Source organism: Diabrotica undecimpunctata, chromosome 2 (genome assembly GCF_040954645.1).
Source record: "Diabrotica undecimpunctata isolate CICGRU chromosome 2, icDiaUnde3, whole genome shotgun sequence".
Lineage (NCBI taxonomy): Eukaryota > Metazoa > Arthropoda > Insecta > Coleoptera > Chrysomelidae > Diabrotica > Diabrotica undecimpunctata.
The window spans coordinates 112561990-112634078 of NC_092804.1; the positions used below are offsets into that span (position 1 = coordinate 112561990).

General features: G+C 31.6%; 2 protein-coding genes and 1 long non-coding RNA gene across 3 annotated transcripts in view; all 3 read left to right on the forward strand.

The window, feature by feature from the left end:
• Positions 1-22624: 22624 nt before the first annotated feature.
• On the forward strand, positions 22625-37583 carry LOC140433405 (uncharacterized). Its single transcript, XR_011949956.1, has 2 exons — positions 22625-22772; positions 37178-37583. It is a non-coding gene; the product is annotated as an uncharacterized lncRNA (long non-coding RNA).
• A 13692-nt stretch (positions 37584-51275) lies between these two features.
• Positions 51276-56909, forward strand: LOC140433868 (uncharacterized). Its single transcript, XM_072521842.1, has 2 exons — positions 51276-51323; positions 56538-56909. Exons 1-2 carry the CDS (start codon positions 51276-51278, stop codon positions 56907-56909), a joined length of 420 nt encoding a protein of 139 aa, XP_072377943.1.
• A 13343-nt stretch (positions 56910-70252) lies between these two features.
• LOC140433406 (B1 protein-like) overlaps positions 70253-72089 on the forward strand; it is a 6654-nt gene continuing 4817 nt past the window's right edge. Inside the window, exon 1 of the mRNA XM_072521417.1 lies at positions 70253-70398. Within this exon, the coding sequence (XP_072377518.1) occupies positions 70348-70398 (51 nt within the window). The 5' untranslated portion in view covers positions 70253-70347. The remainder of the gene's footprint in view (positions 70399-72089) is intronic.

The window sequence follows — 72089 nt, forward strand, 5'->3', positions numbered from 1 at the left end:
AAAAGTATTTAACAAAAAAAATTTTGGAAAAATTTTCTTTTGGTTCTTATGACTTTTTTAATCATTTAAGATCAAATGACATCAGAACAATATTGGAGAGGATTTTTTAAAGAATAATTCTTACTACAAATAATTTTATTAATTTTTCTGTGTTTACAGCGCTCCGAAGTTGAACGGGTTCTTGATTACTCGTCTCTCTCTTGTCGTTTCCTCATTGCTGAGGATCGTGATTTCCTACAATGCGGGCTGTCAATTCTCTCCATCTCTTGCGATTTTGGGCTGCTCTCATGGACTCGGAAAACGTCTCTCCAGATACTAAGAATACGATAAAAACGAACCATTAGGCTTAGTTTTTTATTATATATTTTTCTATTTATATTATTTTAAATCAATTATTCATCTTCTTAACATTATTCCTATGTCAATATTAAATTTTTATTTACCCTTTCCGCCACCACAACACTTATTATTAGTAATTATATTAAGATAAATTTCTTGGTAATGAAAAGAATTCAACAAAATTAATAGACCTTCTTAAAACTGCTCTTTAATTTAGGCACTTAGCAACCTGAAAAATAATAATTTTCAGATGAATTTTCCAGTCTCAAAATTGCTTATACCGTGAAAACTATCAATTTTAGAGAAAAATGACGTCAAAACTATCAATGTTAGAGATCTTTTTTTGTTCAAAATGACCCAAGAAATAAAAAAAATCTGTTATTTCTGGAATTAGTTAAAAAATTTGTTTAAACAATTTCTGTTCAAGAATTTTGCCTGAAACCCTTCTAATTTGTTTAAAGGGGGCATTTTTGGACAGGAATTTGTCAAGAATCCGAATCAGAAACATTTTTCCTATGGAAAGGGCTTTACAATCTAGACTATAATAGTTTTAAAGCCATTTAACTAAAGTATTATTGGCAACCACATTTAAGAAGTGGAAGAAAATAGCCAAAGTCCACCTATTTGTTCGTCTTCCTACATTATAGTTAGCACAAAGTTGATCACAAACATCTGCTCCTGCTTTTGTACAATTGTAAATAGTTATCCATTCTGGCCTTGAAAGATCATTTGTGGTTCTATCTATTTTATCATCGTAATGCATGCTTGAAACCAAAATAACAGTTTTCGATATTTTAGCCACATACGAGACCATAGTCATTTCTTTTTTAAAACCAAAAATGCTACTTCTAGCTTGTCTTTGGTTATGTGGCATAAATTCCTTGGGAATCTCCTTTTTATTTTTTTTAAGTGTACCTACCGTTGTCAACTTATATTAGTGTGCCCTCACTAAGGATACACTAGTATACCAGTTTTCAGTTGCAATTTTACGATTTAAATTCTTGATTGGTTCAACTAATCGCTTCGCAATATCTGACGGTCAGTTACTGATTATATATGGACCTTCTGGATGGGTTCCTGCATATATCCCAAATGTTTGTAAATGGAAAGTTATGGCATTAATCATTGCAAATACTTTAATACCATATTTGCTAGGTTTATTTGGTAAGTACTGTCTGATAGCGCAATGGCCTAGATGATGAGGAAAACGATGTGAGAGGAAACATTTCAGAACCTGTACCATCTTTTATCCAGAGTTCTTTACCAAAAAGAATAAAAAAAAAACGTCTCCAGAGGTGTTGATGAATTTCTCGCTTTCTCTCTTAGTATTGGTAAAACAGAAAGTATGTTGCGTTTTCGTGTTCTTATATTCAAAGGTGTACACGTTTTTGGCCATTTTCGATTTTTGTCGTTTGTGCGAAAATAATTATTTAATTGTTTTTTAACTTCTGCCACTTGATCATCCTCATCCTGTTCATTCTCTTTTTGTTTCGAGTCAGAAGCATGGTCACTATATTCATCATCATACTTATTGTCGGTGTCAGGAGATTCATCTTAAATTTCTTCTAAAAAAATTTCTTTCTTAAAAATTATAAATGCGTTTGCAAACTACACACTAACCAACTAAAACCGGTACGTACTGGTGTTCAAGACCGTAAGACATCATCTAGTTAGGAAGATAGAGGGAAGGAGGTGGTCGCATCTTTGCGCGGTTGACAGTTAGAACGACATTAACGTACCGTGTGGTCATAATGACCTCTCGCGACTAGTTAAAGGTCAACTAAATCTATCAATATCCATCAAATTTTTGATCGCAACATCCCACTTAGCAGAGGTCAATTAATTTTCCTCTTATATGCATATGTACTGTGAAAAATGTAGAGAATGTCCAAGAATGTTATTATTTTATACAACTAAATTTAAATCAGTCAGTTTAATATTGGCTCAAATGACTTTATTTGAACTACTTAAAAATAAAGGGGTGCGCTCTAGATTTGTCATCCCTATACCAGCCGATATGTACGGTACTGTAAAAAAGTAGGTAATCTAAATAACGATCCGAAACTATGTGTATGAATGCCGTACTGTATGACATTGCCGAAAATGGGGTCAACATTTTCCGAAAATCAAATATTGTCCCTGCTACTGGTACAAATATTTTTGAACGGCATTAGGTCGCAGATTATTATATTTGTATTACCAACTAAGTTAAAAATGCCGTACAAAAATTTTTGACCAAAATACCTTCGCCCCTTGAATGGTAAGATTACCTTACCTATGTAGCCACCTGTACCGATAAAATACCGATAAAATACCGTTGTTATTACATTATATTGTAGTATTGATTTATATGCGATTCATGCTATGTCAAATGATTCTTTAACAATGTCCCATGGGCTTTCTATATTATTCAATTCTGGAAATTGGCTAAAACATTAGATTATTTTAAATGAATAGCACAGGCTGTTGTAATGTCAATACTTATAAATTAAATATTTGGTAAAAAAAATTAATTTTGGCAAGAATTACATTTTTTAAACCTGAGTATTTATTTGCTTTAGTAAGTATTTACTAAAACTAAAGTAACTGTGTGAGAAGAATAAATATGCCATTTTAATTGCGTATTTTTGTATTTTTGTAGAATTTTTATTTTATATCCTTCAGCCGGGCGCGCTGCAGTAGTTTGCTGCGTAAACTCAATATTTCCAGGTAAAGTGTTAACGGGATACGCTATGTACGTGATATTTTTAAAATTTCCTTATCGGTTAATCCTTAGTCGGTACCCATTATCGTCTTGTGAAATCCAAATCCAATTAGTTAGTTATCGTACTTCGCGCATTTTTTTTTTTTTGAAATAACTACATAATATATTATATATCTTTTTCGAGAAATTGAAATTTTATTGGTAAGTAAAATTGTTAATAATATAATTATTTATAAGAATTAATAATATATATGAAACATATTAGATTATTGTAGAATTCTATATTATAACATATTTTATAATTTTAGATTATGCCATGTCTCGTAAAAATCCAAAGGAAGTGTTAACCCAAGCACAATTAGAGGAAATTCTAAATAATATGACAGATATTGAAGATGAAACAGATGAAATATTGGAAAGTGATAGTGATTTGGTTGAACAACAAATTGAGGAGAACCACGACGATACATGTATAGAGCAAGATATGTCAGATGAGAAGGAAGTGTTTTACGAAAACGTTGAAGATACATTCATTGGCAAGGATAAAACAAGTAAGTGGTATAAAACTTCTTTTGCCACATCTAAGACAAAGCAACAAAATATAATGAGAGTACCACCGGGATTAAAAGGAACTGCACGTCAAATAAAAACAGAAATTGATGCGTTTTTTACTATTATCAATATTGATATGGTTGATGAAATTCTAATTTTTACCAATTTATATATAAATGAACATAGAGATAAAACGCAATATTTGAGAGATAGAGATTGGAGAAATGTGAACAGGAGTGAGTTATTGGCCTTTTTTGAACTCCTCTATTTGATTGGCATAAAGCACGGCAATCACACAAATGTGATGGAACTTTGGGAAAAGATGGCACAGGGATTGAAACTGTTCGAGCAGTAATGAGCTACAGATGTTTCCTATTTATTGCACGTTCATTAATATTTGATGATAAACATACAAGGAGTGATAGATGTAAAATAGACAAGCTGTCGGCCATTAGATCGTTTTTTGACAGATTTTTAAAAAAATGTCAAAACTCATAAAATTTGTCAGAGTATCCAATAGTTGATGAAATGCTCCATCCCTTTAGAGGTAGGTGTAGCTGGATACAATATATACCCAACAAACCTGCTAAGTATGGGATAAAAATGTAACATTTATTTAACATTATAAAATATAACATTTTATACCGCCAATTTAGAGATATATTGCGGTAAACAGTCAAGTGGCCCATACGACGTATCAAATTCGGCCTTTGACGTTGTAAAACGTCTAATAGAGTCCGTAGAAATGACAGGAAGAAACATAACTACAGATAATTTTTATACTAGTATTCCGTTAGCTAGATATTTGCTGCAGAAGAAAGTTACTCTGCTTGGGACGCTGAAGAAAAACACAAGAGAAATTCCTCAAGAATTTCTTCCACATAAATCAAGGGCAGTTCAATCTAGCATATTTGGATTTCAAAAAGATTATATGATTACCTCTTACGTGCCGCGTAAAAGTAAGTCAGTCATATTATTATCGTCTATGCATAACAAAAGTACAGTTGACATGCATACTAAGAAACCACAGTTGATTTAGATTACAATAAAACAAAAGGAGGAGTTGATACTGTAGATAAATTATGTTCATCATACAGTGTTTCACGAATTACTACGAATTACTAAAAGATGGCCGTGTGTTATTTTGGAAAATTTTGGAAAATCACTCAAAAGGAGACATTTTCTTAAAAACCTTGCAATGAACTTGATGAAAGAACACCTTCATACACGATCACAAATTATAACACTTCTACGTGATATAACCGAGTTCCTGTCCAGGAGGGTTAAGAAGCAACCAGTACCCCATCAAAAAGACGAAAATCCTGCTAAACGTGGTAGATGCTGCAATTGTTACAGTGAAAAAATCAAGTCGTATACCTCTATGAAATGTACATAATGTAGTGCATTCACTTGTAAAAGTCATTCTAAATCTAATATTGTATGTATTAATTGTAATGATCAAATAAATTAAAAGTTTTTTTCTTTACAATTTATTAAAATTCGTTAAATTAATAAAGCGTTCTTATTTTTTTAAAAAATAAATAACGATACAGTTAATCAATAATTAAAAGTGTCGAAAACAATAAGAAACTACATGGCAGCAAATTGCTGCGGCGCCTGATGATGTAATTATTTAGGGCGCGCCTGGCCGAAGGATATATATATATATATATATATATATATATATATATATATATATATATATATATATATATATATATATATATATATATATATATATATATATATATATATAAATATATATATATATATATATATATATAATATATATATATATATATATATATATATATATATATATATATATATTGAAAAAATGTACTAATTTTTTAAAATCGGACCTAATTTTTTTGCTAGTTTTAATAAATTGGTTGATTAGGTGGTAGTATACGACTCAAAATAATTCATAAGAAAATGAGACCCAAGATAGATATAAGACTACTAAAAGAAAATGACTACTAATAGAGGCATAGAAAAACAGTGGAACGAAATGAAGACATCTATTACCACAATTTCGCATAAATATTTATCTAAAATAAAAAAAAATAAGACAGAATGAATGACAGATAACATATTGCCGATGATGGAAGAGCGAAGAAAATTAAGAGGTAGTAGGCAACAAATACAAAAAATTGCATAAGACTATACTAAAGGAAATAAACATGCAAAAGAAGCATGGCTGACGGAAAATTGTACGGGAATTACAACACTACAACGCAAACATTGACGATTTCCATGTTCAAAAAAATACTAAAGAGGTATAGAGTACCAGAAAACAACGCAATACAGGCATAGTTGTAGATATTGATGGCCATATTTTGACTACCATTGAAGATAAATTACGAAGATGGAAAGAATATATGCAAGAATTACTGAGACTGAAATAAACAATCTCTACGGCCCAGAAATAACAGACGTAAGAAGTAACTATGAAGGCCATTAGGCGGATTAAAGATGGGAATTCACCAGGACCTGATGAGGTATATGGTACAAAGCTATTCAACAACATCTACGAGACTGGTTATTTACCAAAAGACTGGCTACTATCAATATTCATTTCACTTCCTAAAAAGCCAACGCTAGAAAATGTGAAGAACATAGATTAATTAGTTTGATGCGCCATGTACTAAAAGTACACCTTACTATTATTCAATCGCGCATATACATCAAATTAGAAGAACACCTAAGTGAAGTTCAATTTGGATTCAGAACAGGACTCGGAACAATGGAAGCACTTTTTAGTTTGCAAGTTCTAATACAGTGAGCCATGGATGTCAACTGCAGTGTGTATGCATGTTTCATTGATTTCGAGAAGGCATTTGATAAAGTCTCACATGGAAAAATAATGGATATCCTTAAAACATCAGGACTCGATGGTAAGGATATAAGACTGGTCCCAACAAAAAGCAACAATGCGATTAGAAAATGAACTGTCCGAGATATTCACAGCCGAAGAAGTTAGACAGGGTTGCATATTGTCACCAGCAATATTTAACATATACCCTGGCAGATAGTGCGTAGGGGCTCCAAAGGACGATGGATAATGTTGTAGAAACATGTAGCATATACGGCTTAAAACTAAATTGCAAGGAGACAAAAATAATGATCATTAGTAAGAACACCAACATAAACGCACAAATCACAATAGGCGATACACCGCTGGAAAGAGTGGAAAAATATGCTATTTGGGTTGCAATATTAAGGATACTTCGGATCACAGCTACGAAATAAAACCTCGTAAAAGCCAGAAGTTCTTTCAACAGCCTTATAAAGATTCTCTGCAACTTATTTTTAAGTATCATTATAGGCATCAAATTTTTTAGATTATACCTCTTTAGTGTCCTCTATGGAATATAAAGCTGGAGCCTTACAGAAGATGCCATAAAACGATTAGAGGGATTTGAAATATGGTGTTATCGACGTATATTTAGGGTCTTATATGTACACCACACAAGTAATATAATCATTCCCCAGAGGCTAAGAAAAAACAAAGATTAACATCGTAAAGAACAGAAATTCGGCTTACTTCGGCCGTATCATGCGTAGTAGTAAATACCGACTTTTACAGTTAATTGTACAAGGCAATATTGAGTGTAACAGAGGCCCTGGACGAAGGCGTATATCCTGGCTGGCCAATCTTGGGAAGTGGCCTGGTCCAACGTCAACTCATTTATTTCAAGCTGCTGTGAATAGAATAAGATGAGCTTATGTGGTCGCCAACATCTCCAAAACATAGGCACAAAAAAAAGGTAGTGTAACATTTGATCCAAACATACACATTCAACTAACCGTCATGAATACTTATGATTAGACTTCGGCAAATATGCATATTGCATATTTTGCATATTGTGCATATTTTATGCAAATATTTCATATTTTGGCATATTTGTATAAAAGTTTGCATAAAGTGCATAAAAGTTCAGATTTTTATACTGTATTTGAAAATTTTTAAACATACCAATTTATTTCAATTCTTGTATAAAATTTTGTAGTCATTTTAATCAAGAAATGATGTAAGTACGTAATCTCTACAGGTACAAAACATTTACAATTTCAAAGAAGATCAATTTAAGTAGCCCTCAACATTCTTAGAAAGTCTCGGTCACTGAGGCATTCAGTTATTGGATAATCGCTATGGGTTCGCTTATTTGCATTTTATGATCTAATCCCCAAATCTATCTACAATTTATTGTATCTTAACAGCAGGTAAACGGCTAATAGTTTTGTTCCTTAGGGATTTTCCAAAATCTCCCAGTTTATTGAATTAGGTACCTAAACATTTCTAATTTGATGCTCAGATTTGTAAATCATTTTTGTTTTGATATTCAAAGCGTAAACACTCGTTGTGCGTAACAAAAAGGAAGATTGTGATTTTATAATGCCTAAAACAACCAGTGCTTCAACTTGGATTAAACCTTATAAAGAGCTGTCTATGGATATGGGAAAAATCTACTGTTCAGTCTGTGGCAAAATTGTAAGTATCTAATATTTTCTATTAAATATCTAATATTTCATACATACAGGATGTTTCCAAATGACACTTACAACGTTTGACTGTAGATACTTCTCGAAAAATTGAACAAAACGATATAGTTAATGAGGGGTCAAACTTATTTACTTTTCGAGATACAGGGTGTTAAAATTAAAAAAAATTAAATTCTTTTAGTTAATAACAACAATAACTTTAAAACCAATAAACGTATTTACTTGAAATTTAGTACTCGTAGGTTGTTTTTAAATGAAAAATAGCTTCCTTTAGTGAGAAAAAATTGTCCATGGTACAATACAATGGTGTGTATTTAGAAAAATTTTTCACCTTTACTTTTTTTTATGAAGTCAGCTATTCTAAAACACAATTATTTTTATTGTAATTAAATTAACAAAAAAAAACTTTTGTTGAATTTTAAAATAAGTTATAATTAAGTTACTAATGGTTAGTAACAATAACTAATTTGTGGATTAATACTGCATTTAAAACACTTAGCGAGTGTTTTTTTTTTCAAACCAGTTATTTGATTAACCAAAAACACCTTGTATATTTTTATATTTTAAAGGTTGGGTTAAAATAAAGGTTTTTATTTTTATTTATAGATAGCATGTGAGAAGAAATTTCAGATAGACCCACATGTGAGAACTGCTTCACACATTGCAAAAAAAGAAAAAATAGGAGGAAAACATCAAACTTCAATGGCTAAATGTTTCCAATCTACTTCAAAAAAATTAGATGAGCAAGAAACTTTTAATGAAGACTTGTGTCGCGCATTAGTGTCTGCAAACATACCGCTTTCAAAATTAGCAAATGTAAATTTTAGTTCGTTTCTAAAAAAATATTGCAAACTTAATGTTCCAAGTGATCGGTCTCTAAGAAGAAATAATGTGAACGGGCTATACTCGTCGGTGTTAATTAATATTAAGGAAGAAATTTCAGATAATTATTTTTACATATCTGTAGACGAAACCACTGATTCCTCAGGAAAGTATATTGCTCATTTAATGATTGGTGTTCTTAAAGAAGATACCTTACCAAAATCTCATCTTATTTCATGCCAGCAACTTGAGAAAACAAATGCTTTAACAATTTCGCGTTTTATACAAGAAACATTATCAACTTTTTTTCTTCCGACAACTATTCCTTATAATATATTACTGCTTATTTTATCGGATGCTGCTCCTTATATGGTGAAAGCAGGACAAAATTTAAAAATATTTTTCCCAGATTTAATACATGTTACTTGTGTAGCGCATGGATTAAACAGAGTTGCAGAGGAAATACGAAAAAAGTTTCCTCTTGTAAATACCATGATATCCAGTGTCAAAAAAGTATTTCTTAAATCTCCTGTAAGAATTCAACTTTATAAAGAAATGCTACCTAACATTCCTCTTCCACCACAACCTATTTTAACGCGATGGGGAACATGGTTAGAAGCAGCTAATTTTTATGCAGATCATTTTGTTAAAATAAAGAACATAATTGATACGTTAACAGATGAAAGTTCCCAATCTCTTTTGGATTCTAAACAAACTTTTCAGAGTAACTTGCTTCAACAAGAACTTTCATTTATAAAATCAAATTTTAGTTTTGTTCAAAAAACAATTACTCAGTTAGAATCACCAAAACTGTCATTGTTCGAAAGTACAGCATTAATAAAAAAATTTGCGTCATGTTTTCGGAACGTTAGAGGTAATATTGGAAAAGATATTTTAAAAAAATTTGAAGCTACTATGGAAAAAGATAAAGGTTACCATATTCTTTCTGAAGTAGTCAGTGTTCTAGCTGGAAATATTTCGGAAACAATTAATTTAGAACCAAATGTTTTGGTTAGTTTGAAAAAGGCTCCCGTTACATCAGTTGATGTTGAACGAAGTTTTTCTATATATAAATATATGTACTCAGACAGAAGCCACAAGTTTTTGTTAGAAAATTTTGAACACCACTTGGTCATTTATTGTTACCATAATTCTAAATAAGTTTATTCATACTTAAAAATGATGTAGTTATTTAAAATAAATGTAAATCTTAATGAATAGTAGGAAATATTTAGTTATGTACACTTTTTTTTTTAAATAAAATTGTTACTATTTTACGATTTTTTTATTTATTTGTATGCATATTTTGTAAAATATTTGCATATTTTCGGGTAAACACGTGCATATTTATGCGCATATTTTCTACATTTTTATTTGCATATTTGCCGAAGTCTACTTATGATGAATAGAAACTTGTGATAAATAGAAATTTCAGTCGAAATTTACAACTAATCCTGTATATTATTTAAAAATGGGAGCAGACGTTCTTTATTGGTTATTTGGTTATTTACATAGGGGTCTTCATACGAAAAGTACGTAAAATTTCTCATGACCAGTATTACCCACATCTGAGAAGTATTTCTCCATTCGCGCCCTATGCGCCCGATGGATGACTAGAAACTGTACAAAGAGTTGGTTTTTTAGATAACTGCCGATACTTTATTCACTACTTCATATTTGACAGCAGCCTTTCTTTTTGTACATTTTATGTTAAAACCTATATTCAAAATACCGTTTTCTATTATGCTTTTAATTAAGTACCTAAATTAATCCTTCTCTGTTAAATGCTGCATAGAGTGTTATCTTTTTTATCTTCAAATTAGATTTTATTTTCACATGAAACAAAAGTTCTCTTTTATTTTAGTCCCAACAGACAATTTGCCAGAGTTGCTTTTACACGACCTAACAAATTAGGCCGCTTTCGAAAAAGTAGGCCACGCATCCTAACCATTTTTGTTAAGGTTTAATTTTACGGTATGCAATTGTATAAATTTAAAATACTACAAACAATGTAACAGAAGTTAATTTTTTGTAAAATAGTTAAATACAGTGCACATCTGGATTGTTGGATAACTTAACTGAGGCAGATGTTCATAGTATTTATGACGATTTAGTGATATAATATTACACAAGACAATGCAAACCTGTCTGACACATAATGTGACACTTTGCCATAATGGCAAATAGATCAAAATACATCATAAATATTTTTTTAATAAAGCATCCCTAAATTTAAATTTTAAATGTGATGACGGATATGAAGTAAATGAACCTAATTGTAAATAAAAATTAATGGGAAAATCCCAGTAGTTTGCTGTATGCCATAGTTAAAAAACTTAGGTATACAGAAGTAAAAAACTTCAAAATTTGTATATTGGTATAAAAACATTTAATTAAAACTTGTTATAAGTGCCGTCAAAAATTTATAGATACATAACATTTTCGATCTAGATAAGATAATCCTCAGTGCCTTCTTTTAGTACTTCTAGCTAACACTAAAATTGCAGTGGATACATCAATATATGGTTTATATATTTAAATTTAAATTATAATGCTACCCTAGGTCGATGACCATGGTTGTAAATGGTAATACTTAAAGAACAACATGCTTTCTTGCTCGACTTGAACACGTTAATTGGTGTGTGTCGTTTTAATCGACAAGAACCATGAAAATTCGTTTTTAGAAGAGAAACATCTGTTAACATCTGTTTTAATAAAAAATGATTATCATTTCTCGTTTACAACTAAGGAATTTTCAAGAATCGACTGAAAAGAACAAAGCAACTTAGAATGAGATCCAACAGCATTCACAAGAAATAATACGAGGAAAATAACAATACCATACATAAAAGGATTATCAGAAAAACTTAAAGCGATAGGAAATAAATTCAATATTACAACAACATTTAAAACAATAAACACATTAAGATCTATTTTACCTAAAACTCTACCTAATAATTAACAAGAAGGAACAAAGAAGTGATTTTATAAAATACCTTGTGAACGCGATCATTTTTATTCAGGTAAAACATTAAACCATTAAATGTTAGAATAAGTGAACATCAATCTTATATTAAAAATAGAGATTTTGATAAATCTCAAATATATAAACACGCATGGCAAAATGAACATAGGGTTCAACGGGATGATTCAGGTATAGTCCTAAAAGAAACAGATAGTAAAATAAATATAAGAAGCGTCTCTAACTTGACGGCGGTGGGACTGGACCGGTGGTTTTTCCATCTTTCTGAGATTTTACTGCGTGGATCACTTCTTTTTTGGTTATTTCTGGGCCTTTTTCATTTATTCAATTATCTGTGGATGGTAAAGAACAAGGTCTATCGTCGTCCAAAAGAGTTTGTATGTATTCTTTCCATCTCTCTAGTTTGTCTTTTGTACCCATAATTATTTCGTTATTATCATTTTTTAATATGGTTGCTTGTCTCTTTTTGTGTCTACCTGTCATTTCTTTTACGTTTTTATGAATATTTAAGGTATCGTATTTTTCTTGTAATTGTTCGATTTCTAGGCATTTGGTTGACATCCAGTTTTCTTTCGCCTCCGTGCACTTTTTTCTAATGATTTTGTTGATTCGCTTGTATTCTATTGGGCTTATTTTATGTTTTTGTCTTACATCCATGAAGTCCATGATCTCTTGCGTTATCCATTCTTGTTTTTTGTTGTGTTTTATGAACCCGATGTCTTCTTATTGTATCTTTGTTATTTTTGTTTTTAGAGAAGTCCATTTTACTTTAATGTTTGTCTGTACCAAGTTTTCGATCGTTTTTATTTCTTCCTCAAGCTTTATTCTTATTTCTTTTTTTTTATTCAGGGTTCTTCAGTTGTGAGATATCTATTTTTCTTGTCACTGTTTTCTTTTTGACTTTAAGAAATCTTTTTAATCTAAAATCCCATTATAACTGGATTGTGATCGCTATGTATATTAGCTCCAGGGTATGTTTTCGTAGATTGTATGTACTTTTTAAAGGTGTTATTGAGCAAAATGAAGTCAATTTGATTTCTAACAATTCTGTCTTTTCTGTCTGCAGGTGATTTCCATGTGTATAGCCTTCTAGGATGCTGTTTAAAGAAGGTATTGGCTATTAACAGATTGTTTTCTACGCAGAATTGTACAAGTTTATCTGCTCTATTATTCCTGGTACCTAGACCGTATGCTCCTATGTGGTCTCCTTTAGCATTACGACCAATTTTAGCGTTAAAGTCACCCATGATCATCGTTATCTCACCTCTTTTTGTCAGTCGCATTATTTCATCTATGTTGTTATAAAATTTTTCGATTTCTACGTCTGACTTGTCACTTGTTCGAGCATAGAGAATAATATTTAGTTTTCTGTGAGTTATTTGTAATTTCAACATTGCTACTCTATCATTTAGAGGGATGAGGTCTGTGACTGATTGAGCAATTTTGTTCGACACTAATATAGAAGTTCCATATTGATGTTCTCGGTCAGTTCCACCTGAATAGTATATATATCCATGTTTTGTTGTTTGTACACCTGATCCAGGCCATCTTTCTTCACTCATCCCGAAAATGTCCATTTTCAGTCTTACCATCTCGGCTTCAGTGTTTGCCACTTTCCCGGACATAAATAAGCTGCGTACGTTCCAGGTGGCGGTACTTACTGTTCGGTCGTGTATTTGTATTCACTGTCCACTTTCTTGGATAGTTGACGGGGGGATTCTTTGCACCCTATCCCCATTAAAGGGGTACCCCGGACTGAGAGCCATTTTCTTTTTCTCGTCTACCATTTAGATTTGTGGAAAATATAATGGGGTGGTTTTCCCGTTGCCTTCCCCATCGCAGTACCACAACCATTTAAACTACTTTAGTCATGCTTGTGGTAATCCAGTTTCAAGCCGGTCCAGGATCATTCTCTCTACGCCTTGAACTGGTACTGGTGATCGCTGCTGCCCTTCACCAGGGAGAGATAGGAAGTAGGAAACTAGATCATGGAAGGATAAAGGAATGGGACATGATTTATCTCAGTAAGGAATTGAGAGCAAAGCATGGTTCGCGTGGGCAAGGACGCGTTCCTGAAGTAGGCCTATTTTCCACCAGGATCGTAGAAAAGAGTCCATCCGCTATCCCAGCTTGTAAAATGTAATAACAGAACAGTAATAGTAGTAACAACTTTATGACAATCTTAATCTATTGAACATATTAAGAACATTAAATTTATTACAAAAAATTGAACTCCATTCGTTTGACTTTGTCAATGTAAGAGAATATGAAATTTAATCGTATATGCAGTAGATTTACTTGTACCTAAGAGTTTGCTTAAAATAGTAAGTATCTGGTACCTATCATTGCAATATATTTTTTTTGGATGGTCTTTAAGCAAATATTTTATTTCAAAAACGACAAGTTAAAATAGATTTAAAAAAGAAGTGCATTAAGTAATCATGTTGAAATATTTCTTAATGAATGCAGATATACTTTGACCCATTATCTTGAATTAATTAAAAAATATTCTTAGGAATCTTTCCTATAAAAAATATTTTTAAAAATCTCGTTCACTAGATATTATTGTTTATTAAAAGGTTATCTTTTGAACTGCGGTTTGTGTGATAAAGCTACTAGATAAATTTGTTTTTAATTTAAAATACTTACCGTTGCTAAGCTATCGAATTAAAATATAATTATTGACATTACTAAAACTAGAAGAATAATAAAACATAATCTAGACTGATAGTTAATTAAAAATGTATTTAGGATTAAGTAATAATATTTAATTTATTTAATAAACCCCATAATGAAAAATACTACTTTAATAGTTGTGAATAATTGTAGCTCATGTGTCTTAATAATTTATTTATATGGTTTTTAATTCATTGACATTTAAATGATTTCATGGAAATTAACTAACTTAAATATTTATTAAGTTAATGCTATTTAAAAAATATTAATAAATAAGTGCTTAAATTAAATTAAAACTATGAAAATGTATTAAATTTAAAAAAAAATACAAAGTTATACAATTTACTTTAAAACAAAATGTATTATAAAAAATGTATTGTAACTAATTTGTACCCAAAGTAAGAGGCTTATTTGTCGTTATGGTCTTTATTTTAACTTATTTATAAATTCAATTGTTTTTTGTTTTAAAAAGGTTTTTTAAAATTATGTTACAAAATCTAAGAGAAACATTGATTAGATAAGCTGATTTTTAAAATAGTGTTTTTGAAATATGTTTAGCAGCATAAGGTTATTAACCAAACTAATTTTATTTGGTGAGTTGATATTTTTTTGCTAGTTCCACTTTATAAGATATTTTGTATTTTTTAGCAGCTCTTGAAAATAATTGTAAACACAATTGAAAGCTCGAGATAAAAAATAGTTACATAATAGCCCCTTTTATTGACTCTAAACCATTCAATACATATTTATACATATATTATATATATATATATATATATATATATATATATATATATATATATATATATATATATATATATATATATATATATATATATATATTAAGTTATCATGTCTCAAACAACACCGATGTAGTAACTAATTCAGCTAATTCCACGTGCAAAATGGTATGCAAAGAATTCAGGGACGTCAAAATAACTCGCGGCTGACAAATATCAGATAGTGGTTCTGAAACTATTTTATTGTGGTATGCTTCTCATTGAATATTTTATATGAAAATTAACCAGAATTGTAGACTTTTTATACCGATAGATCTGAAAATAAGCTTATAGTATAGATCAGGATATTACGGTTTTTTTTTGCTCAGAATCGTTTTTATATTCATCGATTCACTTAAAATTTTGATAGTAGTTAAAAAATAGTTCATATGTGCTTCTCTGTTGGAGATAGTTACCTAGTTACTAGCCCAACTCAGGGATGGAAAAAGTTTATCAAAAAAAAAAAAATTATGGTAAGAGTGGTATGGTAAAAATTTTAAGAGAATAATCTTCATTGGAGTTTTATTTCATACCGGAAATGGAGGAATTGACCAACAATTTTAGCCGATCTTAAACTTTCTTAAACTATATAATAGTATTTTGTATTTTTGTATAATGTTTAATATAATTTTTATAATTAAAATTTAAGAATGGGGTAATAGAAATTTTTTTCAGTTTAATTTCATATATTTTATTTGTTTTGCTTAATATAATAAACACTTTTTTGTAGTCAGGGGTGTTTTACCGAATATAGACGATGTTGATAAAATTTAGTTCTTTAGAGTTTTGAAACTGAAATAATAGGAAAAATTGGAGAAGACCCAGCAGGGTTCACAGTAGGAAAATCATGCCTAGATCATACGTACACATTAGAACAACTGATAGAGAAGAAAATGGCAAAAGGTAGACCGGTCCATCTGGCCTTTGTTGATCTAAAGAAAGCATATGACTCAATACCTAGAGTCAAATTATGGGAAGCAATGAATGATCTCGGAATCCGACAAACACTAATAAAAGCAGTTAAAGCACTATACAAAGAAAACAAAGTAGCTATTAAATGTGGAAATAAAGCCTGCAATCCATTTAAGACGACAAAAGGACTTCTACAAGGCTGTGCTACGTCCCCTACTCTGTTTAAAATATTCTTGGAAAAGACACTCAAACCATGGAGGAGAAAGTGCGAAGGAATGGGCATACCAGTAAGAGACGAATACCTATACACCTTAAGTTTTGCCGACGATCAAGTAGTCATCGCACAAGATGAAGAAGATCTCAGCTTTATGCTCAGAAAACTAGAAGAAGAATATAAAAACAACGGAATGGAAATAAACTTAGAGAAAACCGAATACCTAACAACAGAAAACAAGGATATGAGAAACCTAGAGCTAGACGAGGGAAGACAAATAAATGGAACAGATAAATTCAAGTATTTAGGAACCATAATATCAAACCAGGGAACAACAGAAGAAGATATAAACAACAGACTGAGACAAACAAGAAACTGTATAAGACAACTAAACTCAGTGTTGTGGGATAAGAACATTACGATAAAGACAAAAAAGAGAATATATAACACCCTGACAAGAAGTATCCTGACATATGGGTCGGAAAACTGGACAATAAACAAGAGAAATAGAGGTAGAATAAGAGCAGTAGAAATGGAGTTCCTGAGGAGAAGCTGTAGACTTACAAAAAGAGACAGAATTGAAAACGCAGAGATTAAGCGGAGAATGGGAGTGCAATCAGACATAATCGACTATATAGAGGAGAAGAGACTATCCTGGTACGGCCACGTCAGAAGAGCGGACAGAGGACGCTGGATAAACAAAATCACAGAATGGAGCCCGATTGGAAGAAGAAAGAGAGGAAGACCCCGAAGGTCATTCAGAGATGAAATCGACGAGGCTATGGAAAAAAAAACCCTGCGAGATGGAGACTGGAATGACAGGGAAAATTGTAGAAAACGGTTGAGTGAAGGAAGACAGTGAAAACTGTGGAAATCCTTAGTAGTAGTAGTAGTAGTAGTAGTAGTAGAGTTTTATCCAAAAGGTAATATATTTAATTTTTTGTTTTATTCCTGACTGAAACTTCACAAATTACACGTCAAAAAAGCATGTTTTTAAACGGTTTTTCGTGAATAACTTTAAAAATTTGGATTTTATCAAAAAAAAATTGTTTTTAATTAATACCATACATTAAGTATTAATAAAGTTATGGCTGTTTTATTGATCGAACACAAAAATCCAAACGATTGATGTTGATTAACCGGAAAACGGTAAGTTTTTTATGAAAAATTTATTGAAACATTACATAAAGATCTTAAAAAAATTTAAAACAAGTACTGGTAAAAGTGATTTTTATAAACGTTAAGGTAAGTTATAACTAAAATAAAGTCTGCTTATATTCTTTGTGACGTAAAAAGTAAAAAACTCACCCACGCCAAAACCACCCTGGTTAAAGCTATTTGTTTTTCATTTAAAATTCACTTTATTTATATACAAACATTACATTCTCAAAATGTCCTCCTCCTTCTCCTAAGTGCTTTCTCTGTTGAGGTTGGCGATCAATATGGCAAATTTCTCTCTGTTCTGGGCTTGATGAATTAATTCATTTCCTCTTGTGTGGGCCCAATCTCTGATGTTTCGTAGCCAAGATTTTTTCTTTCGTCCTATGCCCCTTTTACCTTTAATTTTGCCTTCTAATATTACCTGGAGCTGCTCAAATTCGCTATGGCGCAATATGTGTTCTAGATATGACGTCTTTGTAAGTTTGATAGTATTGACCAGATGAGGGCGTGTGTTCATTGCTCTTAGTACTTCTTCATTCGTAGTTCTGCTGGTCCAGCTTATTCTTAGCATTCGGCGGTACATCTACATTTCAAATGAATTTAATTTGTTGAAGTCATATTATTTTAATGTATAGGTCTCACAGTCATATAGTAATCAAGACCACACATAACACTTTAGTGTTCTCAATCTTATTGAGATTGATAGCTTGAGGTTACAGATCATTTTACACATATTCATGAAACCAGATCTTGCTATTTCAATGCGTCTTCTAATTTTTTTGAGTGGTCTAGTTGACTATTTAGTTCTCTGCCCAAGTATATGAAGCTTTGGGAACTCTGAAGGGTGATACCATTTATTTGTATGTTAGGTGTAACTTGTTCATGGCAGTTTTTGTAGAATACCAGAATTTTGGTTTTGGAAAAGTTAATGTCCAAGCCTAACCTGTGACTTTTTTCTGATAATATGTTCATCAATATTTTTAGTTGGTCTTTCTGTTTCTACTAATACTACGGTGTCATAGGCATATCTTATGTTGTAAATGATGATTTCATTGGCTCTGGCACCTTCAGGGCGATCTTCAAGAGTATCTCTAATTATATGTTCGGCATGTACATTAAATAATAGGGGGGATAAAATGCACCCTTGACGCACTCCTCGTTCTATGTTGATGTACTTGGTTTTTCCGTTCGTTGTTTAAACGCATCTTGTGTGGTTACAGTATGTATTACTTATGATAGCTTTGTCGTGTCCGTCCAATCCTACTTCTTTTAGCACCTCAATCAATTTTCGGTGTTTGATGCGGTCAAAACCCTTTCTATAATCTACAAAGTACACATACACCCGTTTTGGAACCTCAAGGTACCTTTCTGCCATCAGTCTCAATCCCATAATTGCTTCTCTAGTGCCTGTACCCTTTCTAAAACCATATTGAGAACGACTCAGGTATTTTTCACACTTATTGTGAAATCTGTTATAAATTATTCGCATAAAAAGTCTTAGCGGCATGACTCATTAGGGATAAAGTTCAATGGTCTTCACATTTTCTTACTTTTTTTTTAGGAAGAGCTATATATGTGGGTGTTAGCCAGACATGCGGTATTATACCATGTTCATATATACTGTTGCAGAGGTATGTTAATTTCCTGACAGCATTATCACTTAGGTGTTTAAAATGTTCGGCTCTTATTAGGTCTTCGCCGGGTGGCTTGTTGTTCTTTGCGTCTTTTATTGCCTGCAAAATTTCTTCGATGAGAATCTTTAATTTTTCATCTTGTATCTATTTGTGGGGGTCTTCGGTTTTCTGATCACCAAACAAATCTTCAAGATATTGCTCCCATATTCCTTTTTGTTTTTCAGGGTCTAATTCCATTTGGTTTTTTTTGTTTGTTACAATCAAGTGTTTAGGTTTCCATATTTCAGCTACTTCTTTAATTTTTCTGTGTAGTTCTCTATCTTTATGCTTCATTTGCAAATCTTCTACCCCTTATTTTTATTTCATCCTCCCCTTATCTACCATTTTTATTTCATCCACTTTTCCTTAGCTACACTTATCTTGTTAGGTTTTTGTTTTTTACCATCCGTCTCCTTTCTATATTTTGCAATATTTCGTTTGTAATCCATGGTTTTCTATGTTTACGGTTCTCTTTCTGTATACTTTGGTCTGCTGCCTCCAAGACAGTATTTTTAATTTTTCCTTACATGTCTTCAATGTTTTCTGTTATTGTCTTCTCCTTAGTGGGAGCTATTGTCTTAGTGGGGACTCTAACTGCGTGTCTACGATGTCTTTATACTTCTGTTGCTGTCCTTGGTGAGCACTACTCCATGCTATTATCTGACTGGGTTTAGCCTTGTCTACTCTTTTAAATTTTAATCACATAGTTGCGACTACAGGATTGTGGTCTGAATTTATGTCATAGCTTGGGTACGTTTTTACATTTAGAATATCATTACAGAACCTTTTGTTTATTGTAATGTAGTCGATTTGGTTCCTCACAATATTTTCTTCGCAATCTTGAGGAGACCTCTACGTATATAGACGTCTTTCAGGTAATTTAAACCATATGTTAAGAACCACCAGGTTGTTCTCTTGGCAAAATTCAACAAAGCGTGTGCCTCGTTCGTTCCTGGTTCCTAAACCATATGGGCCGATGATCGATTCGACTTTTTCTGCTCCTACTTTGTCGTCTGATTTTATGTGTTTTTTGATCTTTCCAATACCGGAATAGAAAATCTCAAGATCTTCGTCTGGGCTGTCTGCTGTCGGTGCGTATACTTGTTATTATATTGATGTCGAATGGTTGTCCATTTAATTTGATAATCATTATTTTGTCGCTGACTGATATAAATAGTTTAAAAAGTTAAGTTTTAAAAAAATCCGAGTTTAAAGTGAAGTCACTCCTTTTTTTTTAAATAACACAACATCTAAAAAAGGCACAGAAAAAATACTAAGATACAAAAAAACGCTTTTTTTACTGAATATATATATATATATATATATATATATATATATATATATATATATATATATATATATATATATATATATATATATATATATATTTTTATAAAGTAAAAATTAAACGACATATTATTTTATGATTGTTTAAAGGGTGTATTCGAAAGCGTATAGCACCATCTTTAAGTCCATTCAGCGCAACCATTTTTAAAACTTTTTTGAAAGGGCTCAAAAAATTTAATATACATCACTTTTTAGTTTATTATTGTTATATACAGGAGACCATACCTAAGTTAACACGGATATCAAAACCGTATTTAGAAATTTAAGTAAATTTTTTTTTAATAATTAGAGGACAAGACTCCTAAAGAACTCCAGTCTGGCATAGTGTAACAATATATTAGTCAATCTTAGAGATACCTAAAAGATCGAATTGTTTTTCATAAAAGTGATTTAGTCACTATGCAGAGACGTGCTCTCAGCAAAACCTGTTACTCAACTAAATCACATAATGAACTTCAATGAAGTAAAAATTCAAAAAAAAAAGAAAAGACTTTTTATATTACTGTATAGCATGCTAAGTGCAAACGAATACGATCTTTAAATAATCATATATCTTGTTTAATTTTTAATCGATAGAAGTAAAAAATTAAAACTTCCAGTAAAAAAAAAGTTGTTTTTTTGTATTCCAGCATTTTTTTCGGAAACTTTTTTAAGTCGTAGAGTTATTTTAAAAAAAGAAGATTTTTTCAGAAATTCCGAAAATAGTGTCTTCACTATAAATTCGGATTTTTTTTAACTAAACCTTTTAAACCAGTTAAACTTCCAGAATATAATTTTTGTATACCAACAAACAGTTTCAACCAGGGTGGTTTTAATGGGGGTGAGTTTGTTACTTTTTGCGTTACAAAAAGTATAAACGGACTTGATTTTGGTAATAACTTACTTTAATTTTCATAAAAATCACTTTTACCAGTATTAGTTTTAAAGGTTTTTTTTAGCTTGAAAAAAGTTTCTCTAAATTTTTTATAAAAACCTTATCGTTTTCCAGTTATTTGTCATCATATGTTTGGATGTTTTTTAATGTAAAGCAATAACAAAAAAGAATTAGATATGCAGACGATACAGTGTTGCTGGCAGGTAGTGCGCAGGTGCTCCAAAGGATGATTGATAACGTTGTAGAAGCATGTAACAAATACGTCTTAAAACTAAATTGCAAGAAGACAAAAATAATGATCATTAGTAAGAACACTAACATAAACTCCCAAATTACAATAGGCGATACACTGTAAGAAAGAGTGGAAAAAATATGATAATATTGCTGCAATATTTAGGATACTTGGGATCACAGCTACGAAATAACAACTCGTATTAAAAAAACTCTTTTAACAGCCTTAGGAAGATTCTCTGTAACTTATTTTTAAGTATCAATATACGCATAAGAATTCTTAGATGTTACGTCTTTAGTGTCCTCCTGTATGAAGTAGAAAGCAGGAGCCTTACAGAAGATTGAGGGTCTCATATATACCCCACACAAGTAACATAACCGTTCTCCAGAGGCTAAGAAAAGACAAAGAATTTATTAACACAATAAAAAACAGGAAATTGATGGTAAGAGAGGCCCTGGACGTAGACGTATATCCTGGCTGGCCAATTTTAGGAAGTGGACTGGTCTAACGTCAACTGATCTATTTCGAGCTGCTGTGTATAGAATATGTTGGGGCAATGTCGTCGCCAACATCTCTAGAAGATAGGCACATTTAGAAGAAGTTAAAAAAATAATTTATTGTGGGAGGCCTTTAGATATGCCTCATATAACATGTTGATCTATTTTACGCAGATGTTATATTTTTAATAAATTTTTAAGTTTTTAACTATTTTTAAATTTTTCCTAAACATTTTATACGACGAATGACTTGAAAATAATGTTACGTGATTCTACTAGTTTTTATTAGTTAAACGATTGTTTTGTTCCTAAAAATTTGTTTTTAGTTATTAATTTGGTTCAGTTAATTGATAAAAGTGTTTTTAAATAGTAAGTTGATATAATTATTGAAATAGTAAAGAATATAGTGTCATTTAAGTCAGTCATAAGATACACCCTACTTTTTGCTAATCCATTACCATGAAACTAATGGTATTCTTTTTTGTCGCTTTGACTATAGTGGTAAGTTTAAAAATGATTAGATTGCAAATAAGAGGACTAAATAACTATTGTCTATATATTATGGTCTATTTTTTTTTAACACTACTATATACTTATGAAATGGTTACTAACTTTTTTGAAACAAAAATCTGAGAAATAAAGTGTTCATGTATACCAGCATATTAGTCATTTGTTGTCCGCATCATTTGTTTGATAATTTTTTCATCTAGCTCCAATGAGTACAGCAATCTGCCCACGTGGACAATAAGCATTTATTTTGTATAATGTTAGATAAAATTATTATTTTGTACTTATGTATCTTGAGTGTGTGTTTGTTGGAGAGGCTGACATATTATATCCCTGAGAAAGCAGAAATACCTGTCTTTATTTTCTAAATCTGTCTGTTTTCATACTGCTTCTTCTTATTCTTCTTCTTCAGCCTGTATTTGTCAACTGCTGGACATAGACCTCTATCATTTGCTTACATTGATTTCTACTCTTAGCAATTCTCATCCAATGCTTGCCCGCGACTTGTTTGATATCATCTGCCCACCTCTTCTGTGGTCTGCCTACTCCTCGCCTGTTCTTTCTTGGTCTCCAGTTTGTTAATATCTGCCTAATAATTGCCACTTGAGCCTTGCTATACGTTCTGCGACATCAATAAATCTTTGTTCTTTCACGAATGTCGATATTTCGAATCCTGTCTCTCAAACTAATCCCAAGCATGGCCCTTTCCATCGCTCTTTGGGTTGAACTGAGCTGCTCTAAGGTTTTCTTTGTAAAGACCATGGTCTCTAGTCCATATGTAGTTACAGGCAAGATACATTTGTTATAAACTCTACTTTTAAACACATTGGTATATCTTTATTCTTCAAGATAAAGCTTAACTTGCCGAAAGCTACCCAAGACAATTGTATGCGTCTTTTTATTTCGGCTATTTGGTTTTCTTTACCACTGTTAATGGTATGTCCAAGATATATATATATATATATATATATATATATATATATATATATATATATATATATATATATATATTGATTTATAGTATCAGCAATCGGTCAGGAAATAAAACTCTATTTGTTCAGTCTCAATATTTCGTCACGATTTTGTGACTTCTTCAGGAGAATTACTGATACTATAAATCAATATTTAAAACAGTACGGTCGAAAAATAATTTGAAAAATAAAAAATTTGAAATATATATATATATATATATATATATATATATATATATATATATATATATATATATATATATATATATACTGGTCTACATCTTCAAGACTGACGTTAATAACAATATTAGTTTGTAAATTACTCATTATTTTTGTTTTCTGGAGGTTCATTTTAAGACCTATTTTATTTGACTGCTGATTTATTTCCTTGAGCATTTGCTCCAGTTCCTTGATATCTGTACCAAATAATACCATGTCGTCCGCAAACCTCAAATGACTCAAACGTACACCATTAATGTTTAGACGTTTTTGCTCCGAGTCGAGCTGTTTGAATACATTTTCCAATGCTAAGGTAAAAAGCTTTGGTGAAATAGTATCAACTTGTCTAATACCTTTACCAAGACGCATTTTTTCAGTTTTTTTGTTTTCATTGATTTTGATGTAGAATGTGGCCTGTTCATAAATGTTTAATAAGTGTAGTGTACCGTGAGTCTATTCAAGCATCACTCAGGGCTAACAAAAAGGATCAAGTTTCAATACTATTGAAAGCCTTGTGAAGGTCAATAAATGTCATTATGTAGAGTTAATATAAATCAAGTTTTTGTGTTATGCGGTTGGTTATTATCCTTGTTAGCAATTTGTATAAGTGTGACCACAAACTTATAGGTGTGTAGTTTTCAGTATAAGTAGTGTCTCCTTTCTTGTGTAAAAGTATTATTTCGACGTTTTCCCACAGACTGGCTATTCTTTTTTCTGTTAGACACTTTCACAAAACTTCACAGCCTCTATAACTATGTTGTCGCCCATTTCTAACATTTCAGACATTATGCGATCCTCACCACGAGCTTTTTTCATTTGCTGTAACGCATGTCTAATTTTCGAAGAAGGTTTTAGGGAGAGCTTCCGAGACGACGTTTAGAATTGTTCTATGGTCTGTTCCGGGGTTCTGTATAGTAGATGTATACAGATTCTCTTAGAACGTTTGTATTTCCATGATTATTTGAGTTTTTTGCGTCACTGTATACCCCTGTTGGTTTTTGAATTTAGTTATCTTTGTTTATACTACGACATCACATAATAATATTTCGTCTTTATTGGAAACACATTAGTTATAGACCAGGAAATAATATTCTTTTCGTGACATTGAACTAGTCAGGCAAACGACAGCTGTCTTCGTCCATAAACCTATTTTACTTAATTGTATATTAACAATTACAATTATGGTAAAAAACGGTATATTTTCATTTTTTCCATCTATCAGCAAAAAGTAAAAAAATTAAAATAAACTTCAGAGTAACAACCTAATAAATCATATAAAAACCTTCAAAACGGCTGTTTTAAAATATTTTTATTGTTACTTGTTACTTGGAAAGTTGCAAAAGAACTCAGAAATTTTGGTTTTTTATAAATTAATGTTAATAACTTTTTTACAAATGAACTTACAACCTTAAAATATGAAAAAAAAAAATTCAAAGCGGTCGCTCAAACCTTTTAAAAGGTATTTTATTTGTTTATCCAAAATTTATTTTTTGTGCAAATCAGAAAATGATGAAGTTACAGTCATTATAAAGATAGCTTATGAAAAAAAATAATTTTAAATATTGCAAAATCATTTTGCGAAAACATATCGACTTTTTGCTTATAAACGATTACAATAACTTTTTATGTCTTTATGTCTTTATTTAACTACCTTGCAAGAAAGTTATTTTTTATATTTTAAAAGCCTTCATTTTCTACAAATACAAAAATAAAAAAGTGTCCTAGCACAATTTGGGACAAAGTCCTCTTTTTTAAATTGTTCGCAGCTTTGGTTTTAACAATTATTAAATCTAGTTAGCGTCATTTGAAAGAACTAACTTTAAAATGTTGATGTGCAAAATTCGAAAAAGATTTTTTATGAAATCGTCCACAAATCTTTACAATATGTACACAGAATAGGACGGCTTTGAATTTGGCGGAAGTGGAGAGTGGGAATATACTGGTAACTGTATCTTTGGTTCTTGTTTGTGGTTTTCGACGTTTCTTTTTTTAATTTATTTGTATATTATGTGCGTATATTACGAATATGTATTATTTAAATAAACGGATTTTCAAATAAACCGTCTAATTTATTTAAACAATTTTTCAGTTTTTTTTTTTTGGTTGTATCTGAGGTAATTTTGATTGTAAAACATTATAAAAAAACATAACAGTAAAACATCATAACAAATATTTGTAACTAGTATACGCTTGTTTAATAAACTTGGTCAATTTTTTATTTATAATAGTTTTTATAACAAAAAATTTCAGATTGCTTTAAAAATAAAACATCTCAAAGAAAAATTTAAGATTGTTCTTTTCTCAGCAGAAAATTTTCCATGATAACCTTTTTATTTTTTTTATTATTATTTGTTTATTTACCAATGTTTAACAAATTATAAGAAAATATTTTTTTGCTTCGAAATTACTTTTCTTTTTAATAATTTAATTTATTCTGAGACAACAGTTACTCTTATATTTTTTTATAACATATTTAATTTAAACGTAAAATGCAAACGTACTATTAAAACTGCCGGAAAACAGCCGTTTTTCGGGACCATTTTTCAATAGATTGGACATCAACTTTAACAAACAAAGTCTATTTTGATTTTATATGGCATAAGTCATTTAAAATAACCATTAACAAATAGATGTACTGAGGTAAAGTCAAAACTTAATAAATTTTACAATAATACAAATAACAATAAACCCAACAGTATCGAGACTACGTATACAACTCTTTCATATATAAAAGGTTTATCCGAACAACTAACAAATCTTTTAGCTAAACATAACATAACAGTGTCTCACAAACGCAGCAACCGTTTAAATAAATATTTCACTAAACTAAAAACACAAACTCCAAAACTCAAAAAATTAATGTTGTTTACGAGATACCATGTAATAACTGTGTATCCTCATTTAAACCTGTCATATATGCGCTAGATACCCTGAGGAGCATTCGCCTTTGCGATGTCTCCATTAGCTTAGCTTATTTCGCAGTGTTTAGTACGCTACACCGCACAGGGGCAGCGTAGGTTACTACCAACTGGAAAATTCCAGTGTTACAAAACAAAGCCCTGTAGCACCAAAAAAAGGTTTTAACACCTTTCTTTTGGTGCTACCTGGACTTCCATTATTTGGCATCAGCCATATCAAGGCCTGAAGATTTCGGTTTGCCTTTTTTACCGTCTTTTGGATGTGTATTTCGAACCTTAGTTAGTAGAACCTGACAACCAGACTCCCAGATACATATTCGATTTAATCGGTGCAATCTCCACACCTTCCACTATAAAGTTTCCTGCCAAAATAAAGTTCTCTCGAATCCACCTACTAATGCGACGCAGGGATGTGTTAGCCGCATTAGCCATGTCAGTTTTCTGACTCGCCTTCGCAACCAGTGCGAGATCATCGGCATGAGCTACAAGAGTGCATCCCCTTGGCATATGTAGCCTCAACATCCCGTCGTACAGGACATTAAACAAGATGGTACCGAGTACTAAACCCTGCGGAACACCCTGCGACAAACTGATGCTGGTATCTTTTTCTCTTATGAACCTGTCAGTAAAGTATCTATCGATTACATTGACCAAGTACTTACTAACGCCCAATTTTCTCGGCCTGGACATGATTTTTTTCCCATAATGTCGTATTAAAAGCATTCTTGACATCAACTAGGATGAGAGCCACCCATCTCTTTGTAGCCTGCATAACTAAAGAGGTTACTTCTGTGACCGCATCTATTGTAGACCTTCTGGCCCTAAAACCATATTGGCGGTCGCTCAGCGCATGCTTTTTTTTAGCTCTTCCTCAAGGCGGCCTTTTACAAGCTGTTCTTACAATTTAGCTATCAAACTAAGAGGGCAAATTGGCCAAAATCGTACCTCTTCCTCTTCACTTCTACCTTTCGGGATAAGGACAACCTTAGCTTCTTTCAACATTGTTGGAAACTGCTGTTGTTTAAGCAGTTTGTTTAGCAATCGCAGGAAAACCTGCTAGTATCTAAGTGCGGTGAGTCTTACTGTCTCCGGCATGACTCCATCTATGCCAGGTGCCTTTCGAATCTTCATCCGTCCAACAGCCTCGCCAAGTTCCAACTCAGTAAAAGGTTCTGCATCTACGAAACCAATAACTTAGATATATAGAGTTGACGAACGTCTAAACTTTCTCGTTCGAAACACATTGTTTGTTTCTTACGCACAAGCTGAATCTTATTTTAGTCGAAAGAATATAATTCTTCAAGATTACAATAAAATGTTTAGACAAAGTTTAATACCAAAATATGTATATTTATAACAATTTTTTAACAAATAAAAAATTTGATTTTTATTTGAAACCAATTTAATCTTTCGTTTATTATAATGACTCTGTCAACTTGGGGTAAACTTTTTATTCCACTATCGCAGCATCATATTCTTTCGATAAAAATAAGATTAATATACTAGGTATGAAATAAACAATGTTTTTTGAACATTAAAGTTTAGACGTTCGTCAAGTCTATACATTCCGAAACGCAACTGTATATTAATTTGTTTATGGATAATTTAAACTGACTTTTGTAATATGAAATCAAAATGGAATTGCGCATTTTGAAACCACTTGACTTAGGTTTTTATTTCAAATTTTTTGTTTTTGTAAATTTAATATCCAGTCTATCAAAAATGGCCTCGAAAATAACTAAAATTTGCTATTTCTCGGCTATTTTAGTTGTTTATTAGCAATTTACGCTTAAAATAAGCCATTACTATAAAAATAAAAAAAAAACCACTGTCGTCTTAAAATAACCCAAATTAATAAAAAAAGTAGTTTTGATGTAAAAAATGCAATTTTTTATAATTTGTTTAAAAATTTTTATACATAAATAAGTTGCCATGGAAAATTGTCGGTATACTTTTTAACATAGTTCATCTCATACTACAGTCTACATCTTTATTCTGTTCTAACGGTTCTTTGTTTTATAAGCATAAAATCAATAAAACGCTTTAATAATTAAAATTTTAAAAACAAAGTACAAAACCTTTTTTTTGCAATTTGTATATATACTTTTTATTAAAAATTCTCCAAAAGTAGATATTAGTTAACATCACGTTTTCGACCTTATCAGACACACACGTGCAAAAAGCCACGAATTCGGTATAAACACTTTGATTTGATGTTAAAAGTTATTTAAATTTAAAAGTGATTATAAACATAATGTAGATTATTATATATAAACGTAATGTAAATTAAGAAAGATTTAACTCAAAAAGGAATATACAGAGTAGGGTGGGCCGAAAAAACTTTTTTTTATTTCGTGGTGCTATACCGCGAAAAAGTTGCTACTAGGATAGAGTTTTAAATTACAAAAAGAATTTTTCAAATTGGGTGATATCTTCCGGTCGCTCATTGGTCGTAAAGTTTAAAAAAATTGGTTGTTTTTGAGATTTTTTTAAAAACACAAAAATATCAAGGAAAGATAAACCTAGACCTAGATATAAAATAAAGCAAAGAAAAAAAGATATATTGACATATTCCGGTCGCGCATCGTCCATGAAATAAATATTTTGTTATATGAATAACAATTTTGATAGTTGTTATATGAATAACAACTATCAAAATTGAATTAAAAATATTTATTTATTAATGTGAACAAGCATAAAACAATTCCTGTTCTGCACTAAACATAGTCTAATATTACACTCGTTACAAAATATGGCAGTTTGTCCCTTCTTGCAATTTCTGCACCTGCCCATTGCACCGTATACTGGAAAATGATCCAGATGATCTAATCTGATATCATCTTGGGGTCTAGGCTTTACCGGGTTTTTAATTTTTTTTTGAAGGTAGTAGGAGATGCTCATTACTGGAACGTCCTCTTTTTATATTGTCAGCCTGCAGTAGACTTTTGGCAAGTTTAATTCTAAATTGTTTTAAAGGAATGACTGTTTTTTTATCTTCTTGTAGAATGCTTGCATCACGTTTATATAGTAGTTAAGCATTATTAGTGGATATATCTATAATTTCAGAAAAAATGCCCATATACCATCTATGTGTTTTGAAGCGTATTCTATATAGAGCAATCAACATGTCTGCCAAATCCACACCACCCATATGACTGTTATAGTGTTTTATTAACTGTGGGCATTGAATGAGGATTTTCCTGTTATCCATTTTGGAGAATCTCTGTATGGTTGCCATTGGAATGGAGGCTACATATGAACTACATAAGATTACGGACTTGTTATCGTACCACTTTACAACGAGAATGCGACTATCATTGTCTACTTTTTGGTCAAAAGCACCTCTCCCATCTTTTTTCATTTTCTTATCAGGTTCAAGTGGTCAACCCCGCAACCCCGTGTCTTTCCTAACAGTTCCCAAAGAAAGTATTCCAAATTCACTTCGAAGATAGGTAATAAGTTCTAAACTTGTAAAATAATTATCAAAATAAACCATCGATAAAGGTTTATTTTGGATTGTTGAACATAGTGTTAAAACACATTTTGCCCCAAATCCCATGTTATTTTCCTCATCCGTAAAATGATGTTTTCTAAATGTATCGTTTCCTTTATAGGGAAAGAAATCATACACTATCCCTGATACGCCACAACGAACAAACATTTTTTGGTGGAAACACCATTTTTTTGGTTTGTTCTTCACATATTGTCTTCTTGAGCTTGCCTTTTTTTCCTTGTATGGGACCATCATTTCATCCACTAAACATCTAAAGTCTGATTCAATTGTGAGACAGTTTCTTTGTACACGATCTAAAATAGGCCTTATTTTGAAATATCTGTAATTATTCAACTCCTCATTTTTAACAAAATGTAGGCTGCGTGGTATTGCTTGATACTTCTTTAGTGACATTACATTTGCAATAAGTTCATATCGCGTCTTTTGAGACCAATAGTCCGTGTACGCGGGCATGTCAACAATCCCCATTAAAATTTCGATAGGTAAGAAATCGTGCATTTTGTCTATACTTGTGTCTACACATTTGTGAAATATTTGTGTCGAATACAGGTTAGTCTGTTCTACGATTAATTCAACAATATCTGGACTAAAAAAGGTTTTAAAATATTGCAAAGGTGTTTTTATATTTTGGGGTTTTGTAAAATTAATACTTTGTTCTGTTGTTACCTCATATTCAAAATCATAAGTCGTCCATTTGAATAATGGCTCGTCTTTTTTCCCTTTCCGTTTTATTGAAGAACTTGCTTATTTTTGGACTACCTACTGGAGAAAATTGTGGCACTACTGAGGGAGTAGCTGCTGTTAGTCTTCCTTTACTGACTGAAACAGGTAATATATCTACAGCTTATTCTATATCTTTTTCAGAAGTTATATTTTCTTCAACATCATCTGTGTCTTCTGTGAATTCTTTCAAAAAATTACGAGATAATACCTCTTGTTCGTCATCACTACTCTCTACACTCACTACTACACTACTCTCTGGCTCTGTGATTGATCACGCGCTGTGATTGATACCACATACCTACTCTTTATTCACATTTATGATGAATAAACTGCAAAATAATATTACAAGATCCCACTGTAGGATTACTACGTTCAAAACGTAGTTCATCAAACTCACATTTTTACATATATTTAAAATTAGAAGAATACATTGATAATAGGATGCCAGTCAAAAAGTGACCGTCAATATTTTTAACTCAATTAATAGTAATTAGTTTTTGACAAATATTTTATTTCGTTCAATTATTATTTAAATAAAATACGCTGCTCATGACGTATATGCATGTTTTTTGTATCAAGTTAAAGCTAATTTTTTTCTAATATTATGATATAAGGTTGCCTGAGAAATTTTTTTTGAAAATTAGGGCTGCTAGCTATTAAAACGCGAAGGATCAAAGATAAAGTAAATAGAGTTAGGGCACAACGACACTGGTTTGACAAATGATATTATGTATATTGTTATATATCTATCGACGCTTGTTTTAAAAACTCACACAGCTGACACCTTAACCCAGTAGCGTTGCGCGCTAGCGGTCTTTTATTTTACCTTTTATTTTATTGTTATATATCTATCGACGCTTGTTTTAAAAACTTACACAGCTGACACCTTAACCCAGTAGCGTTGCGCGCTAGCGGTCTTTTATTTTACCTTTGATCTTATATTATTATACTAAAAAAGTAGCTTTAATTTGATATAAAAAACATGCACAATCGTCATTAGTAGAGTATTAAACGAACGAAATAATTTTTGTCAAAAATTAATTACTAATAATTTAACTAAAAATATTTGCGTCTAGTTTTTGACTGGCAGCCTACAGTAAAAGCTAAATAATGTTGCGTGCACGTCACCAAGGTCGTAATTCTATTGTATGTGTGGCTACATTTCTATAGAATAGTGGATGTTACTTTAGTTTGCTAAACAATTACTTCTAAAAATAACCCGATCAATAAAAAAACTTTTGTAAAAAAATAATGTATATACAATATAGCTTTTTGGATTTCGACGTCCCTCATTGTAAAATTTTGTGTTAAAATGTTCAATTTGTCAAAATGCCTAAACAGCTGAATAGTCGATGCAGAGAACTTGTGGCTTCATTAGTTAACTATTTTGAAGAAGAAAGGATTAATAATGGCCCTTTGTTACCCTTTAACGCCGTACAAGAGGTAATATGCAAATAAAATATCATTACTTTACTTTAGAAAAATTTGTATTATTTTAGCGTGTAGCTGCTGCTTTAAAAATCAGTGTAACAACAGTAAGCAGCATATGTCAAATGCACAAAAAAGGTGAACAGTTCGAGTCACCAAAGAAAACGCGTTGCACTAATAAACTAGTAACAAATACAACAACTTTAAATACAAGCTCTATTCGTGATATCATTTACAATTATGTACCAGAGAAATAAGTATGATTGACTGAAAGATAAAGAATAAGTTAATATTAGTATCACTTCTTTAAAAATATTGCTAAAAGAACTTGGGTTTAAGTAAATGAAGAATAATCCACGATGAGGACTTATGGAATTAATTAACGTTGTTTCTAAGAGAATACAATTCTTGAAAACTTATAAAGAAGCGAAGCATAAAAGTATATATTAATTCGTGTTTCTCGATGAAACTTGGATATTTCAAAATGGGATCATTATTCATTCTTGGCAAAATAAAAATATAAAGACTGGTAAAACCACTAAGATGTATGGCAAAAGGTAGGTTGTATTAACATAAGTTGTTATATGAACATTTAAATAATCATTGCAGATATTTTATACTCCATGCTGGAAATGAAACGGGATTTATAAAGGGTGCCGAAGCAATATTTTGTTCAAAAACTCAACTTAGTGATTATCATGGGGAAATTAACCAGGCAAATTTCTGAAAATGGTTTGAATATCAGTTGCTGCAAAACTTAGAGAATCCTTCTCTAATTGTACTTGATAATGTACCTCATCACAGTATGTTATTGCATAAAACTCCGAATACAGCATGGTCAAAAAGTGCTATTGAGGAGTAGTTGACAGAAAAAGACATTCTCTATTCCCATATGACGTTCAAAACAGAACTGTTGCGCATCGTTTCTCAGTAAATATACAGATATAATCATACATATAAATGTCATTTATTTTAAAAAATTTTTTAGAAATAAACCACAAACCAAGTATATAGTGGACGATATGGCAGAACGGTATGGACACAAAGTTTTACGTCTTCCTCCTTATTAATGTATCTTTAACCCTATTGAATTAATTTGGGACACAGCAAAAAATTATTACAATAGGCACATTGGTAGAGATGGTAACAGCGCTAACAACTGCCTAAACATGTGGCATGAGGCAATTTAAATGATTACTCCTGATATGTAGAAACACTCTATCAAGCATACTGAAAGAGAAATATTTAAATGGTATGAGAGAAAAAGAATATTTGATCGTCAAGAAATTAGTCCAGTAGTAATAAATGTTGATAGTGAAGAGAGTGACACTAATGTGGAATCAGATTCAGAAAATGTTTAGTTCGTTGATGTTGTTTTTTTTTAATGTCATGTTTTGTCTTTGAAAATACGTTCATTATTAAAAAATATTTTATTTTATTGCTTGTAGTTTTATTTTGATTATATTTATTGTTTGGTAACTCAGTAATTACCTTACCACTTTTATTATGAAATTCCTTACTTTGTGAAATCTATTCATAAATATAATTAACAAAAAAACAAATGAAAAAACACACTCATTTTCAAATTCCATTTAATATAGTGTGAAATTTGATACCTTCACCTTTTTTGTTTACTTCAGTTCTTTTCTGTTAATTTTCATAATTCATGAACCATCTGACAACGCTGCAAATATTCACAATGATGACGTAGACGCAACTTTATTTGGCTTTGGCAACTTTGGCAACTCCTAGGCAAAAGGCCTAGGAACGCGTGAAGCTCTTTTTTCTCTTAATCTACTGATACAAAGATGCCTGGACGTCAATCAAGATATATACGCATGTTTTATTGACTATAGTAAAGCATTCGATAAAGTACTACATAAACAATTAATAAATGTACTGAAATCACAGAAGATTGACTACAACGACGTCAGGACCATATCTAATATTAATACTATAAACAGCGAGCAAAAGTACGTGGTAATGAACAGCTGTCAGAAGAAATTGAAATTAGACGTGAAGTGAGATAGGGATGCGTATTGTCGCCAATTATTTTTAATGCTTACTCCGTAGAGATCTTGAAAAACGCTTTTGGGGGTAAATCAGCTGGAATAAAGGTAAATGGAGTTCCCATTAACAACATTAGATATGCGGACGACATATTAGCCGAAAATATTAAAGATCTTCAGAGACTGGTGACCAGAATAGTGGAGTATGGAAAAGAGTACGGTCTAACAATGAACGTCAAGAAGACGAAATTTATGAGAATATCGAAAACTCAAAGAAATAACAAGAATCTTCTAATAAACGGAACCAACGTCGAACAAGTAGACAAATATGCATATCTGGGAACAATGACTAAATCCACAAATGATTAGATTCAGGAGATCAAAATCAGAATTCTTCTTCTTTCAGTGCCTATTCGTTCCGAATATTGGCAATCATTCTGGCTATAATTATTTTATTGACCGATGCTTTAAATAGATTCGTTGTTGTTGTGGAGAACCATTTCCTCAGGTTCTTCAACCATGATATTCTCCTTCTCCCAATTCCTCGCTTTCCGAATACTTTACCCTGTAGGATTACCTTCAGTAATCTGTATTTAGTGCTGTTTCTCATTATATGTCCGAGATATTCCAACTTTCTCCTTTTAATGGTATACATCACCTCTCTTTCTTTGCCCACTCTTCGTAATACGGTCTCGTTGGTTATCTTGTCTGTCCATGATATCCTTAGAATTCGCCTGTATAGCCACATCTCGAAGGCTTCAAGTTTTTTCTCCATTGCTTCAGTTAGTGTCCAGGATTCAACTCCGTAATACAATATTGAGAAGATATAACATCGTAGGAGCCTTACTTTTATCTCCAGATTAAGATTGTGGCTTTTAAAGAGTTTGGCCATGTTATTGAATGCACTCCTAGCCTTCTCTATTCTACATTTTATTTCCTGTGAGTGATCCCATTGTTCATTTACTGTTGTTCCAAGATAGTTAAACTGTTTTACTCGGTCCACTGGTGTATTATTGATAAGTCAGAATAGAAATAGAAAAGAAGATAAGTCAAAATCAGAATAGAAAAGGCTAAAGCAAATTTCAACAAAACGAGAAGAGTGCTATGTACAAGGGATTTAAAATTGGAACTAAGAGTTAGGTTGGCGAGATGCTATTGTATACTTTTTCGACTTTGTTTTATGGAATGGAATCTTGGACCTTGAAGGCGACATTAATGATAAAACTGGAATCATTCGAGCTGTGGGTGTATAGAAGAATTCTGAAAATATCGTGGACAGAACACGTCACAAACAAAGAGGTTTTGAGAAGAATGAATAAAGAAATAGAAATTTAAAATACAATTAAAACACGAAAATTGGAATATCTCGGACATATTACATGTGGAGAGAAATACACCTTACTCCAACTGATTATGCAGGAAAAGATCCAAGGAAAGAGAAGCATAGAGAGGCGTAGAATGTCATGACTGCGCAACCTGTCAGAGTAGTATGGATGTACATCAAATGAACTATTCAGAGCAGCCGTCTTAAAAGTCCGAATAGCTATGATGATTGCCGACCTCCGAAGCAGAAATGGCACTTGAAGAAGCAGAATTATCAATGTGTTCTCCTAATTTGAAATATATTTAAGAATGTAAGTTTGATTAACTACGTTATGAACGTAGTGATCCTGCAGTTGGATCTTAGGCTATGACAGATAGATTCTCGACACTCAAAAAGCTAATGACGCTTTAAGATCCATATTTTAAAGCCCACATTTGGCTTATTCATTCATTGGTGTATCTACTTGGTCTAAATGATTACCGAGGTGTTAGTTATTATTGCATGATATTTAGGTGGACTTTACTTAACAGATTACAAGAGAATGAGTCCTTTTTAAAAAATCTTTCTTGCGAAACTTAGTGTCAGCATTTTTTTACCTGCTTATTTAATTACAGAGCTATTGAAACCAATATAATCTTCTTTTATCGGTATTTTTTTGATAAATGTATCTAAAATAGCTAAAATTAGATTTGACTCCTAAGAATCATACATATAAGCTGAATTTTCCAGGAATATCAAATTAAAGACAACAAAAAGGATGCAAAAAAGCTTACCACTTTTACCCTGGGCTTTTTCAACAAAGGATCGATTTAGCAAGAATCTGTACGCCGTAGAAAAAAATATTTCAAATAAAAAATCTAGCTGTGATAATTTTAAACAGAAATCTTAATTAGTAATTGTGTAGAATGAACCGTTCTCTCAGAAGCAAGGCTTGAAGCGACCGGCGATTTTGAATGTCAGTTTCGCGCGCGTAATCAACGTTAACTTAAATTTGTATCAACTCGACGGTAAAAACTAAATATTTTTTGATCAGAGTATCTTATCAACAAAAATCAAAATGCATTTTAAAGGTAAAGAGTGCAGCTTTGGTATGCAATTTTTGTGTTGTGTCGCAAGTGAAGTCAGTTTTTATAAATCTGTTCAATAAATTAATGATGCACAATTTTTGTGATTTTTTACGATTCTTGTGAGATGAACAAAATTTCATTAACCGGTCATAGAAAAATTTCCATTTTTAAAAACCAATCTTTAAAACCTAAAACATGAAATTAAGTATGTCTTATTCCATTTTAGGTAGCTCAAGCAGAAGAATTTAACTTTTTAGAAAAGTATGTAGAAATTGTATCTCAATGTAATTCCACGTTATCTAATCAAGCTTTTAAATATTATATGACTGGAAAAAATCAGAACATAAGTGAACTAGGAAATTTTCTAGTTTGTGTGAATAAAAAGTTTTCCATACAGGATGACAATGGAGACGTCAATGTTCACCAATTCAAAAAAACTATTTCTTCCGTGGTGACCCAAAATAAATTAGAATATTTAACAAAATTATGTGGACGCAGACCCGAAGGTGCTACAGTAACTGAAACAGCGTTGTTTATGATGAGTTGTGTCCAAAAAGAGGGAGTAGATTTGGCACCCATAATAAAATTATACCAATAACTTATTATTGTTTAATAAATGCTTGTTATATGTGCTATTGAGTTTTACTTCTTGAACAATCTAACCATGTTCTAGAGTTTACATGCCTGAATTATTATTGTTAGCTTGAAAACTCGACAGGTTGTTAGACTGATTGAACACAAGACTAGTGAAATAGCTTACTTTCTTTTGGCATTCTTAATAAATCGTCCTGATTAGTAACGTAGTCGGTATAAGATATCTTTAAGATTTGACGACAAGGCCACATTGAAAAAGCCTCAATATTATCACAGGTAGCGTCTGTAAGAATCAGTGATTCAATTCCGTATAATAATATAGAAAATAATATATAATATCGCAGTAACCTTTTTTTATAGGTATTAGTATGGGTATTAGGGTATTATATTTGAATAATTGAGTCGGTTGATTTCTAGGAAATGATCTTACTTTTCATCAACGTTAATACCCATGTAGGTGTATGTTTTAACTGTTTCTATCAGTTGACCGTTCATACTGATTTGTCCAAAATGCTGTTTCTTCTTAGATATCATCATATATTTTGTTTTTTTAATGTTTAGCAATAGTCTATATCTCTGAATTACTTTTGCGATCCTATTTCCCTCCTAGAGGGCTTTATAACTATCAGAAAATACCACCGTTTCGTCCGCGTATCTGATGTTACTAATACATTATTAGTTGATTTTAATCCCGGTTTTAACATCCTCCATTGGTTCTTGAAATATTTCCTCAGACTACATGTTAAACAGCAGTGGTAATAGTATGTACCCCATGTTTGATTTTTATATTCTCGGATTCTCCTGCCTCTGTACAGACAGACGATGTTCCAGTCAAAATTTCTAATCATTTTTAGATTACAGGTGGTTATTCCAATATTTCTCAGCTTGTTGTGCTTTACTGTATCAAACGCCTTATAGTAATCAATAAAGCATAGATGCACATCGCAATTTATATCTATGCATTATTGAAATAGTACTTGTATGCTTGTATATAGTATGCTATGAATATTATAGCAATAAGATTATAATATACAAAGACCCGAAATACTTTCCTTGACCCTACTAACTGTAGTGCAACACACTAACTACCGCAACCAAACTCAGAGTAGTTCAAGAAAGAATAAAACGCTCACTTCTTGGACTAACTCTCAGAGGCAGAGTTAGAAATGAAAAAATAAGAAAAAGAACAGGCGTCATAGATATTATAGCACGTATAGCATGGCTTAAGTGAAACAGGCTGGCCAAAATAAATGACGGGTGGTGTACAAAAATAATTACTGTGTGGAGACCACGCGCCGACAGAAGAAGCAGAGGTAGAACACCTACACGATGGACTACGTTAAAAGAATCGCTCGGAATTGGCTACAGAAAGTTCAAGACCGACAGAACTGGAAGAGATTAGTGGAGGCCTATGTTTAACTAAGACGCTGAAGGCTGGATGATAATGTATACATTATAACAGTAGATTTAGTAAGTTTATTATAAATTTGTTTTATGATTCATTACTTTTATTCAAGGTTTCTATAATATTCTGAGTCTTCTTCTTTGTGTCCCATGTTGTCCTGTTGACAAGCTACTGGAATGCTGATCAGTTGGTAGCTAAATAAAACAGTTTTTCGACCATTCGACCTGTTCATTATCTTATGTTACGCAGCCTGTTGTTTTCATCCACTTTTAGATGCAGATGATTTAAATCGCAGAAAGTTTAAGTCTTTTACTATGTCATTAATGGCAATTAAGAATAACAAAATACTTAAAATGGGTAGGGTATTATTTTCTGGTTTTATGGTTTTATGGAAATATATTGATTAAATTTTTGTAATGTTTTTTTATTATTATTTCGTGACAGACTGTCAAATGATATAAAAGATTAATTTTTTATTTAAGGATCTCTACCTCAATAGTAAACGTTTCTAGCAATAAAGTAAAGAAAAATAAACATACCATTTAAAAACTGTTGTCCAGCCTCTAGTCATTCAAATATTGATCCAAGATACATACCTTCGCCTTCACAAGAATACCAGATAGTGGACAGTTTTGTCTATCTTGAGTCTAGTATAACTAACGATGGTAACTGCAAAGCAGGAGTACAAAGACGTATCCGTCTTCTTCTTCTTTTTCCTCTTTATGAGTAATCCTGCTTGTTCATTGGCGGATTAATACCTCTCTGGAATATTGTCACTCCATTTTTTGCGCGCTCGTCCGATATTTCTTCTGCCTACTAATTACTTTTTGACGACACGCTTCGCCTCCATTCTGCTTATGTGGTTAGTCCATTATTTTTATTTCTATTTTGTGTCCATTCATTTATACATTGTACGTTACATTTTTTTCTAATGTCTTCTCTTTCCATCTCTCAGCCTGAGTACTCTCATCTCTGCCGTTTCCAGTATCCTTAGCGTTGTGGCTGTGTCGGGTCTTGTTGCTAAGGCATATGTCATTATTGGTCTTACACTGGCTTTATAAGTTCTTGATTTTATCTCAGTGTTAATGTGTTTGTTTCGCCATATAGTGTTATTAAGGTATTATGCCAGTTTATTTGCCTTTTGTACTTAATCTCTCACTTCTTTGTCCAGGTCTCCATAGCTAGAGAGGGTAATTCCCAGGTATTTTATTTCCGTTGCTTGTTCAAAACTGATGCCATCAATTTTTATTTTATATCTGGTTGGTTTTTGCTTACTATTGTTTTAGTTTTCTGAGATGAGATTGTTATATTAAATTCTTTTGCTCTTATGTTAAAATTGTGGACCAGTCTTTGCAGACTATCTTCATCTTGGGCTATCAATATTGCGTCGTCTGCGTAACAGTATATTGATTTGTTTGTTTCCCATTCTGTATCCTCTTCTTTTATTCCTAACGTTTTTAATGATTTCATCCATGATCAAATTGAAGAGCATGGAGCTCAATAATTCCCCTTGTCTTATTTCGCTGCCTATTTCTAAAGGTGCTGTAAGTTGTCCATCTACTCCGAGTTCCATTTTTTTTTTGTTTTGGTAGATGTTTTCAATATCTTTTATAATGTTTAGGAGAATTTCTCTATAATACAGAATATGGATTACATCTTTAAGTCTTGCTCTGTCAAACGAAACGCTTTCTTTAGGTCAGTCAGACACAGACATGCTGGTCTAATATACTTATAGTGATTTCTCAGTAATTTACGTTATAACGAATATTGCATCTGTACACTATCTTCCACTACGAAAACCGACGTATTGGAGACCACGGAGACGTATTGGTATGTCAAAAAATGCGATGAGTCGCCTAAGTAAAGTTTGAAAAGACAGATCTACCTCTACAAATATCAAGATGAGATTAATGAATGCCCGTGTATGCTCAATATTTCTATACGGAGCAGAGACTTCTCAGACGCGAGCACCAAAAAATTTATGCCTTTGAGATGTGATGCTTGAGAAGGATGCTGCGCATACCATGGCTAGCTAATAGGACAAACGTTTTTATCTTAAACCATAGTTTGAAGAAATTAGTTGTTTCTAGAAACGTTCCGGGAAGAAGCTCACCAACTAGATAGTCCGAAATTAAGAATTCAGCTGGAAACTCATTGTACGAAGCTCTCAGAGCTGCTGAAGATAAAGACCAATGGAGAAAAATTAAAGAAAGTATTGAAAGAAATTACGAACATCAGTAATGGGAAAACGACAAGAGAGACATACGTTTCACCTAGAGGCAAAAACATTTGTTAACAGAGACAAAAAGTTACAGGGAGATACGTTTAATATCATAAATGTATGCCAAGAGAACTGCATTTGTCAAAAAAAATGGAAATAAGTGAATACGTTGTATGAGATATATCCAATACCATATTTCGGTATTATTTAGAAAGAAATTGCATGGTTTTAAAAGCATCAGCTGAAGATCTATAATTATTTTTTAATAAAAAAGTTGTTCTGATATTCTCTGGTTTTTCTTATTTATATTTCAGATTATAGTGCTTTTGGTCTGCATTTTTTTTGTAATTATTTTTTTTGTTATAATTTTTTTAATTGATTTTTCATTAATGATTGTACTTTGAACATTGTTTTTTTATATTTTAAGTTTTAAAATGTACAATAACTATAAATCAATATATACAATATAAAAAATATATACATACATGACAGTAAATTACAAAATTAATAATGCATCGGTGGTTACATGAGCCGAATAAACAAACCGAAAATGCCTACCGGTCACATGACACTATACTAGTTAATTTAATAATTAGGTACATATTTTACAGCACAATAATGAGCATATTATACATGAATTTTCTTTATAATTTGTTGCTTAGTTTTTTAATATAGAAAAAAGAAGAAAAAATGCGAATCAAAAAAATACGCTACTAGATCAGAAATCTTCACAATTAAGTTTTGGTACAATAAGCAACCAAAAACTTTTTTTAGAGAAATAGATATTGAGATTTCACGTCAATAAATTGTTAGGCAACTTCAAGTAGCGGTATTCGTAGATTCGTAAATACCTCTTTTTTTGTTATAATTAAACAATATAGGTACCTAAATTTAATAAAAAATAATAAATGTTTAACCGTAACCATAAAAGCAATCAAATCAAAAATAAGAAAGCACGGGGACCTGGAGGCATCTCACCTAAGCTTATAAAATACGAATCAAAAAAATTACACCCGATGATACAATGAATATTTCAAAAAGCCTAAAATGGAGAACAGCTCCCAAAGGAATGGACGGCGGCATAAATGACATCTATATTTAAGAAAGGAGATAGAAAACGATGCGAAAACTACAAAGGAATAAGCGTAATATCATCAATAGGAAGATTATATGGGAAGATACTGCGAGAAAAGATAGAGCAAGCGATAAAAGGCAAAATCGGGAAGGATCAGGCAGGCTTTACGGGAGGAAGATCATGCATAGACCACATATACACACTGGAACAACTGTTGGAAAAGAAAAAAGCAAAAAATAGAGATATACACTTGGCATTTGTGGACCTGAGAAAGGCGTATGACTCTGTACCAAGGTCAGAACTATGAGAGATAATGTACAAATTAGAAATACAGACGGAACTCATGGAAGCTACAAAAGCTCTGTATAAAGAAAATAAAGTGTCCATTAAAATGGGAACAAGAATCATAGGAGACTTCACCACAACAAAAGGGCTCCTGCAGGGTTGTTCCACATCTCCAACCCTATTCAAAATATACTTAGAGAAAGCCTTGGCTACATGGAAAAGAAAATGCGAAGGCATGGGACGAAGACCGGTACGGAACGAATACCTATATACGTTAAGTTTTGCAGACGATCAAGTAGTGATTGCACAAGACCAAGACGTCCTCATCTACATGATAAAGAAACTACAAGAAGAATATACCAAGGCTGGCCTAGATATTAACCTCTCGCAAACAGAGTACCTATCTACAAGTGAAGAAGACATAGAAGATCTACAGATTGATGACAACGTAACAATCAAAGGAAAGGATAAATTCAAATACCTGGGGTTTATAATCACGAAAAAGGCAACAACAGAGGAAGAAATTACACAAAGATTAGGACAAACAAGAACAGCAATCCGACAACTTAACTCAGTATGGTGGGATAGACACCTAAATATGATGACAAAAACGCAGATTTATTAAACCTTTGTGTGAAGTATTATGACATATAGGGCTGAAAATTGGATCATAAACAAGAAAAACAGCAGTAAGATAGTAGCAACAGAGATGGAATGCCTGCGAAGATGCTGCAGAGTAACAAGAATGGATAGGAGAAGTAATGACGAAATAATGCAAAGAATATCAATAGAAACAGACATACTAACATACATACAACAAAAAGACTGTATCTGTAACTGTAAAAAGTGGTATAGAGAATGTAAGAAGAACTAGTGACAGCAGATGGATAAAGAGAATAACCGAATGGAGCCACATAGGAAGGAGATAAAGAGGACGACCCCGAAAATCCTGGAGGAACGAAGTAGACGACGCCATGAGTAAAAGAGGCCCAAACGATGGAGAATGGAACAACAAAAAGAGATGGAAACGGTTGAGCGAGGGAAGGCAGTGAATACTGTAGAATCTCTAAATATATATATATATATATATATATATATATATATATAGTAAAGTGATAGAACAAGTAGAGAAATATCAGTACTTAAAAACTTTAATCAATGAAACCAATGATTATACTGCAGAAATTATTAGGCGACGAGAGATTGCCAGATCAACATCTATACGAATGAAGCCACTCTTAACATGCAGAAATCTTAATTTGAAAATCAAGACGTACGAAATATATCATGGACTGATAGAACTATACATAATACCGGATATAAAAGTACCGGAGAAAAATGTTAAAGAAACAGAATAAACTACCACTGTACAAACAAGAAAACTGGAATATACAGGCTATGTGCTCAGGGGACCAAAATGTAAAATTTTAAAACTTATAATACAGGAAAAGATTCAGGATAAAAGATCTGTTGGTCAATGGCAGAATTCTTGGTTGAAGAATCTACGTGATTGGTATTAATGCAGACCGATTGATTTGTTCAGAGCAACAAGTTCAGAAATAAAAATAGCCATTATAATTGCCAACCTCCGTATGACCAAAAAACTACCACTATCTTGGCACAATAATTAATCACACAAACGATTACTCCAAAGAAATCAAAGTTCGAATAGAGGAAGCACGTACAAACTTCAATAAAATGAGAAAGGTACTTTGTGCAAGAGAACTAAAATTGTACTTGAGAGTTAGGCTGGCAAGGTGCTATATATTCTCGACTCTGCTTTATGGGATAGAAGCATGGACACTTAACGCGTCGACTACTAAAAAGTTGGAAGCATTTGAAATGTGGGTGTATAGAAGAATCCTGAAGATATCATGGACCGAGCATGTAACAAACAACGAAGTCATGAGAAGAATCAACAAAAGAATGGAAGTATTGTAAACCATCAAGACACGAAAGCTGCAATACCTGGGGCATGTTATGCGTAATGAGAGATACAACCTACTTCAATTGATTATACAAGGGAAAATCCAGGGCAAGAGAAGTGTAGGAAGAAGAAGAATCTCATGGTTGCGTAACTTGAGGGAATGGTACGGATGCACATCAATTGAACTATTCAGAGCAGCAGCATCTAAGATCAGAATAGCCATGATGATTGCCAACCTCCGTCGCGGAGATGGCACGTGAAGAAGAAGAAGAAGTATGACCAAGGAATCTAGAATTTCACAGTCGGTGTTTTGCAATGGTACATTATATTCGGTGTTTATGGGCCATCGGTTCTATCTAATCTTTTTCTGACTTTTCTTTTGCAACTGCGGCAGACATCAAAAGAAATGTGGGAACCGATTCAAGCGCTGTAAGTCATTATTGAGTGATAGAAGCGACAAGAGGTTACGTCAGGACGATAAAATTTCAGACCATGGCTACAAACCCGGAATATTATACGCCGATCACTATTACCGCTTATTAATTAGTTTTTAAATACAAAACATACGAAACATATAATACATATTAACTTTAGTATTGAAAATTATGTAATATATAAATGCTACATTTATGTTAAAATCATTTTGTAATCATTTTCCTTATAATTACTATTTTATATACATATCAAATGTAGACACGATTGATTTATTTTTAATTAGAAATATTGATCTTCCTTCAGTTTATGCACATCTATCGAAAGTTTGTATATGTTATTTATTGAGTAATTATAAACGTCCGTTACATATTTATGGAATTGGCGGTTACTTAATAGCAATCTGTGTTTAGTAATATAACAACACTTTTTTTATTTTTTATAGAATATAGTTAACTTAAAATGTGTTGCAAACATCAACTTCCTTAATGCTTAGTTTAATATATTCAGGATATATAGTATAAGCCACAATACACAATAAGCATACACAAGGTAAAATGGACCTCTCCTGATGGAAGAACAACGAGTCAGATTGATCACATCTTAATAGATTCAAGGTATGGAACAGACGTAATAACCTGCAGAAGTTATAGAGGCGCAAACATAGATTCAGATCATTGCCTAGTGATCTCAACATTGAGGGCTAGAATTTCAAATACCAGTAAAAAAAATAAAATTGGTACAAAAAAATGGAATGTGCAAAACCTGAGAGATGCGACAATTGCAAAACGATACTCGAAAAACATCACCAATAGCCTAAGGAATCAAAATGTAAATGAAGAAGGCCAGACAGATATAGACTCCTACTGGACCAGAATATAGGAATACATTGAAGCAGCAGCGAAAGATGAAATAAGAAAAGAAATTTGTGTCCGTAAAAATCATTAGTTTGACGGTGAATGCAAGAAGGCAACAAAAGAAAAAGATGAAGCCTACAGAAAGATGCTTAACCGACGAACTAGACCAACTGTAGAAAATAACTAGACAAAGAGAATAAAAGAAAAGAGGATACATGAAAGAAAAAAACGAAGCCACCTAAATGTATAGAAAACCTTAATAGGGAGAAAGAATTTAAAGCATTCTATAAGCAAGTTAACATTAACAGAAAATAATTCAAAGCAAACACAAGACAATGCAGAAGTCAGAATAGTGACCTATTAATAACAAGGAAAGATGTATTGAGTAGATGGATGAAATATTTTAAGCAGGCACTTAATATGGAGAAAAAAGAAAAAAACCTGAAAGACGCAAGAGATGGGGTAAGGGGAAGAGACAAGAGGGAAGAGGAACCACTAACGATTCTTGAAGTTAAAGATGCAGTTAAAAAACTAGCTAGAAACAAATCACCCATAATAGATAATCTTCTAGCTGAACAATGATTGGAATATTGAAATACTTTAAACCATACATAAAAAAGAGATATCTTTGAATGTTCTAACCACAGAGGAATTACCGTTCTAAAAGCAGCGTATAAAATATTTTCCACAGTACTATGTCATTGTACGGCACCTTATGCAGAACGGATAGTAGGAAAATACCAGCGTGGTTGCAGAGGTGGTAAATATACAATTCATCAGATTGCAACCCTAAAATAAATTTTTGGAAAAAACAGTGGAATATGGCATTGATACTTATCACATATTTATAGACTACAAAGCAGTCTACGACTCTGTCAATAAAGGATAAATATTCAAAGCAATGAAAGAGCTAGTAATACCAAATCAGTTGGTAAATTTAACAAAACTAACTCTTGTCAAAGTTATATGTCGAGTACGAGTTAAGGGGGAACTGTCTGAACCTTTTAAGACAAATAACGGGCAGCGCCAGCCACACCCTCTCTCCTGTATACTGTTTAATCTAGCTCTAAAAAAGATAATACGTATGTCACAAATCACAACCACTGGTTCAATATATAATAAATCTGTGAAAATCCTGGCCTATAGTGATAATATGAATATTGTTGGAAGAACGGAAAAGGCTGTATGAGAGGCGTAGGTAGCATTAAAAAATCAGCTACAAAAATGGGTTTATTAATAAACACCAAGAAAACTAAGTATATGAAAATAAGCACGCAACCACAAATCCTACGAACACTCGTTATCTAAAACGACGTCATCGAAGCAGTGAACGAATTTGTATACCTTGGAGCGCTCCTTATCACTGAAAATAATACTACCGCAGAGATAAACCGCAGAATTTGCACGGCCAACAGATGCTATTTTGGGCTTAATCTCCTCCTTAAATCCACAATTTTATCGAGAAATACAAAAATAAAACTCTACAAAACAATAATACGTACAGTCCTAACATATGGTTTAGAGATCTGGACTCTAAAAAAATAATGAAAACATGCTTGGATGTTTCAAAAGACAAGTACTAAGGCGAATCTATGGAGCAGTAAATGATAATGGAGTGTGGAGAAGACGATACAACTTCGAACTTTATAGAATATACCAGGAACCTGATATCGTCAAACATATTAAGATAGGACGTCTGAGGTGGACAGGACATGTAATGCAGATGGAACCCAATTAAACCAGCTAGAAAAATGCCCCTTGATAGACCCATTTGTCGGAGAATAAGAGAAAGACCCAGAACAAGGTTCTAGGAGGAGGCTAAGACCCACACAGGTTTCTAAAGCCCGAATGATAAGCCACAATATGTACAATATGTATAAATATATATATATATATATATATATATATATATATATATATATACATACATATTGTATTGAAATTGAGGATATTTTTGATAATTTAATTAACTAAACGCGAACCAAGCACGGCTTTCTGTTTTTATTTTTGTAGAAAATAGACATTACTCTCAAAAGAGAGTAAAGTTAATTGTTTGTCAGCAATAGAACAGAAAACAGAAAAAAGTAAATGAAGACTAACAAAACTCAAAATGGACTTTTCTATTTACGATGACAGCAAAATATCGCTGTCATATAAGAATGTAATTATAGAGCACTACCAAAAAGACTCTTTTACGTTACCGGTCGATAGCTTTATAGCTTTCTTAGAGAATTGCTACAGTAGAGAATTGCTACAGTAAAACTAGCCCACTAAGTAAAGCACTTTTTGTTTCCAAAAAATATAAAAACTCTCCTCTTCGACAAATCCAATATTTACAAATCACTGACTGACAGATCTCTTAAAAATCGACTCATTAAAATCAGTAAGATAATTAAACGAATCTCGTTTCTAATAATTCTGATGTAGAAAGTATGAACATAGTACCCTCATAGGACAATTTCTCTGAAGGGCCAACGTTATCAGAATGTCAATTCCAGTTTAAATCAAACATGGCGTACCTATTTTCAATTTAATCTAATGGAACTACGATGGGTTTTACCCCAGCCTAGAACTCGTTCAACAATTAATTGTGGACACGAATGCCGACGTCAGTTGCCTACAAGAAACACATTTCAATCAAACGAACAAGAGTTATCTTAATGGTTTTGAAGCACATCATTGAAGCAATTAAATTAGAGCTAGTAGAGGTGCATCTATATGTATTGTATATCCCTAATGACTACTATTGTAGAAAGTATATCTAACGAATAAACTAGAAGCTATTTCTGTTGCTCTTTGTTGTCCAAATCAAATTACTATCTACTATAATACCTTACCTTCCGCAGCCATACTAAAGCTAAAGTAGTAAATTTATTTAACCAACTTTCATCCTTATTTATTTTAGTACGTGATCTTACTGCATATAATTCACTTTGGGGATCGAAAAAAAAAAACATTTGACAAAGGAAAAGTTGTTGAAAATGTTTTATGAGTTTAAACTTATCTCTTTATATCTTGGAATTAATCTGTTTGAAGACTTGAATAAATAAGTGAGAGGTTAAGTACAAAAAGAAAGTACTGAGAACTGAGTACTGAGAAGAATTACAGAAAATGCGCTAAGAGATCGACAAACAAGTGAAGACGTTAGTATTTTGAGAACGATAAGTGGAAATTGAAACGTCAATAAACGTACTTTAACCTTTAATTGTGGTTTATTCCCATTTAAATAGTAATTACTTTAAAATGCCACAAGAAAATAGCTTCAGAACAATATTAAGAAACCTTTCCATAGGTATTAATCCACCAATGAACTAGATAAGCAAAATCACTTATAAAGAGAAAGAAAAAGAAGAAAAGGAAGAAAAACATCTGTATATTGAATACCAGATCAACAACACCCTTTAACATCTCTAGTAATATTTTCTCCTCAATTGATTTTAACTTATGTGACATAAGGTTACCACCAATTCTAATTTGGACCACAATGGATTGCCGTTGTGACAGCAATTACTTTCCTATCTTGATTTTTAATTCTATCAGCAAATCCAGAGCAAAAATTTTAAGATGGAAATTACCTCAAAACAACTGGAAACATTTTTTAGAGTTGATTGAAAACAAGGTCAACCAACCAGAACTGCCAGAAGATCTTGATCCAATATTAGACTTCTTATTGAGTTTAATTATCTTTGCTGCGTAAGCACACAATGGAATATGCATAATATCGGCTTCTCGTGAAACTGTACCCAGATAAAATACTTAATGTAAGAAAGCTATCCGAGATAGCAAAACGGCACACAATTATCAACTAAAAGCAACATGATACACTTGTGGCAGCCTTCAATTTTTAAAGCGCCTTCTACAATATACATGGAATGTAATATTACTGCTCAAACTACTACTACTACAAACTCATTGATAATAATATTACAGCAATATTTACACGTTCATAGATAACTTTTTAAATCACTGTTAATTTAAAGTTACAATAAATGAAAACAAGTAAGATATTCTCAAACAATTTAATGGTGTATCCCAAGGCTCTGTTTTAAGTCTAACTCTATTTAATTTGGCAATTAATGAGAGCTCCAAAGCGGTTTGTTAACTAATAAAAAACTTTACTGTACGCTAATGATCTACTCATTTACTGTAGTGGAGCAAACTTATTCAGTGCATCAAATATTATTCAAAATGCTGTAAACAACGAAAATTCCTAGTCCACACAACATGGTATCAAACGTTCGAGCCATAAAATCTTGAGGCTAGTATTCGGCCAGAAGTTAAACTGCAAATGGACTTAAAAAATCTTAAGGATAACTGTACTGGTAAATTCAAAATCTTAAAAACACTTGCACGTTATCAATGGAGAGCAGAAGAAAAAATATGCTGATAATTTACAGATCCCTGATTCGGTCCAGATTAGATTATGGTGGTTTTCTGTACTTGACAGCATCAAAATCTGATTTAAAGAGCTGAATTTATTACAAGACAGTTCTCTGAGGCTAGGCTTAAAAGCGTTTAGATCCAGTCCCTCAGGTAGATTCTACGTTTAAGCTAACGAAACTCTACTTTGGATCAGATACCAGCAGCTACTACTTAACCAACCTGCTAGGATATTAGCCACTCCCAATAATTTAGTATATTCTTCGATAATTAACTGCCAAGAAAATATTGGTCTTACTTCGGACACATTAACCATGATTCGACAGCTACTCAAACTGCTCTTACAAAATATAGACGTGACGATATTTTTAGATGCACAATACAATAACTTTACGTCACTGTGATTTTTATTAATTCTTCTGCTTATTAAGTCGTCGCCTTTCGAAGGTTGGCGATCCAAAGCGCAGTTGTAGCTTTGGAACTTGCTGCACGAAAGGTTTGTGTGGATGAGCGGTCAACCCATCTCAGGTCTTTCAGCCTCGAGTTCTGGCGTCTTTCAACTGATCTTTCGCCCTGTACTTTACCTTTCAATATAATTTAGAGTAATTCATATCTTTCACCTCTCAATACTTTTTTAATAATTAATTCTTTCACTACTTAAACTACAAAAATATTGCAAAGGTCCAACTTGCACTAACACGTTCTAACCTCGATTGTTTTTATTAATTTCAATATTTAAACTAAATTTTTTGTTTTATCCTCATTAGTTTTGTTTCTCTTTTTACTGGTTACTTATGACGTACCTAAAGCTTTCTTTTAGAATTTATTTGTTATTTGAGTGTACCCCGTATAGACTCTCTCAGACTATTAGGCTTCATTATGTTATTTCGAAATAATTAGTTAATTCAACTTTTATTAATTGTTGTTTATTGCTGATAACAGGTTTAAAATTAAAATGCCCTAAAGTATATTAAAAATGTTATCATAAAAGGAACACAAGTTGTTATTATTATTATTAGTTTATCTTTAAAACAACAACTTAAGATGGAACTATAAAAGTTTAATTATTGGTACAAACTTAATATAACAATCCTTTCTTCAGCAGTGATAATTAGTTTGCAGATTACACATCTTTATTTGCATTCACAATGAGAACTTTTGCTATTTTCTTTTTGGGAATAGTATTTGCTGCAGTGGTAAGTAAAAAAAATGTATTTTTAATAAATTCTATTTATCTTTTTCTTTATCTGGTGTGATAAAAATATCAGATCTTTATTTCTCACACTATTATACAAACTCATTTTAACAACTGAGTTCTATAGGTAACTAGTCCTTCTAAATATGTATATTTTTCTATATATTCTAAGAAACGTTGTACTTGCTTACTTACTTTGTAGATATACCATCCATCGTGATTCTTGGCTGACTGTACTGTCTCCGTCGTCTTTTGCCGCTTTATCAGAAGGTCTTTGTTTATCTCTAAGGTGATGGTATTATAATCTTTCGCAAGGCTATCTCTCCATATGATGAGTGGTCGTCCTGGTATTCTTCTTCTTTCTGAGTTAGACTGCCATGCTAGTTTCGACCATCGGTCATCTGCTTCTTGCTGGATGTGAACTGCTCACCTTAACCTATGCGCCTTGGACCCTCTTACATTCGATTTTGTTCTTATCCGGTGTCTTTGGTTGCCATATACTTTCCTCTACACTTTCCATTTAAATCACCGTACTTTTTGTGGCCTCTATTAGAATATAGACTAGCGAACCAACTCGACATCGAGTTTTTTAAACGAAATTTTTATTTTGCGAGAAAAATTAAGAGGTCAATACAAACAATATAAGCAAGAATATACATAACATTCATCAATAATAATGCAAGTAAAAAAAAAGTGATTATGGAAGTCGACCTCAAAACCGGAATGCAATTTTTAGTTCATCAAATGTCGACATGGATATCATTTAGCAGTTAATTTTGCATGTTGATCACGAATCCGGTGTCAGATTTGCTCTATCTTGAGGTTTTATGCGCGTTTCGGGTCACTTCCGGTGTCGGATCGCAACCGGAAGTACATATTTAGATTCGTCTCGACGAGACCTTTCGATCCATATATACATTGTGGGGTCTAAAACTTAAAGTAAATTTTAACTTCCGGTCATCTCAAAACTGGAAGTGAATTTTTGTACCAAAAGTATATCTTGACAATCTCATACGTAATACTAATAATATTCGGAAAAAATATTTTAATTATCTAATATGGTTTTTGAGTAAAGTGCTGAACAAGAAAAGGGCTTAGCGTTTTAGTATATAAGATTGCACATCGATATAATGGTATTAATAATATGCCAGTTTTTAGTTTTTCTATAAATGTGCTTCAATTTCAGAATGTTTGTTACATTATTTAGAATATATGTATATGTTGATTGCGCCTGACTATAGCTTTAATTTATTATTGCCTGTCATTATTCGCTGTTATTATTGCTCCTAAATATTTAAATCTTCTTTCTAAAGTTGGAGTATCCTATTGACACATTTTGCCCTATTCTGTCTTGTCTCGTATTGACTTCTCTTATGACACACGTGTAGTTTATCTTCTTCTTCTCGTAAAACTACAACCTGGGGTGGGTTTTGTCTGACTGCACAACTTGCTTCCATCTTGAACCGTCCTCCATAATAGTTGGGTCAGTGAGTAGCCCCATTTTTCTTAGATCAGACCATATATTGTCTCTCCATCGCATTCGTGGACGTCCTAAGGGCCTGCTTCCTGTGAGTGCTTTCTCCCATATTAACTTGGCAAGGCGGTTATTAGGAAGTCTATGGACATGCCCAGCCCATCTTGGACGGTGGGATTTAATATCTTGGACTATATCGCTCGCTCTATATATCTTCTTGATCTCAGCATTTGTTCTCATTCGGTATTGGTTGCTATTAATGTCGTGATAAGGCCCAAAGATTCTTCTGAGGATTTTTCTCTCAACACATCTAAGTTTTCTTTCAGTTTCTTTGGTCAGGGTCAACGTTTCACACCCATACATGAGCCCCGGCCTAATCACCGTTTTGTATATTCTAATATTTGATGTTCGTGTTAGGCTTTTAGATTTATTAGTATTGTGGAGGCTGTACATACATCTGTTTGCTGCCTGAATTCTTCCTTTAATCTCTTCTGCGATATCATTATCTGCAGTGATTGTTGCTCCAAGATATTATGTTATTTATCTTGTCTTCATTAATACTTAATACCATTTTACTAGACTCTTATTCTAACTTCAGGAATTATTATTTTTCTATTACGAATTCTTCACATTTTCTTTATTTGTTTACGAAAAAAAGCAGTACAGGAAATGAAGTGTATCTATTTTTTAATCAACATAATTCACATGTTTAAATCATTCAACATCGCGGCGCAAATGAACTTAATAACGATTTTGCTAATTACCCAATATATCTATATAAAAGGCTATGCCGACAACTCACACTGTTTGTCTGGTACGAAAACTCCTAATGCCACCTAGGAAAGAAATTCTGAACCACCAACTAACATTGTATTCATATTTTGTTCTTGAACTAAATATGGTTGATTTATTGCTAACTCATTCCACAAATTCCTAATTCAAATATTTTTTGAGTTTTTTGTGGTGGAAATAGTTCATCGGATCGTGACGTATATTCATGATTGACGAATAGAGGGGGTACCAAATATATTAAGATAGAAAAAATACACATGGTAGTATCACCAAAAGGGCATTACAACATATCTCCGTTGTTATTGGTCCGATTGGAACGAGTGATGTGTTAATGAAAGAAGAAGATATATTAAATACAGTGAGATAGAAAAAATAAACAAGTCAACTACCAAAAGAACACTATACAGTATCTTCAATAATATTAAACAGATAGTTACATACAAGATATCGCAGGGCACAATGCGTAAAAATAGACTAACTAAATGACAAATTTTGATTTATTGGCTTAAAAAAGGCCTCTGACTGAGCAGAAAATAAAAAACTGAACGAAACCTAACATGCGACATAGCAAAATAAAAAAAGAGGATATAGCGAATATATTAATGAAGAAAAAACAAACAAGGCGACTACCAAAATGGCACTATACAGCATCATCGTTATTACTAAACATCTAGCAACATACAACATATCCTAGGGCACTATGGATTAGTATAGATTTACTATAACCCAAATTTTGATTTATTGACTTAAGAAAGGCATCTGGCTAAGCACAAAGTCAACAACTAAACTTCAATATGAGCGTACAGCGATATACTAGATATCATAGGGCACTATGGATAAAGAGATTTACTATAAGACAAATTTTGATATATTGACTTAATCGTAATCAAGGCCTCTGGCAGAATACAAAATCAACAACTGATTGAATCGTGACATTGCGATATAGTCTATGTAAGGGGAGTAGATAACGAATATATTAAGATGAAAAAAACATACAAGGCGACTACTAAAAGGGCACTATACAGCATATTTGTTAATAATGAATGTATAGCGACATACAAGGTCATAACACATGACACTATGGATGATAATAGATACACTATAAGGCAAATTTGATTTATTGACCTGAAAAAGGCCTTTGTCGGAGGGTCAGCAACAACTCCTATTTGGGAGTATTACATTACCATGCAGGGTATCTGCTAAATACTTAACATCACACCATCTTTTCAACAACAATGTAACATATATAACAAATTTTGTATGTACCATTTTAAGGGTTTTTACCCAGATATTTAGGGTCTCATGTACCCTAGTAATAGTCCCCTGCATGATGTACCCTAAATGTACCCTGATGATATACTTTTTAGTCCGAAAACGTTCTCTGATGTAGCTCGAAAAGGTCTTTTTAATTATATACCTTTTATAAATAATTTTTAAATACAATTTTATATTTACTTGGTTTACATGCAAGAAGTTTATTATTTTAAAAATTTAATAAGTGACTAGATGTAGATAAACTACTAGCATATTTCTAATTTGTGATTGCTGCTACTATTGAAAACAGACTCTTGGTTAACAGTACCTAAATGTTTATTCTTATCTTTAACACAATAAGTACCAATAATACGACGCTCAGTTCCAGCACACCAAATGGTAACTGGTTCACCGTGAAGTGGTTTCTCTTCAATAACAGCTGGGCGTTTAAATCCAAGAAACCGACTTATTTGTTTATTGATATAACCGACATGGTAAATGTAATTCCACAATAAACTTCTCTTGCACGTTTGTTCGCAATGTTTAGTCTTTTTCCAATAAAATTTCGGCAAAAATAATTAACAACAGATTTGAACAGGGCGTGTGGATATTTCACTGATTTTCAGTTTATACGCAGTATGTCAAAGGTTTTGCTTTGGAGACAGTCAGATTTGATCGAGAACGCGTCCTAGATTTTTGTTGGTAAAAACTCTTTTAAGATAAACAAAAAAACCCTTGCCCTGACTCAATATACTACCAGTGTTCTAAAATTTCTAAACCATTGCTTACATTACTTACTTCAAACTTGGACCTTATTCCGTCCATTTCCATATGAGCCGAAATAATGCTCTACTATAAACACTTGCTCCTTAGTTGTGAGAACCATTTTCACGGTAGTCTTAATATTAAAGCATTGTTAATATGGCAGCTAATGACAAATAAGCCCAATTAAATGAATAAGTATTAAGTGCGCAATTTCGCAGCCGTTTAAATTTCGGTACTGTATATTTAGACGAATACCGTACTTTCAGATAAAATATGGATATAGGGATAACGCAATAAAAATTCGTACTGTCACTATCTACCAAAAGAAAATTAAAGGTAGTTATGGATCGAATTATTATTACTGATAATTATTTAACTTATGCATTTTGAAACAAAAATTTGTTTGTTATTGTATAAAATTTGCAATGATCTCACAAAATATAAATAAATAAACTTTTTTGTTCACGACAAATTTTGAAATTGCCAGTACTACATCGATTAATTAGATCGATTGAATGAAATCAATAAATCGCCTTCTCAAATCACTTTGGATTCTTATTTAAGGGGTTCGTTAATTTGTTTGTGTTTGTTTAATATATTTACAGGCATTAATTTCATCAGGCATTCAGTTTTATTTTTATTTTTTACTGTGCTTAACATATTAATGATATTTCTCTGACTTTGTAACTATGTATTAAGCTTAGCATTGTTTGTAAAGCTCTTGTTGATTTTTGACTTTTATTTTTTTGAACTTTTAATTATTTATTCTTGTATTCTTTTCTAAATGTTTCTGGGTACAAAATTTAAAATAGTTCATTTTTTCGTTCTGTGTCTATTATGTACAAATATTTTGGATAAATACCTTTTTTTTTATTTATATAGAAGGTATTTTAATAAACAATTTAAATTAACTATTGTTTACCATTGCAGGTAAGCGCTATTGACTTTGAGGCAGAATTCCCAAAAAATTTTGCCGAGTGTAACTCAAATGAGGCCACAAAAGTTGACCGCGACGCTTTAGCTAAAGCCAAGAGTCAACAAAAATTTAATCCAGACCAGTTGTCTAGCTATCTTAACTGTATGTTTACAAAATTCGGAATTCAGGATAATAATGGAGATTATAATCAGCAAAAAGTAAAAGAGCTTATTAAACATATTGTCAGTGATCAAGGAAATGTTGACAAAATTATCACCAACTGTGCACTCAGACCTGAAGGTTCGTCTGCAAAGGCCGCAGCCTTACATTTACTTGTGTGTTCGAGGAAATATGATAAATTACGTTTTCCCTCCATAAAATCTTAGTTTGTAATTTTTGTAAATTGTAATAAAAATTTAGTATAAAGTTGATATGCTGTTTTATTTATTTACTTAAAATATAAAATTATACAGTTTATAGACAGAATACGATCATTGGTTGTAACTATAATAAAAGATGAATTGAAATAATGATTAAGTGGACTACTTGAGAAGATGGCGATATAATGGAACAAAAATCGATTAAACAGAAATAAAAACCAGTGAGTTGTGGGAGACCATTCAGACCACTTGAGAAACCATTCGAGACCATCAGGATTGTGAAAAGTTGTAATGAATAACTGTCGTTTACTTTAAGTTAAATTGACAATGAAACATTATAAAGGGGTTAGTGATCCCGTTGGACTCGTCTTCAAAGTTGTCTTATGTAATTTACGTCTTAAATGTACCATTTCTATGTCGTTTGAGATCAAAGGCACAGTAAGGAAAGTAGAAAACGCGAAAGATATAAACAAAAAAAAACGAAAAGGGAAGGAAAATAATAATAATTCACAAAAACACGAATACCACTGTTTTTAAATTTTTTTTTTCAAAAAACAGAAACGGTATAATTATAAAAAAAGAAAATATGAAAATATAATTTATTCTATAAAATATTGTAGTAAATATAAATCATTTGTACAGATCTATATATATATATATATATATATATATATATATATATATATATATATATATATATATATATATATATATATATATATATATATAATATATATATATATATAATATATATATATATATATATATATATATATATATATATATATATATATATATATATATATATATACATATAAATGGATATTAGTGACTGTCGATATAAACAAAACCACCAGTTTATTAGGGCTGCAGTTAGAAGATTGACCGAGATGTTCGAGAAACACTCTTGACTTTTTGTCTAGCTTTCTGAATGGTTTTATTCCTTTTTCAAGACACTGCAATATATACAAAAAAAAATTTGTAAACATTTACAAAATATCACAATTCGGCAGTACAACTTACTAGTCGTTGAGATTATTTAAAATAAACTGTGAGACTAAACATTAAAGGGTACACGTAAACTCATAACCAATTACCATAAATACCCTCGTACATAGTACAAACTCATCACCGCCATAAAAGTAGGGTTTTCAAAATAGACCCTAAGAGATTGGTAAACTGATCACTGGCCTACCTGCACCCGGATCAGGTATAGACCATAAAATCCCAGCAGACGGCTAGTTTTTGGTAATTTCATAGAATAATCCAAATCCAGATGTCTTAAATGCAACTGCAATTTATTAGTTTTTATTTGGGAATTCCACAAAATTCTATTGATAGCTACCTAAAATCATGCGAAAAGAAAAATGTCTCTTTATTTGCCCTTGTTTCTTCAACATGGATAGTGAACTGCTAATTGATTACGTCCTGAGCCAACGCAGACAAAAAATAATGGTTATCAATAATTTCAAATTTCAATTGCGAAAGACTCTAAAAAGGGTGTAAGGCTAAATGTCATACAATTGGTGAGTAGAAATTTTATACCGTTTTTGTTTAGTTGTTTCGCACTGGTTTTTGCAAATCATCCTGATCAAACAGAAAAAAATCAGCTTAATTAAGTTCTTTAAGTTAACTGTATAAGATGTTTCTTGTAGGCAAGGCTGATATTACATTTTGAGATTTCTAATTAAATTGTTAAAGTCACATTGTTTGAAACCTATTTATTTTTAGTTTTATGAATTTTTTTATATAAAATAATTATGTTACATAAAAAGTTTTGAATGATCTAAAACCTAGAATACAATGATCAAATAATAAATTTTTTTAGTTGTATACGCGGTTTGTCAAAAAAATGAATTGTGTATATTCTCAAGTCTTAATAAAATTTATGTTGTTTAACGAACCGCGTAAATGACTGAAGAATACTAATAACTGATTCTGATGATTGAAGTTCTAGATCATTCAGAACTAGAGAATAAATTTTTTTTCATAAAACTAAAAATAAAAAATTTTTCCATATGGTACCGACTTAATTGGACTCCTTATATATATATATATATATATATATATATATATATATATATATATATATATATATATATATATATATATATATTTATATATATATATATATATATATATATATAATATAATATAATATATATTTATTTATATATTTATATATAAATAATTATTATATATATTATTTATATATTTATATATATATAAATAAGGATAATATGAAAAGGATAATGCGAGTGAATAATAAAAGTAAAAAGTAATGGCATGTCTCGCAAAACAGAAAACCAAAAATGGTATATCGATGGAAGGCAACCGTATATACGTATTTCTGACTATTGGCCGTCTTCAGTACGGTGCAGCCAAGTTAGAAAAGGAGCATATTAACTTGGGAAAGAATCACTACAGGAGCAATGCAACCAATTTGTGGCATTAGAGTTAGAAGACCCTGATGGTTTCCAGGGCAAAAACTAACACCAACCACGGAGGAAGCTACAGCTACCTGGGGAAAGGAATGCCAAACGTTGAAACGTTTAAAACAAATGGAAAAGGATAATGCGAGTGAATAATAAAAGTAAAAAGTAATGGCATGTCTCGCAAAACAGAAAACCAAAAATGGTATATCGATGGAAGGCAACCGTATATACGTATTTCTGACTATTGGTCGTCTTCAGTACGGTGCAGCCAAGTTAGAAAAGGAGCATATTAACTTGGGAAAGGATCACTACAGGAGCAATGCAACCAATTTGTGGCAATTGTATATATATATATATATATATATATATACTAAAAAAGCGATAAACGCTTGTAGTCAACGCTGATCAGCTAGACTACAAAACACAACTATTTGGGTGTGCAGCTGAAGATAGGACAAAGAAGTACTCTTTTTAGTCTACCAAGCTTTCGCAAATCTTTATTTGCATCATCAGGGTGCTACAATAAACGAAATTAGTACAAATTACAGAATAAAAATTATTTTGTATCTTACACTAATTGAGGTTAGTTGTCATGATGTTTATAAAATGAAATGAACAACTCATCTGACTCCTACAAATAATGGCGAAAACTAACCATAAAATGTAAAAAAATTGCTTTTAAAAGCACTCTAATTGTGGGATCTGTGTACAAGTCATTGAAAGATAAAGTACAGGAAACTGTACTTAAGCATTTTGATGCATTCTGTCACAATAAATGCATTGCTGATTACTTCAAATTTAAAAATTTCCGCCAATGATGCCATAAAATGTAAAGCTTTGCACGTGTAAAAAATTAAGTTCCTTTCGACTTCAATGCACTAATAGCACACTCAAGTTTTTAGCTTTTCCTACTTTTTAGACATTTTATATTTACTTCCTGTCCAAAATCGTCTATTATTTTTAAGTTAGGCAAATAACGCCAAAACAGTAAGACTTAGACCGAATGTATGCTTTACAAATTATCATAAAAATGCAATGAAGATCAAATAACGAAGTTGGGACTACTTCCGATATAAACAAAAATAGCACATGTGGACAAATATTTTCATTTTAAAGTTCACTATCGAAATCCTATGTAACTAAATTTTTAGATCTCAAAACCATTTAGATTGGCAGTATTAATATCTCAGTTAAATTTTAAAGCAACTTGCTTAAAATAATTTCTGAATTTATTAAATTATCACATAAACGAGAAGTAAGTATAACAGGTAAGAGGCAATCTTTCGCATTAGAAACCAGGCAAAAATCCCGGTGATGAGTTTACCTATCTGCAGTGATGAGTTTACCAATCTCCAAAGGATGCCAGTGATCAGTTTACTATATCTCCGAGGGTCTAATAATTTAATGGGGGGCTATATAGTGATGAGTTCGTACACGTCCACATTAAAAACACAAATATAAAATATAATAATGGACAATACATTCAAAAAATTTTTGGTCAGGATAGAAAAACTTGTGATTAAAGTGTAATTAGTTGTTCTTTATATTGTATTTATTTTTTTCAAGAAGCAAGAGGCCCATATTTGGGTAGTTTTGATTTTTAATTATTAACCTGTCTTAATGGTATACAACCAGTTATGAATACAACAATATTTAGAAATTTATATTTATTCTATTTTTGATGTTTTTCCAGTAAATAACAATAAATGGTGCTCAATTTGTTTATGTCAGATTTTTTATTACTGCAAGATGTACTGGATTTTATGCACATTTCCAAGAAAACACGTTTTGCATGGTTTCTTTTTCTTTAGCCAAGATACAGTTTGTGATTCGTTTAAAAAGACAATCACATGCAATGAAAACAGTAAAATTCTTCTGCTAGTGGTACCATGGTAAATTATGAGAAAAAAAGACTAGGAAAAAAACCTCAGAATACTATCCCGACATGAAAATTTATTGGTCTTACATTTAGTTTACTCTTAATAAACACCAAACTCTGATTTTACATGTATGTTATTTATAAACATAATATATTTCTGATATATGACTGATTTATTACTAGCGGCATTTTCCTTTTGTTAACTTCCTTTTTTATTGTGGGTAAACCGATTAAACTGCTTCTGCCGAAGAATTTGTGACGCAATTGGTCCCATTTAGCATAATTAGAGCCGCTTCTTTAATTTTTCTCTTTTTATCATCTGTTTCTTTTAGGTCTATACGAAACTCATTTCATTGAGTAATATGTTTATTTTCCCATGCGTGTTTACATATTTGAGATCTATTAAATTACCTATTTTTATATAAGATTGGTTTTCATTTATTATAACATTTAATGGTATTGATGTTTCACTTAAATATTACAAGGTATTGAACAAATACAATTATTTGTTCTTTATTATTTATTGGTAGGTTTTGTTTTAGATAAAATAGATCTTAATCTGTTTATTGTTTTGAATGTTGATGAAATTCTGAATTCATTTCCTATCGTTTTAAGTTTTTCTGATAATATTTTTAATACTTTTTTGTGTTTGCTGTAGGATCTCGTTCTAAGTTGTTCTGTTCCATTTGGTTGACTTTTAAAAATTCTCTATTAATAGACGATAAAGAATAATTGTTTTTTAATAAAACATATGGTAACAAACACTTCTCCTCTAAGAATAAATTTTTATTAGAACAAAAGTAATTTGGCTCTATCGTATAAGTATTTAATAATTCCCTTTTTAATATTGACGTTGTGATTTCGTATGTGATTTAGATACCTGTTGGTTTTTGTTGGTTTTCTATACATCTGTATTTCATATCCAGTATCGTCAAGGTAGTGTATTATTACGTTCCTTTTCCATGGTAAATATAACTGCCCCTTCTTTATTATTTATAACATTTAGGGATTTGTCCAGCAACTCTGATCCATGATTCCATATTGAGAATATATTTTCCACACAAATATCTCCACCATATTGTGGGTTTAAAATTAGGTTTATAATTAATATTTGTTTCAAAATCTTTCATAAATATATAGGCTAATAATGGAAATAAACTAGAGCCGATTGCTAGACCGTTTTGTTTAAATAATTCATTTAGTTGAAAATATCTATTATGAGTACATAATGTCAACGCCTCCATTATAGCTGATATGTTAAGTTTTGTTCTACTTGCCAATTTATCAGCATTCTCTAATTTGGTTTTTGATTATATTTAAAGTCTTATCTAATAGCACATTTGTAAATAAACTATTTTTGTCAAAACTTACTAAAATAGTATTTAAATTAAATTTATTATTCGATAATTTATTTTAAAATGGTTTTATAATATTTAATAAACAATTTTAATAAAAAAAAATAACAGTTCACTTCAAGTAGAATTCATGGTACTATAAATAGGTCTAAGTGGTGTATTCGTTTTATGAATTTTCGGTATTTTATAAACATGAGATCTTCGTCGACTTTAAACAAGCTTACGATTCTGTTAGTAGATAAGCATTGTGGGAGACCGTGGTAGAAATGGGAGTACCTGGAAAGCTGGTACGATTAGCACAGGTGAGCACAGAGAACGCTTCCGCACGGATCAGAATTGGCAGCACCACGTCGGAGGAATTCCTCATTGACGCCGGGCTTAGACAAGGAGATCCTCTCGTCCCAATGCTATTTAATTTTGCACTGGAACTTGCGGTAAGGAAAGGTTAACCACAGCTGATAAACGGATTTGCCGCCTAAGGATCAAAAATACTATTGGCGTTTGCGGATAACGTGGACACAATTCACAACAAAAAACGACACAATTACTGGTACTGGAAAGAAAGATACTGCGAAATATCTATGGACCTTGCAGAGAAGAGACAACAGGAGAATGGAGAAGAAGACACAATGATAAACTCCAGACAGTATACGGAGATGAAAACATAGTACGCTACATTAAAGCAAACCGAATAAGATGTTCGGGCCACTTACTAAGATCGAGTAACGAAATACTCCTGAACGCCACATTCTGGGAAAGGTCCGATGGCAGAAGGTCAGTTGGTCGCCCAAGAAAGAGATGGAAGGACGGAGTAGCCAGTGATCTACGCAAAGTTAGAATACAGCAATGGGAAATAGCTGCTCAGGACCGACAACAATGGAGGGAAATAGTAAACGCGACCAAGACTTACATGGAGTTTTATAGCCAAATGATGATGATGATAAAAATGAGATGTTCTATAGTAATGAGGTGTAATTAATTTTCTTTAGTAATTTGATAAATAATCTTTCAACTTGAATAAAGTTCTATATATTCTGTTTTTTCCATAATTTTAGTTGGATTCTTTGTTTTGTTAGTTTTGTGTATGTTCCTTTTGAAATTAAATCCATAATTTTGTTTTCATATTGAATTTTATCCATTATCACAGTTGCATTCCCCTTATCTGTTGGTATGATAATTATGGCGTCGTCATTTTTTAAAGTTCTTACAGCTTTCAGTTCCTCTTTGTTCATGTTTTGTTAAATTTTATTAGACTTATTAGAAAATGAACATATAGTTCAATGGAACGGTTGAAGTGTAGTTCTAAACAAAGCAGATAGTAAAAAGAGAGAAATCGAAGAAGCATCTTTAATTATGCTAAATGAGTCCAATTGCGTAGCATATTCCTAAGCAGAATTGAGTAGGAACTGGTTACCCATATAAAGAGATGAAGTCAATAAAAGGAAAATAACACTATTAGTAAGTCAGTAACATATATCAAGGATATACCATTTATGTTTTTAAATAACATACATAAAAAATTTGAGTTTGTTGTTTATTGGACGTAATATAATGCAAGATCAAATACTTACCATGTCGGGATAGTGTTATGAGGTATTTCTTCTGGGTTTTCCTCATGATTTACTATGGTTTCACTCACTTACTGCTACTGCAACTAAGTCACACTATATGACGGATATTCTTAAGTTAAAATTGATTTCAGATAATCGAATGAACTATCTTCAACAAAATCATCCCAGGAACTCAACTGGGCAATATTGGCAAAATTACATTAAAGGCGTCTACTTTAAAATTAATTATATATATCTGAGTTGTCAATATAAATAAGTTAGATAAAATAATGTATCAAAAGAACTGCCCACCAAGCAAAAACACAAAATTTGTTTAATTTTAAACAGAACACCAATAATCATGATAAAAAAGTTTATATTATGTGTATTTGTCAAGTATTAAAAATACTAAATAATATAAACTATGTTGTATTTAAGTCCAGTCCTTTTCAGATAATGAGTAATGTCATTATATTTCAAATTAATGAAGTGTTCATATAGCTTGACCGGATTTCTTCGAAAAAATGAATATAAATTCATCTTCTCACTATAGTCCGGAAAAGCATAAAAAACGTTCAAATAAGCTCTTTTTTTAGCATAGACTTTTAGACTCAACATGATACAAATGGTTATCTGAGTTTATATTAACAGGTAAACAGGGTCACTCTCTTCTCGCCTAGTGGCCCATCAAGGCATTTTTTTTAAACATACAACACTAGGCCACGGTATGAAAGGAATTTAACAATTGGGTTAAAAATAAAGGTTACGTTATTAAATAACGTATAATTATTTACACGGTTATTTTAGTATCTTTTAAAAACATAAATAAGAAATCATACACTGCTATCGAGTCTAGTGATAATAAGTACTGAAAGTTCCAAGGGGCTATATAGTATATTGTGTTTATCTAAATTATTTATTAATCTAGATAAAATTATAGTAGTTCTGGTGCAACTGAAAAATATATGATCTAGGTTTCCTTCTTCTGTACAAAATTCACAATGATCATTATCTAAAACCTTAAGTTTAAATAAATGTCTGGGGTAACTTTTTCTTCTTCTTCTTGTGTCACTCCTATCGGAGATTGGAAATCATCGAGGCTATCCTGACCTTGTTTACAGCTGACCTAAGGAGTTCATTAGTGGTACCGCCAAACCACTCTCTCAAATTACGCAACCATGACATTCTTCTACGGCCTGAATTCCGTTTTCCTTCTATTTTTCCTTGCATTATATTTTGAAGTAATGCGTATTTATGTCCTCTCATCAGGTGACCCAAATATTCGAGTTTTCTTCGTTTGATCGTTGACAAAATTTCTGGGTCTTTGTAGCAAAATACTGGGGTGTGTAGGAGGAGAGATGTATAAGAAGAGTGGTCTATATCTATGGGATAAAATGATAGAAGTAAAATAGATAACAATTAAGTAAAGAAGTAAAAATATTGAACGGAATGTGGCTAGGCTAGCAATGTAGGCAAGAGAATGACCACTAGAAACTCAAGGATGGATACGGCCAATTTGCATGCCTTTTAAAGACAGTAAATCAGGAAAATATGTATGATGGATAGAAAAGAAGATAAGAAAAATGAATAGATATAATGAAAAATTAACAAAGAAAACAAATTGAGGGCGCCAGAAGAGGGATAATACTCTAAAAAGAGTAACAGTCACTCTTCCAGGTATCGTATACTGCTAATATTAATTAAAGTTGACTTAATAAACAAAAATGCTGTAAATGTAAAAAGGTAAGGAAATATTAATAAAAAAAATTATATGCAAAACAAATTCAAGTTTATTAAATATAACTTCTTAGATTCTGACAATCTCTAAGTTACCAAAAGTATATGAAAATTTCACAATATAATATTTTAAAAAAAAGAAATGTTGAAAACAACTATAATAAAAAGTTGAAAACTACACAGAATAACTCTGATATAGAGTGTACAACCTACATCTAGGTTAAAAAACAACCTTAAACAAAAAATAATGCTAACGTTGGAAGAACGTATAGCCAAGTAAATATCTCAAACTTACCTACAATATGACCAACAATATTGTTAAACACCTCTAAATTCAAATATAATAAATAAGTAATATATATAAATGGGAACAAGCCAAATTAAACAATTGAAACGGTATATTATCCTGAAGGGATAATAACCGGAGTTAATAACGCAAGATGAAATATAAAAAATTAGTTAAGTAGACAAATAATGAAATAATTAAAGTTAATAATGAAATAATTAAAGTTAATAAAGAAATAAATGGTTAATACAAAAAACAATGGAAGATAATCTCTGGGTAGAATTTGAGCTCAAACTTACCGATACCTTACACCAAGGGGAGTTATATTAATTAATATATATATATGTTATAAAAAAAACTATAACTGGTAAAACAAGATATATATATAGTTCTGAATCAAAAACCAACTGTCCTCCTAGGTGAGACAGTTGTCTGGAAGGATACTCCCGAATGGCTTCGGTGTCCCAGCGAAGTCCTCCTTGAGGTCCGAAATTAGCACGGAGCTGGTGCTAATTGGCTCAGTTCCGATGATGACTGTCCTGCCCTACCTCTAGGTGCAGGCTGGAGAAAAAATGAGGGTGGAGTAGATAATACTCCCTGTCTTGTCCCAAATGACCCTGATTCTAATAGAGTTGAAGTGGTACTCTCCCTCGGATGTTCTGAGGGAAATTTATAATTCCATGGTAGGTGGCTGAAAACAATTCCCCGTTACTTCTAATCTCAATATTGATAAAAAGAAATCAAAGAAGAAGTGAGGAAAGTTTCTTTCAGCATAAGAAACCGGAGCAAAAAGATAATTATGGTAGATAAAAAAAACCATCCAATCGGATGTAGCGTGACCTTGCTTCACATAGAGTAAAAATATAATGGCCTTGGACAAAATACTATATTAAAATATGAAATAATGAATCTGAATAATAGGATATAGATAAAATACTCTAATGTTTATAATATAAAAAAATTATTATTTACCAGATAGCTACTTAATTCCGTGCTAGAAATCTCACTTCTACTTCCCGAGTTTGCGAAAACACCGTCAATTAAATTTTTATGGTTATACTTAGTTAACTTCTTGAAGTGAAGGAAATTCTATGCATTAATTGGATTTTCTTTCGCTAACTGCCACTTTGTGTGTACCACTTCAAACTCCCGATCAGAAGTGAATTTTAATTCACAGTTAATTAACCAAGAAGAGCCAATTTACACTCCCCCCTAATCTCCTGTCATCTCTCTGGTCCGCAATGGTACCAAATTAGAACAGAGTGACAACTTAAATTATTAACAATACACACTTAATGGGCAAATGAACACTTAAAGTTAGGCAACCCATACTACATCTCTGAAATCATTTTTAGTATCAATACAGTATAAGTAACGACTGTTACATCTTTTCCTATCCTCCGCATTACGATTGGGGTAACAAGTATGTCCAAATCTCAGTCTTATGATCGTGGTAACATATTTCCTAGGTACATTAAAAAACTTATATACCAAGGAGTTTTAGGAATATCTGTTTAAAGAGAAGTATATCTCATAATGACGGTATTGGATTTTTGTTTTGATACAGGGCAGCGACAGCCGCTTATACGTTTTTCGACCTCTTTAGGTCTCCTCAGAGCGATATAGCCACTACTTTGAATTCGGTTTCGCTAGGTAGAAATTTTTTGATTTCTTTTTTTGTTTAGAAGTAGATCTATTTTGCTAACAATGGAATAGTCCTTCCATATATTTTCTTTACCAGACAAAATACTTTCTTTTGCTAATTGGTCCACATGTTCATTATTTTCCAAACCTATATGTGCTTTAATCCAAACAAAGAGTACATTTTTGCCCCTTATTACTAACTTTTGTTTGATATCCTTAATATTTGTACTAAATAAGCTCTTAAAAAGCAGAGAGTTTTTTACATAAATTACAATAAAATATACCATTAATAAAACCGATTTTTATTAAATTTGCTATGTGTATTCGGTAGGTCTGATAATCGGTCGCAATCTATTTTTCATACCCGTAAGGTATCAGAGTGGTTAACACTAAACATTTTTTTTCATTTTGTTCACCAAATTTCTTATTTTAATTATTTTATGATATGACTCTTAAACAATACATACACCTTTTAATTTTTACCCTTCTGTCACCAGCTCCCATTTTTGATTAGCGAAATTAGTGTGACAAAGGTATTAGTGTTACAGAGGTCATTTCCACTTTCTTTTGAGACGGCTTGACCGATTTTTATAAAAATTTTATGCTCTCACTTACGAAAGTTGTTTTCATTTCAATTTTCTGACACAGTTGCAAATCAAAATTTCGTAGTCAACTATCCTACAGAGTTTTTGAATTAATTGCCTGGACTCTTATTTAACAATTTACAATTAAAGGTAGGATCAGTTTTTATTATGCTTCGTAACATTTACCTACCTCGACTGTGCAATGGAATGAAACTGACTATGAAAAGGTTAGTAAATAATGTCATTGCGACAACGACCATCAAAGAAAAGTACAAGAAGATGATGTCTTGATTCCATAAAAACTGATGATTTAAACGAACCTACCTACCATTTGATTTAAACGTTTACAATTTTCTGTGCTTTTGGCTTCTGCAATGACAATAGGCAAACCACAAAGCCAGCCGTTGAAAGTTTGCGGAATTACTTCGAGTTTCCATGTTTCGTGCATGGCAATTATTCGTGTGTCAAAAAAGCGTTATAGTTGTATATTTATTTAACACAAAAAAAAATAAAAATATTTTTATCAAAAAGCATTAAATTGATTCAATTTTTTCATTCATTATTTGTTAAAGTCTTTTTTTAGTTTAATTTTTTGTTCATTTTTTAACACATTTAATTATAAGACGGTACAAAGTTCGTTGGGTTAGCCAATTTAAAATACATAAAATATAACTTAACAAATTAAAATGGTTATTAGTCGTCCAACAAAAATTCAAACTGCAAACAATCGTTCTGACTTAGAATCCAACTGAAACCTTGAGTGAATTAGAGAGGTAAGGTCTATTTGTAGGTGCAAAAAGATTTTTTAGTAGTTGACCACTAACAATGTAAAAGTTTGAATTTAATGACCCATCACCACCTGAAGATAATTTCAGCAAAAAGCGCTTCTAAAAAAGGTTCACATCATAAATTTTATTAATATTTAAAATTTTTTAAATATCTGGGAGCAACAGAAATTTTATTTGCGATTAAATTTTAGGAATTAGTCAAAAATATATTATTGAAACATATAATAGTGCAATAAAGAGTTAAATATATACGAGATATTTTATGTAAATTAAGATTAAAAACATTGAAACGTCAGCGTTTTATTACGTTTCAGTAGTAAATTCTAGTTGACCAACGGTAACTGCAAGCAGACTGCTATACTCGGTGCTGTATTCCATATGGATAGAGAACATACACCAATGGAGGTTTGTAAGTTCGTAAACTAAGTCTTAGAAACAAGAGGGGGTTAAAGAAAAGAAAAGTTCCTACAGTATTATAACAATGCAATGACAGTTTTCGTTGGTATACCATCGTTTAGTTGTCTGAATATCGCACTAAGAATTAAAAATAAAAATAAATACAGGTTGACCAAAAACGTGAATGTGTATGTATGTGTATGTATGAGAGAGAGAGAGAGAGAGAGAGAGAGAGAGAGAGAGAGAGAGAGAGAGAGAGCGAGAGAGAGAAAGAGAGAAGCAAATAAATTGCCGTGAGGAGTGTCGACAGAAGTTTATTTAATACAGCCTTCAATTTCTACCTATAGTATATTGAAAAGAAGTAAATAGATGTGTGTAAGTACATTGATGTATATAAATGAAGGTATTCCGAACTTAAGTTCCTGTGCATGGAAGAGTTATATGAGAGGTAAGAGGACTTTGAGAGTGTGAAAGACCTCGGTAAATTATTAATCCGTATTAAAAGGTTTAGAAATCTGCGATTTTTATGATTATGAAGTAATTAAAGTGAAAGAGAAACCCTTGTATAACTACTTATTTTAAAAATTAACTGTCTAGTCCCTAGTGCATTAACTGTTTCTTATTGAATATTTGCACACATTACGTAACATGTTTACTCTTTTATTATTAGTCTTACATTTATCGGAATAGATAGATAATTTAATGCATTTTTAGAAAATAAGTATATTAAAGTCTTAAATAAGGAAAAATATTCCCCAAGTATTAGCCTGATTTCTGTGAAGCACGAACTATGTGGTTTCTTCAATATATCTTGTGTGTCTTTTTATTCTTCTACTTGCCTGTAAGTATAACTTTTTTAATAAACATTTTTTTAACATTTTTTAATAAACAAAATATTCGTTTAATAATTTTTATATCTTTAAAAACGTTTGGGTAGTCCTTTGATTTAAAACCGTTTGAAATGTTTGTTGATTTTAAATCCAGTGAAACTTCCCCAGTATCTTTTCGTTATTCGTATCTTTTTAGAATTTATTTGTCTCTTTTACTTATAATGTCAATAGATCACATGCCATAAGTCAGTTAAAAAGATATCCGTAAAGGGCGCTTACGTCGAGGTTTGGTATTAATTCATAACCTCATATTATTCATTGAATTCAGATGTACATTTCAATACATATTTGAGGATTTTCAGCCGTAGTTTCACAGTGTTTAAAATTTGTAAAATTAGTGAATTATTTAATCTAAAGATAAGAAAAAATATTCTAAACTGCCCCAGTAAATATCTAAGAAAACTTTTCACTGGCAAAACTTTTCACTATAATAAAAAATTTAACTCGACATTTATCCTACAGCATTTCTCTAAAGAATACCGTGGTGTGGAAGTCGATAAACTTGCATTTATCTGGTTTAATAAAATTTGCAGAAGTCTCAGTGTATGTTTATTTTATCTTAAACAAAATACTTATCATGTACAAAATGGTGTGCTTGATAATTCCGTGTTATTTTTAGTTTTTAAGATACAAATACCAATAAGAGGAACAACATTCAAGCGGCTTGTAACAAATTTTTTTAAAATTTGAATTACAGCTTTAAACAAGTAAATAAACTCTCGTTTAGCTATGTATGTTCTAGTTACCTACATAATTTAAAAAATAAAAAAAAACATTAACAAAAAGATACGCATCAGTGTTTCAATATTTTTGAAATATTGGTGATCGTTTATCCAGATATATCTAATGTAACAGCTTTGCTTTGTCAATAAATAACTTTTTTTATTTTTTGTCTTATACTTAATCAACGATATAACAAAAATTAAATCTTGTTTAATTATTATATTATTCAAGGTTTAAACAAATTGTAGTTAATAAATAGTAATAAGTAACAAATATTATAATATAAAACTAATAAAAAAATAAATGCTGTACCACCAAGAATCCTATTGATCAATATAGGTAGATCTATAAATAGGAAAATAATTTTCACAAAGTGTTACTTATTCTATTTATAAAATTACAAATCATAAAACAGATAAAAATTATTTGACTCAGATATGGGAATATTTTAGAAGGAATTCTATCTTTCAATATTTTATGTGTTTTTTTCCAATCCTATAAAAATTTTAACAATGATTCTATGATTGACAATGGCCCTTGATTTTAATATTTCTTCTTTTGTTAACTAAGCCCCTTTTTTAAATGAAGGTTTATTTAAATGTATTATTGTTTCCTCTAACAGATCTGATATATCAAAACCCCTGTCCGCTAAAATAAATTCTTCTCTTTTAATAAGTCCTAAAGTTGCGCATTCTACTGTATTTTTTCTATCTAAAATACTTCCTCCGTAACCATTAGGTAAAATATTTTACATATAATTTCACCTTTTTTAGAGTATTAGTATTTTAACACTAGAAAGTCGGGCTTAGCATACCTACCTAGAAAGCCCGAAGGGATCATTTTGGTCCCAAGTTCCTAAATCAATAAAGACCAAGTTTAGAATTAACTATTTATTTGGGAATAAACAAAAAATAAAAAT

What these genes read in the sequence shown, in the direction of transcription:
- LOC140433868 (XM_072521842.1), top strand. Translation starts at nt 51,276, where the DNA reads ATGAGAACTTTTGCTATTTTCTTTTTGGGAATAGTATTTGCTGCAGTG. An exon ending in GAATAGTATTTGCTGCAGTG is followed by an intron (nt 51,324 to 56,537) that starts GTAAGTAAAAAA and finishes TTACCATTGCAG; the next exon opens with GTAAGCGCTATTGACTTTGA.